The 64,650-nt window shown below is 34.8% G+C and overlaps 6 protein-coding genes and 2 non-coding genes across 8 annotated transcripts; 5 read left to right on the top strand and 3 right to left on the bottom strand.

Annotated features, from left to right (window-relative positions):
- The first annotated feature begins 17,498 nt into the window (after positions 1–17,498).
- Positions 17,499–20,668, top strand: LOC120637228. Its single transcript, XM_039908950.1, has 2 exons — positions 17,499–17,984; positions 18,402–20,668. Exon 2 carries the CDS (start codon positions 18,443–18,445, stop codon positions 20,618–20,620), a length of 2,178 nt encoding a protein of 725 aa, XP_039764884.1. The 5' UTR covers positions 17,499–17,984; positions 18,402–18,442; the 3' UTR covers positions 20,621–20,668.
- Positions 20,669–22,734: 2,066 nt separating this feature from the next.
- Positions 22,735–34,139, bottom strand: LOC120637324 (protein FAN-like). Its single transcript, XM_039909114.1, has 13 exons — positions 33,834–34,139; positions 33,119–33,719; positions 32,689–32,760; positions 32,156–32,358; positions 30,957–31,200; positions 30,368–30,490; positions 29,767–30,028; positions 28,822–29,242; positions 27,484–27,572; positions 26,559–26,691; positions 24,914–25,118; positions 23,901–24,045; positions 22,735–23,415 (listed from the first exon to the last, which is right to left on the bottom strand). Exons 1-13 carry the CDS (start codon positions 33,845–33,847, stop codon positions 23,315–23,317), a joined length of 2,613 nt encoding a protein of 870 aa, XP_039765048.1. The 5' UTR covers positions 33,848–34,139; the 3' UTR covers positions 22,735–23,314.
- Positions 34,140–36,402: 2,263 nt separating this feature from the next.
- On the top strand, positions 36,403–38,607 carry LOC120637377 (heat stress transcription factor A-8-like). Its single transcript, XM_039909195.1, has 6 exons — positions 36,403–36,866; positions 37,075–37,210; positions 37,430–37,537; positions 37,621–37,666; positions 37,744–38,011; positions 38,441–38,607. Exons 1-6 carry the CDS (start codon positions 36,486–36,488, stop codon positions 38,591–38,593), a joined length of 1,092 nt encoding a protein of 363 aa, XP_039765129.1. The 5' UTR covers positions 36,403–36,485; the 3' UTR covers positions 38,594–38,607.
- A 21-nt stretch (positions 38,608–38,628) lies between these two features.
- Positions 38,629–40,655, bottom strand: LOC120637376 (proteasome subunit alpha type-7-1). Its single transcript, XM_039909194.1, has 3 exons — positions 40,428–40,655; positions 39,882–40,352; positions 38,629–38,853 (listed from the first exon to the last, which is right to left on the bottom strand). Exons 1-3 carry the CDS (start codon positions 40,527–40,529, stop codon positions 38,677–38,679), a joined length of 750 nt encoding a protein of 249 aa, XP_039765128.1. The 5' UTR covers positions 40,530–40,655; the 3' UTR covers positions 38,629–38,676.
- Positions 40,656–41,608: 953 nt separating this feature from the next.
- Positions 41,609–44,071, top strand: LOC120637271 (coiled-coil domain-containing protein 43). Its single transcript, XM_039909026.1, has 4 exons — positions 41,609–41,799; positions 41,887–42,105; positions 43,072–43,217; positions 43,744–44,071. Exons 1-4 carry the CDS (start codon positions 41,635–41,637, stop codon positions 43,814–43,816), a joined length of 603 nt encoding a protein of 200 aa, XP_039764960.1. The 5' UTR covers positions 41,609–41,634; the 3' UTR covers positions 43,817–44,071.
- A 110-nt stretch (positions 44,072–44,181) lies between these two features.
- On the bottom strand, positions 44,182–46,114 carry LOC120637270 (probable E3 ubiquitin-protein ligase HERC3). The gene is made up of 3 exons (XM_039909025.1): positions 45,962–46,114; positions 45,034–45,883; positions 44,182–44,881 (listed from the first exon to the last, which is right to left on the bottom strand). The coding sequence occupies exons 1-3, from the start codon at positions 45,971–45,973 to the stop codon at positions 44,613–44,615; spliced, it is 1,131 nt and encodes a 376-aa protein (XP_039764959.1). The 5' UTR covers positions 45,974–46,114; the 3' UTR covers positions 44,182–44,612.
- Positions 46,115–59,197: 13,083 nt separating this feature from the next.
- Trnap-ugg lies at positions 59,198–59,269 on the top strand. The gene has a single exon. It is a non-coding gene; the product is annotated as a tRNA-Pro (tRNA).
- Positions 59,270–59,975: 706 nt separating this feature from the next.
- Trnap-agg lies at positions 59,976–60,047 on the top strand. The gene has a single exon. It is a non-coding gene; the product is annotated as a tRNA-Pro (tRNA).
- Positions 60,048–64,650: the final 4,603 nt, after the last annotated feature.

Below are 64,650 nucleotides of genomic sequence, written 5' to 3'. Positions count from 1 at the left end.
ACCCTCTGAAAAGAGGGGACTGTGAATGCATGTGCCAAATTATTTAAGTAGTAGGTATTTCATTGATTTAGAATTTTGTATATTATATCTATTAAAGAGGAGAGTTTAATCTACTTCTCAACTTACGCTAAAAAATCTCTTACTCTAGAGAAAAACCAACATCAAATTAAGCAGAATAAAGTATAAGTATTATTCCCTCGTGTACATGAGTAGGTATACCTTATTCCCTTTTCAAGTTTTCATTAAAACAATATGCGTATGAAGTTTTACTACTAGTATTAAGTTAAGTCGACGCAAATAATAATGCCTAATCTGTAAACAAACTAAATCACAACGTAAATACATAACATTACAAACCAAATTTTAACGTAATTAACTTTTGAAAAAATCTGAAGTTAATTAGGAATTAAATTTTGCACATTTAAGTAAGCGGTTTTTGATAACGTTAAATGCTGAACAAATCTGGGTACGATTAAATTGTCATTACTATCTGCATAGACTTTAGGTTACCTACCTTTATTCACAAACAAAACAGTCATATGTAAGTACACACATCTTATGAATATATATATTTCTATATATATATATATATATCTATTAGATTATTTATTTTGTGAAAGAACACCGACTGTTTCTAATAATAATATAAGTGCGGTTTACATAATATGACCGTTACAATATTACTATATCGTGTGTTCTAAACTTTTTTTACATTATTCGATTCAATATAAAAAAAGATGTATTAAGATAGATATTTGTATAACTACTAATAGTTAAATAATATGGGACTTTTATAGAGATAAATAGTAGTTAGATCATTTTCTAAGTATTATTTCTTATAAGCCAAAGTAAATTGTGATTGTTATTAGCAATAATCTGTATTAATATATTATAATTATATTATGCAATTATTTATAGTAAATATTGTGACTTTAATAAAAATATGAATATGAAGTGTATAAAAGTATATTTAGTGAACCTTTTTCATTTTTTTACTTCAGCTTGCTTTGTAACTTCCATGGATACGAACTACGGCGTGTCCATAATCCCGGGCTACAATTTTTATCATGCTTCTTGTTCTAACAAATCACTGTCTATATATATATTTATATAGCTGTAATTCACAGATGGCTCACCTGATGATAAGTGGATAACAATAACCTATAAACAAAGAAATACTTCGTTGGTCAATGAATACGTTCTACAACGTGCCGCCCTGTGCAAACGCCGCCCATTAGACCGGTACACAACATTACTGCTTGGTGGCAACAATAAGCATACCATACTTCCCCGGACAAGCTCTATCAAAAAAAGCGCTAGTACTAGAAACTAATTACGGGTGAAAACGTAAAAGAACGATCAAAGTGCACGATTATGGATCCAACTTTGTAAACAAATATAAAATTAGTTCATTGCACCTCTACAGAAACTGGGCCAAAGAGACTAACTGTTTAATAAAACAATAAAAAATTGAATTAAGCACATACAACCAATATATAATGATTGCTACGAGTATTTTTCTTGCTGTCTTTTCTGATACCAACCAAGATTACTTCCATGTCAAACATCCAAAAGCAAGCTGCGTGCATGTTTGTGTAACGAAATCTCATGTATTAAATTTCCTTTCTTTTCATCTTGCAAAATTGTTTAACCTCTATTTGGATTGAGTCAATGATATTTAAATATACTTGGTAAAGTGCTCTAGTATGCTCTCACTTTTAAATTTATGCTTGGTTAGTGCCTTTACATTAAAAATAAGAGCAAAGCGAAAAAACAGACTAGAGAACTTCCGTTATACATGAAGTTAAGTTAAATAAAAACTAAGAATGAGGCCAGACAATTTCGGGCATAGTAACTTTAAAGTTTTTAGTTTTTTCTTCTCAGTATAGATATAAAAAATTATGTAGAGCGGAAAACAACGCTAACTAGCGAGGGTTTCGCCAAGTAGGCAAAACCCCAGTTCAAAAGTTCTCATTCGTAACCAAACACAAATGTTCCGTGATTTATGAACCATTGTGACCAGTGAAGAGCACCATCTATTAAGCTTAGCACCAATGATAAGCAAGAAGTTCCCAGCGCTAACATGAGATGGCGCTGTAGATGTGAACGGTGATGAATCACTTTAATGATTAGACCCTCCTGAGACCACACCTAGGTGTTATGTATATATCAGGGATAATATGAACCTTAGGCACTATAATGGCACTAGAATGTTACTCTTTACTAGTACCTATATCTCGGAATTTCAGCCTCACAAATTAAAGATATAGAATTAAGGCCTGATAAAAATAAGGATTTTTTTATGCTTGGGTGTAATTTTCACGGTAATTTTACATGAGTAACAACACCTTTCTATAAGTATCTTAAAAACTCTATTAGTTCAATGTTGCATGTTTGTAAGCAGGTGTATCCGTTTTTTTACGCTATGGGTTTTTTTTTTAATTATGCTCCAAGGTTCCTTGATTTAATAGTATAAATATATAAGTAGGGCCTACCTATGGATTAGTTAATCTCACTTACCTACTAAAATTAGGTAGGTACAATAACTCGAAGCAAACAGGTATATTAAAACGTCCGAGGCTTAACAGCAACAACAAAAGATACCTATATGAACTCGTATACCTCAGGTACCATCATACCTGCTGTGGTAGCCCTAATAGCTTCATTTAATAAACTCAAAATAAAGTACCTACAGCTTTTCATGCTTAAAAAGTAATATGTACCTAGATAAAAAAACCATTATAATATACACACTAGAATTACATATAATAAAACTTATACTCTTCACAACAATTATAGGTACGGTGTGATCTCAAAATGGTCTTCACTCAGGATGTTTCCGTAAAGCCAGACGGGCAAGCATATAATATTATTTAAATCGTGTAAATTTAACAAATAGACGTAGTCAGTGGCCATTCCACTCAACTCAAGCATAGGTAATGGTTCACACGGTCACAATTGGCAAGTATTGGAAAGCCACTGCATTATCAACAGACAACAATAGTCGTCTCAACGATATTGTAATTCACTAAGATAAAAATGGCCATTTCCACTGCTATTGCAGCTTAGGAATTAAAAGTTGATAGCATTTCCCGTTTTTTTTTGTAGCTAAGGACTCTAATGCCCGTTTTGACTACAGACGAACAAAACAATGCTTGAATAAGTAACGCCTTATCAAAGAAGATTCCTAGGCATACATTTCACCAATCAATTTTCACTTGGCAATTCATATACCTAACCTAACTTGTTTCTGATTCTTGTCACGAAGTGTTGTATTATTTTTTTTTTCATTTCTCGTATGGATTGTTGGTTATTAAAAAAAACGAATATATGTTTTTTTGATCCATAAAGGGTCGGTTTACGGATATCTCTATGCATTGCGCATCGCCGAATCGGTGTCGTAACTTTAGATGGCGCCTAACGTCGTTATGTCTTCATCGTGAAACGTTTTTTTTCTCAAAATGTTTTCCTTAATCATTAGGCATCCGATTTAAGCGTTGCATAGGTGTAGTGAACACGGCCAATAGTATCTAATGAAATTCAAATTTAACGTTTGTGTATTACTGCAATTTTGTCAATCTTGGCGTTTGCTTTTTATCTACTGTATGTAGAGATATCAAATTCAACATTTAATTCAATATCACATTACATTATTCTGTAAAATAATGATCTTGCCAGATATGGGCCTTTATATTGTGATATTAATCGTTAAATAGGCTATGCATTAAAACTCTCTCTCTTTTGAGAGAGAGTTTCAATAAGGGAGGCATCTGCCTTGCTTTGGGACATATAGGCTCATAATGTTGATTATTATCTAAATCGGTACCTTTAGGCTGCGATCTACCTATCTATATAGGAAACAGTCAAAACGAAGAAAAGGTTTCTGACATAAATCTTTCTTTTCTTAATACTACGAGCACTACTAGCCGTTGCCCTATTTAACGGTTTCTAACAAAAAAAAAACTTTACGGTTTGTTTTCCTGGTATAAAAATTTGCCTTTGTTACTCTCCGTCCTTTGAAATAACTCTATGCCAAAAAGAAATCAATTGGTTATTTAGTTATATTTAGTTTGGGAATAAAATAAGGACAAACAAACAATCAGACTTTCGCATTCATAATATTAGTATGGAAGTATCTTGGGAATCTTCTATATCTTCTATATTAGGAATATATTAGTTGACTACAATCTCACCTGACCGTAAGTAATTATGCGGCCTAAGATGTTAGCGGGCTTATCTGTTAAAGTACGGCAGTCACATAGTCATATATTTAATTGGATAAAGGATGTTTTTTTTATTATTCCAGTACAAGCCCTTGAGTGCAACCTAACCTGTTGGTAAGTAATGTCACAGTCTAAGCTGGAAGCGGGCTAACTTTTTAGGGAGTATGGCAGTTATATAACACCCACATTCGTTCGGTTTCTACGCGACATCGTACTGGAACTCTAAATCACTTAGCGTTACGTCTTTGTCGGTAGGGTAGTTACTATCCACGGACGAAGCCTCCCACCAGAAAAAAAACTATTTTCTTAAAAACTGGAAACATAGTTATTCGTAGTAGCAACCTAAGGCGTAAAATAAATAAATAGATGCTTTATAGGTGGTACAACAGATATATAGCTTCTAAACATTAGGATACCTGGAAGAGACGTACCTACTCTACTATTACGAATCACGATGCTCCCAGTTTATCCCTGGGTGGGGTAAAAAATATATTATCATTATCTTGTATAAAGAATCGATGTATGTGAAATCGTTATAGCCCGCCATCCCGCCTAGAAGCACCTTTGGAGAAACAAGGGTTTTAGTATAGTAATAATTAGTCATTAGATTTCTCATACATCGATTCTTTATACAAGATAATGATAATATATTTTTTACCCCACCAGGGGATAAACTGGGAGCATCCTGATTCGTAATAGAAGAGTAGAGTAGGTACATCCCTTCCAGGTAATCTAATGTTTAGACGGATGATCAGCCTGATTGTACACGAAAAACCATGGAGAAAAACCATGGAGGAGATAAGAACCATAGAGAGAAACAGAGCAATAGTTCACAGGGCAGGCAAGGAACAGGTCCTGATATGTATCGGCCTGTCTCCATCCACCTGAGGCGTTGGTGTTAAGCTTCATATGTTATAAGTTATATTAAATCGGCAACCATGCCCTTAGACCGGAACACAACAATGCAACAATGCTGCGATGCCTAGTATAAACCAATAAGGCATACCTAACAGGTAAGCCTGCTACCATCTTAGACTGCGTCATTACTTACCACCAGGAGAGATTGCAGTGCAGGGCTAACCTGTTTGGAGTATAGAAGTTATGTTTAACCCATAACCCTTACCTACGGGACGCTAGATCGCTTGGCGGCACGTCTTTGTGGGTAGGGTGGTGGCAACTAGCAACGACCGAAGACTCCCACAAGACCATACCAGAAAATTTTGAAAGAATAAATTCCCAAATCTCCTCTGCTGAAAACGAGCCCGGGACCTTTTAAAACTACACTGGAATAAAAAATACCTTAAGGTACTTAATATATTACACCCTTTAGTATATCATATTGAACAACAGTAGACAGTACGATATTCTTTCTAAACATTCTTTACGGTAAAGAAGTAAAACAACTTTAATCAATAAAATTTAAGTTGATTTCACCTGTGTTTGTATACCTACCTATTAGAATTTATATCTAGGTACGTCAAAACAGCATTGTGAGATGAAATACGCCGGGAAGCAATTCCAACCCTAACGGTGATGAATACAAGCGAGCTCGAGGCTACGTAGCTATGTGGTACGAAATTTAATCTACCCCCGTCTGCACTCACACCCCCGCCTCCAAGCAGAACACCTACCTCCTATACGACTGCTATAAAAATAATTTATTCATGTCAACTCGGCTTTTTAATGGATATTCCAACACAATAAATGACTGTTATATGAAGAAGTTTGCTTTTCCCTGTTGCCATGAGAACGTTGAACGGACCGCGTCGCGTCGATTTGATCCGGTCTTCGTCACTTATGTAGACTTCTAAGGCCTGTCTGTGACATACAAAATCGACTGATGTCTGTTCAGTTTACAGTAGTGCTTTTTTAACAGAGCTCGTCCAAGGAAGTACCTTCTACTGCCATGCTTATTTGTTCCTCTAAGTAGCATTTTTGTATCTAGGTCTGAAGGGCGTGGCTGCCGGAGTTATTACAGGGCATGATGCTTAATACCTTTGCCTCAGGTTGGACATAGGATGGCACTTTGTAGGACGTTTTCCTTGCATGCCCTGTGATGTTTTGGTCTATTTAAAAGCGTTTGTTTTGCATTTAACATCAGGTTGGCCGTCTGTTTGCTCAGTCAATTAGTAACTACTACCTCTACTATAAAAAAAAACTAATAAAAATAAAATAAAAAATAAAAATAGCCTTTAATTCCACGTCATTTCATACATACTAATAAACATTTTAATACTTTTAAATAAAGAAAACTACGTAATTATTAAATAGCGGCTATATATGCCTTGAGTATGCCCCATCAGATGTTTTTCAGTCAATGTCAATCTAATAGAAAAAACATCTTTTATGACCATCGGTTTCTATACTTTATAGTTACTCGTTGCCGTCATGAACAGTACTTTCGCTGCGGCTGTGAGTTATTTCCTCAGTTCTCCAAGTAACTCTATGTGATACCTAGATAGATGCTATGCTTATATATTAGCACAAAGCAGTGATTATTTATACATTAATGGTGTTTACATATCCCAGAGCTTCATGTTGGACCTGTATGTATTGTATCTAGCAAAAAGCAGTCCACACTGTTGCTGCGTAAATGTTTATTGCTAGGGAATCTGAGACAGCATTATTATCAAGCCAAAGCACTGGTTAAATGCCTGAGATTTGACGAGGTTTAATCCCGGAAGATATTACAGCGAATTATGTAATGCTTTTATTACTGTTGTATATTCCCCTATCCTATGAGAAGCTATGCATTAGCCACATAAGACCTGTGCAATGGACACATTTCTCATATTATATTATTTTTTTAAACAGCAGTCACAAAAGCCCAAAAAAAATGTTTTTATATATGTAAGACCAGTGGCGTGCACAGAGTTTTTGACCAGGGTATGCATAAAGAAGGCAGATGCCATAAAATGGAACAATCCTTCGCATTACTGAGTTATACAAAAAATTTAGGGTATGCAGAGCTTTTGTGCATGTATCAAGTGCACGCCACTGTGTAAGACTATAACGCAGAAAAACTGTTCTTAGTAGGTCACATCCCATAGTGACTGTGAATCTCTTCCCGCCATTATAATATTAAACTCTAAAATCTTGTTACGAGAATTATTATAATTACCTAAGCATTTCATTACTTTAATCTCTCAAAAAAAACTACCAAATTAAATTAATCATAAATCTTTCATTAGTTTAAATAACATCTACAAACCAATTAAGCCCACAACCTATAACATCGACGTACCTCACACACCCGACACCGCAAAAGAAATAATTATAGATTCACTCAAATGATAGCAGTGTAAGTTTGATTTTCGCTGTTACCATGTGAATACTAAAGCCGATGATGCAGGCTACAACATAGTGCCTAGGTACGAAGCGATACGGCGATGGACTATATACCTACGTAGACTACAGTCTACAGAGCACACAGGGCCTGGCAGTGATTGTAGTATATACTAAGAAAACAGATTAAACTCATCAGATTACTAGAAAAAAATTACAATTAAACCGTCTAAGTTTAAATCTCAACTGTATCAAAACACAGCCATGCAATTCTATAAACATTACTATAAAGTATCTGACTGTGATTTTAATATACTTAACTGTTTTATTAAATCTTTTTAAGCTTATTTGGATATAAATTTACTAAGGCGTAACTCAAACAGGAGTTTGATCGGTGCTATCTTAAAAATAGCTATATCTTTTTCGATTAGCTATTAGATGCATGTAGAGAACTATGCTAGAGCCAATCCAGGCTACGTTTTTTAAAGCCATGGGCCATTCTGAATAAGTTCAATATATATTTGTACATTCTAGTAGGCACATATAACAAACAATGTGTCACCACAATACAAGATAATAATTAAAATTACTATTACTATTGTACGAGTAACAAATGCTGTTATAGGTAAGTAAACCATAAAATTCCAATGACACAAGGAAAATATTTCTGCGTATGTATTTAAGTATTTAGATACATACAAACATAATAATTAATAACATTCTCTTCTTATTTCAATCTTGTTCGAGTAAGTTATCACACAAGATTTCAACTAACATAACAGCTTAATGATAACTTACACAGAGCCAAAAAAAACAAAATCAAATATGATTTAACAGATTTATCGCATGCTCTCCCATAGTATGCACAAATTACAGGCGAGAGAGAGATGGCGCTATGCAAGCGTCGCTTTCGCTCTCCGCGAAAGCCTCCTGAAAATATCTATTGATTATCGTATACATGGTGCTACGTACGTATAGACGCCTCGCCCTATATTATGTCTACCGCCCAAGAGTGCCAATTTATTTGAAGAACGCTTGTATTTTGTAAACCGTGCCTCTAACCTGATGTAATTACACGTGACAATAACATTTCGAATATGAATATCAACAAGATGACTTTTACACAAAATGACTTTCGGTAGCCGACTTAATGTCTTGGACAAATTGTAAGTCTCATCAAGATGCCACCAATAATATTAAAAAGACTATGCGAGTTAGATACCATACATAGAGTATAAGTGATAGTACCATTTTTTTTGGTTTTAAAGTGCTAATCTCTGGAACTACCAATCGAATTACAAAAACTTTTTTGCATTTCATAGCCCAATTCTTAAGAATTCCTTAAGGAAGGAAGCCTTTAAATATTTATAATTAATTTTTCACGCCGAAGGGTGTGATTCATTGCATAAAAATCATTTTTGAGGTAATATCGATGAAAAAGGGTATTTAGGTTAACAAATAAAATATTGAAACACATGTTTAAGTATTTATAAAACTCTAACCCCAAAGTTTAGGGGATGAAAATCTTAGAAGATCTTACGTTCGGTAGCCCAATTCGTGAGAAAGGAAGGCGGGTGAGTCAACGCGGTGGCTAAGGGTGTATTGTGTAGGATAGCGTGACGTTTGTGCCCAGGGGGTTTCCTAGAACTCTTTTTATTCTTCTGTCCAGTGCGTGGAGGGCTCAACCTACGCTTATATTGGCACCTTTTCAGCTGGATTCCATCGTTCAGCGGCCTTTCGAGCTATTTGGCCCGCACAGTTTCAAGTTTCACTTCGCAAGTTGCTGAACTATTTCATCAATGGATGAGTTACTTGAAGAGCAAGGGTTTGTTCTTCAAGTAACTCATCCATTCATGTGTATTGCAGTGCTAATAATATTCTTTCCACTCCACGCCTTTGACTGTAATAGAATCATGAACGGCAGCTATATTAAACACATATCCTGGTTTCGATTGGACATTGTTACCGAACGCTAAATACTTGGCGGCACGTCTTAGTCTTTAAGGTGGTAAGTAGCCACGGCCGAAGCCTCTCATTAGACCACAAAGATTTAATCAATAGTTCCCCCTAAGTACTTACTACGTAAATATAAAAGAATATATATAAATTCGAAAGTGTGTTAGTTTGTATTTTGGTTCTTATGTTCTTTGCAATAACTGCACCGATCTTAACGAAATTTGCCACTTGTATAGCTGGATAGCATCCTGGAGGAAAGATTAGGACATAAGGGATTTAATCCGAAAAATCTTCGGGTACCGTTCTGAGGGGTGTAAATCGAAACAAACGCGTGCAATATCCACAGGCAGCAGCTAGTTTTCAAATCAAACTAAATGCTTCTATAGCTTATCTACGTATTTTACAAGCTTTAATAAGGCTTTCAAAGTTCCAATGTATATTTCGATTTCATTTGGTACAGTTTCTAAACGATTGTCAGCAACTTAAAAAGAAGAAGCTTAAATTTATATTATCCGGTAATCGTTATGGGATGTGTGAAACATATTATGTTAGAACTCCACTAGTCTTGGACAGTCGAGCTTAGACTCCTACCGGTGTTGTACCTACCTATTTTTGTCATGAGCACATACAGTTTTAGTCAAACTGAAGTTTTTAGAATGAATCATTGCCAACTGAGTTCGTTGATCATTCTAAGTTGTGGAAACTTCATTATTTTATGTGATATAAAAATAAGACATTACTCTTATGTGTAATAGTACTGTTTGTTTCCCTTGAAAAGCAAATAAATAAATTAAAATAAGTTGCTCTTTAATTTATCGCCCATATAGGACCATGATAATTCGTAACAATTTCTATAAAAGAAATCATACTAATCTACGGTAGTTAAAATCGAATCAATCAAAGATAACGTAATAATGGTACCTATTCGACGGCTTTCCTTACCGAATGGAATAAATAACGTCAATTAGCCATGTTACGTCAGGTCAATCAGTTCTTGTGACAAGGCTGTAAACTTTTACTGTGAGCAGCGATATATCCCTCTCTCGACGTCTTGTCCTACGGACTGTATCATGGTAGATTTACACTCCAGAGTGCAATATCATCGATACTAAGACTTGCCTTACCGAATGTATAAAACATGATCGTCGACCATGAAACGTCAGAGAAATCGTTGTTAAGAAATCTATGTACCTACACACTTATGCAATAGCACTACGCATCAAATTTTGAGCCTCCTGTTTTTAAGTCCAACAAAATATTATAGCAACGCAATTATTATTAAAACATCTACCTAAATTAATGTTTAATTGCTTAGTTGCCTACTATTTTTTGTATTGTAACGCCGAGCATGCAGCTTTCTATGTTACCAACATGTTACCAATAATAATGTATCTTAAAATAGATTAATACACACGTCGATTACCTTGAGTAACGAAATGCTATTTTTATTATGAATTCATGCGGCTCGGCTTCGACGTATAACATTTACTCACCTTGCATTCAAATCGAATTCTAGACTAAAAATTTAGATAACTATAACCTAGCCTATTTTCGGATTTTCTCCTTGATTCTCCTTGAGATCAAATCGGAATTTCAGAGATTCTTAGAAGAATTATAGCTGAACAAGTAGTGAAGTTAAAATGGCATTGGGTGGGGCACAAAGCTCGTGTCACCGATGGAACGCTGGAGCAAAGGTGGCTAGCAACTGAACCCCGAAATCGGAAACTCAGCGTTGGTAGATCCCCACTATGTGGACCAAGTGGTAGTCTCCATAGACAATATGGCAACAGTATAGAGTAGTGGAGCTTTTTGTACCTACTATCGCCATGCTTATTTCTGCCGCCAAGCACCATTACTGTGTTCTGATAAGAAGGGTGTGGTTGCCAGTGTTGTAACAGGCACTTGAGGCCTAATATCTGCGCCTCAGGTTGACGGACGCAGGGAGGCAATAAGTCAAAGTCAAAGTCAAAAATATCTTTATTCAAGTAGGCGCATAGTTGGCATTGGTAGTGAGATGATGGCGATAACCACATTCGTAAACTTAAAACTAAAGCTAAGAGGGTTCCAAACGCGTCGGGTATAAGAAGAAGCCCACAACAAACTTAGCCAGGTGTTTTTTTTTTGTTATCACCATCTCACAAAGTCATTTAAAATTATAAGAAGAGCAACCTGGTTAGAGCAATAATTCACACCCAAGCTTTTTTATCGATTACGTAGTCCTTTATACTATAATAGGACTTTTCTATAAGCTTACGTTTAATACAAACTTTGAACTTTTTAAGAGACATCTCCAACATGTCAACGGGTAGTTTATTGTAGAATTGTATGCAATTTCCTTTAAACGAATTATGAATTTTATGTAACCTAGTATATTGCACTTAAGTTTATTCTTACTTCTAATGTTTAAATTATTGCAGTCACATTTTTTTATGAATAATTGTAGGACATATCCTGAAAAGTATTCTGCTTTGACACAATATATATAATATGTGTTAGGTAAACAGTATATAGGCTTCGGTTTAACATTTGTCAGGTGGGCCATCTGTTTGTTCCGCCAATTAACTATAAAAAAAACAGGTGACATAAGTTCAGGGTACTTGGAAACCCCTTAAAAAAATCTTTGCCCAGCTTTGGACTGCCATCTGTTGATATGATGATGATGTTACGTATTTAAAGAAAAGTACCTACAAACTTGTAATCACGCGCATTTCGAGAGCACCTAATCGGCTATTGATAAGATAACATAGTAGGTAAGAAAGTATTACTTAGAGGTTCGAGCACGTGGATTCTTATCATATAGTCTGGGCAGATATACGTAACCAGACGATATGCACTTTCAAATTAAATCGTATGTACTTTTCGAGGTAAAGTTTTGACGACCTCCTATAGCGCAGCGATAAGCGATTTGAACTTGATTTTTACATGTAAAAGATCCCGGATTTGATTTTTAATTTCTGAATTGTCGCCGTGGTTAATTACCTCCTTACGACAAAGACCTAGTAAGACCGCTAAGCAATTTAGCGTTCCGTAAAGATGCCGCATAGAAAGATTTGAGCGAGCGTTCCGGTACGATATCTCGTGGAAACCAATTTAGAGGACCAACCAATTAGCAAGTAATAGGTTAACCCGTTACCAGCAACGCTTTTGAATGTCAGAAAAATTTACTCAGCTGTTAAACACAAAGGCTGATATGGTTGCCTATTTAAGAACCACTTGTTTTTCGCCTATCTAGAACGGATTCAGACAACATTGTCAGAGCGCTAGGGGCCCAGAAAGCTGTAACTGTGATCCCAAGATGTCCCAAGGTGTGTGTGTTCTAGACGTGCCCTGCGACCAATTATACGTAACGGTATATTTACAGTTTAGACATATAATTCAGTTTTATTTACAATAAAAGTGTAATAACGTCGAAAAAGTTATTCAGTGTGGTAACACTTCAACTGATAGCACGTCGCCACTTCAGCTTCGCGACTCGTTGGGCTTTGTCATAGTAACTCTGGGCCTTTTATGGATTTCTTCATTCCTGATTTAATCGCAGGGCCAGAGTCTGCTCACAGAATGAGAAGCGAATAGTCCACCACGCTGGCAAAGTGCGGATTGGTAGACGTCCCACCCCTCCTAGAATGTTATGGAGAGCTCTCAGGCGTACAGGTTTCTTCACTATGTTTCCTTCACCGTAAACGAGTGATATTTTAATTGCTTTAAATAATGAAAAGCGCTCATAACTCCGAAAAGTAAGATGTGCCTGCCGGGGAAGTAACTTGCACCTACCGAAAGGGACGCTGAAGGTCTAATAACAAGGATATTACGTAGAGATACTCCGACGCTTCTCCACCTTTATGTAACACTTGGATGGCGACAAAAATTGCAGAGCACTGGCAACCCGGCGAAGGGTTAGCACACGCTCCTGAAACTGACCATTTGAATGTCCCCAATAGGTTTATATTATGTTCAGACATTTCAGGGTCAATATTACGTTCAGACATTTCAGGGTCAGCAGTGAGTGACAAAAATTTGCATGAATACATTTTACACTTTATATGAATAAGTGATATGATGTTTTGTAACCGATTCCGTACAATTTCTATGCATAATGCAAGGTAGATTCCCTGACAGTGAACTGGGGCCCTGACGTAGATAATTGATGTCTGGATAAAAGTTTATCTTTAAGAAATTTATTTAAGCCCATGCGGACAGCCCAAGTGTTGTGTCACAGCACAATGTCTCATCTAATGCCGCTAGCAAACCTACATTAGAATAGAACGGTGGAATAAAGCTCTATAGAATCAAGCCCAGCAGTGGGATATTCACTGATGCCGATATAATTCCTTAATACATACTTTGTGGTATCTATCTCGTTGGTCTGGTGGCGAGCATGTTCAACGGCAGATCACGAGATTCTGGGTTCAGTTGTACATTCGGACCAGAAATTATTACGTAACTATTGAACAAGACGTACCTACGCAGTACTAGTCTGCTCCCGTGCTAAGAAGAGCACGATAAGTCATCTAAGATGGATAAATAGATAGAAAGCCTTTATTGCCATACAGAAAAAAAAAAACAAATTAAACAAAACGAAAGGTAAATAAATATATATGCGCAAAAACAGCCTTGAAGCGCACTCCTATCTTGATCTTAGATCTTACTAATGTGTGAAAATAATCGTTATAGCCCACCAACCCGTATTGGAGCAGCCTGGTGAGACTATGCTCTAAACCCTCGCTGAAAGAGATAGTAGGCCTGAGCACAGCAGTGAAAAATAATTAATAGGCTAAGGATGATCTGGATTCATGATCTATATGTTTTACGAATAGTATTTTTCTCGACTGAGATTGCTTAAATTACGCCGTAAGGTAGGTTTTCAGAATATAGCGGTCGAGCGTTGATGATCGATATTAAGCTCCCTACGTGTAGTAGGTACGTAACTTAGATATAAACATAGTACCTAGATTGAATGCGATGCAGTTCAGATGTAAAGCTGTAATATAGCGACCTGATAATATAAAATTCCAAATGCTTGCTAATCGTTTTACGAATACAATTATTGTCAGCCAGCTAGGGACTAGTCTATCATACGTGGGTGGTACGAGGCTTCGGTCGTGAACAAAGACTTGCTGCTAAACGATTTAGCGTTCCGGCACGATGTCGCGTGTAAACCGATTAGGGGTATTAGAGGTATGCATCATGACTCACTAGCACGTAAGATTGCAGTCAAGGGTTAACTTGTAAAAAAAAACATGAAGATAACGAATCGTAGTCTCTATTGGCTTTTGGTCGTGTAGTTGAGTTACACTGTGGATCACACAGTCCAGGCGTCGATTCCCGGGTTAGCTACAGTTATTACAAGACATTGTGATTTCTAACTACGACCGTTAGGGGGATAAGTAAATGAAGTAAAATCTTAAATAGGCGATGCGAGGCGTTGTGTCAGGGTATACTGTGTAGATCAGCAGATAAAAGTTTGTAAGTTGTACTTAAAAGAAGTTGTGAAAGCAGTCGCGGAGAATCGAAAGTCTTATGGTGACCGTTGCCAGCCGTAGTAGGTTCTTTCAAGGTCACGATTTAGTTACTGTAGTAGCTCATTGTAAATACCACGAATTTTTTCGCTTCCTGCCAAAGCTCGGCATTTATGTTGCCTAAGAACGACCTTGTATATGACCTCTACTCGAAAGCGCAAAATAGTCCACAAGTTGCTGCGGCACAAAATCGGTGAACTATTGATGAGTTTGATTGATGAGGTTTTTTCATATCTTTAGAAAAGTATTAAGAAGTTTCTTCATTATCAACCCGTCAGGTATGCCGGTTTCCTCATGATGTTTTCCTATACCGTCCTTCTAGGTTTTTCGGCCTATAAATGCTTGTCTTGCAAGAGTTGGCCAACTCTTATCGTAAGTGATATCTAATAATCAAGACCAACACTTTAAAGTGCTCCCGAGGCAGACGAGTATTTTGGTATAATATGATTTCTGAAGATAATCGTACAGTTTTTAGCCTAACGAAGAAATCCAAACCAGGGCCTCTCGACTCGTACAGAGTCCGGAGTCACACATGCTTACCTAATACTAGATCAACGAGGTAGTCCTCTTTATCATTATGATCATATTTTTGACCCTAAGCTGGGAACAAGCCACCACTCAAATTACAGCCCCACCAAGCTACTTCAATTGGATTGATTGATTGATCCAGAGCGAATTGGCGGGCTAAAAAAAATACCAGTGAGCTCAACTAGGTAGTTGGTATCATAACGTAACTCTCTTATTAATATAGTGATTGCTAATTTAGATTGTAGGAACCCTGGTATTTATGGTAGTTGGTTGTAAACTAGTCCAAGATATATGTACCTACCTATCTGGAATGAGAATGAAAATCTTTTTTAATCAACTTCTTATATTGGGCGGTAGGTACATTAAATTCATAAAGCGATCGGTATCAAAGCTTAAGGTAATATAGTACAGTTGTTTCTAACTGTAGAGTAGATATTTTAAAGGTAAGCATACAACAGTCATCATATGACGCAGCCGAGAGTTGGTGAACAGAGTACATTAGTTAGTATATACCTATACTAAGCGAGACCCGTCGAGTTCGACTAGTAGCAGAAAGTTGCAAGCCTTATAAAACTCCCTAATTCAAGGCAAATTCACGGGTAAAATTTGGCTTATAACCGGATATCGAGGGTAGATTGGGAAAGAATGGATGGATGGATATTTGTTACCACTTTCTGGAAAAAAACAACCGAACCAATATGACTGAACTTTGGAATGGAGATGTTTTATATCCTGGATAACTTACATAGGCTACTTTTTATCCCGGAAGATGCATAGTTCCCGCAGGATATATGAAAAATAAAAAAAGCATGGACGAACAGTTGTTTAATCTATCAAAGACACAAAGTACTCTACGATTAAAGTCAGTCAATGATTTAGAACTGCAAACGTTACTGTGTTGCTCTCAGTTGGCAATCGACCCCGTATAACTAGAAAAAATCCTAAGTGATTGAAAGTAACAAAAGGGGTAGTACAAAATATTTATATTTAAAAGTTAACAACTTTTATATACTTCGAAGCGATTCACATTATCTCACGCATCATCTCATTAAAGAGTTTTGCTTCTTTACACTATTGGGTAGGCAGTCTTGGTGAGCCAAAACCTATTACAGTACATTTGAATATAAAATTCATTAATTTTAAGTAGGTAGGCCTGCTGCGCTTTTGAAACATCACATATTAGGTGTATTTTTAGTGATTCCTCCACCAGTTAAGAAGGCACATTCGAGAAGTTGCGCTTTTTTACATTATAACAATTTTACTATATTATAACAATTGTTTAATTTCTGAATAAAAGGGAAATTGGTTGACATAAAATAGAATATTGCTACTTTTTTGTGAAACAATAACCCTTTTATTGCAGATTAAACAATTTAAAATCTCGGTACAGGTCTTTTGAAACACCGCCACACCCGACCCGACTATGACCACATTTTTAGTAATTGGCTCTTTATGCTTTTCTATAAAAATTCATACGAAATATTTTGTTTCCATAATTGTCAATATCTCGAACCGTTACTGACAAACAAAGAGAATTTCGTTTGTCGCTAACGGCTCTTGCTGCTTCTATTTTTTTTTATCGGTAGAGTCGAATTAAAACCGCACGATTTCCAAGTTTCCCAAAATAGAACCATGGCATACAATTTTATTTATCTCCAACATTTCACAACGATTTATGTCATTCCATAATATGTACAAACTGGCAAACTAACAATCATGGAACAGGCGAAATAATATTAAAGTTTTAGAGCTGGTATAACAGAAAGGCGAGAGACGGTTCGCGCTTGCGCTCGTTCGACGGGTGAACGCGGTGTTGAGGGTCGCAAGGCCGGGGGGAGGAGTGCAGGGGGAGGTAACGTCACGTCGAACAACGCAAGTTATAAGCGACCAAATTCAAAAGCCCCCCCTAACCTATGCTTTCGCCAACGTTAGCCGACCGACGACGACGTTTACATTCGGTCGTATTAAAACTTGCCTGCGTCGTCCGAGAGTCGTCGTGCACGGTTTCGCGAGTGGGAACGGCATCTAAGGTGTTCTAAAAGTGGGCTCTCTTCGACCAATTTAATTGTGTTGATTTGACTTTTTAAAAATAATTCCTTAAAGGTTGAAAGCGAAAATAGAACATTTCAAAAATAGAATTGACAAAAGTGACTTTAATTATGAACAATGTTTGTGGGACGGCTATCAAAATAAAGCAGAAAATAAATAAATAGGGAGTGATAGAACGCGTCACCAGTAAATCGTTAATGATAAAGTGAACCTTATTGCACTAAACATTGGAATGACATTTGTTTAATAAAGTGAACATTGATAACCAAATTAATGAAAATAATGATTCCTTGCTCGAATGTTGACTGCTGATCTGAGCAAATTGCAATAATCACAACTCCTTGTAATGAAACACAATGGACTGGAGAATTCGAAGACACGTTCAAACGCCGGTGAAGCCCGTTGAGGCCAGGGGCTTTTGAAACAGGTACCGGTTTTGTATTATCATTTTGTTTGATTTATAATGCTGCCCCGTTTATGCCCGTCGGGTGCATTTAACCGAACTTTAGTTGCAAATAGTTTTTACTTTGTTCGAATTACATAAATATTGTTTAAGGAAATGTTATTCACTAATATAACTTTTATCTCAAATATTTCAGTTCTCAAATATTTAATTCTATTAGAAATTATCACCAAAAGAATTTTTTTCAAAATTTGTAGGGAAATTTTTTTCCTTCGTCTATCCCAACGATTTCGATTCATTTATTGAGCTAACGTGTTTCTAAAACAAATTTGTAATGTTTAAAGCTTATCTATTACGATTCTTCACATCTGTACGTTCATAAGTTCCTAGGTTATTTATTTTATATTTACAAATTTTAATGTCTTATCTATTTCTTTTCAGACAATACTGAGCTTAACATCATTAGATTTAATACTACAAAAATGGCAGATGAGAAAAACAAATCATTAAGCAATAAGGGCTCTCCAGTTTTAATGGAGGAAAGGGAACGTGAATCTGTGATAGGAGATGAGAAAAATAGTGAAAGTGACACTACCAGTGAATATCTTAGCTGTCATGACGAACAAACGAATACAAATAGTAGCTCCTCTCCGTTTTATGAGAGCAGTGATTGTAAGATAGATTATGCTGTTAAGTTAGATGACAATGATACGTTAAGTGACGTTGACGACATCAAAACCGATACTGCATCAGCAGACAGTGAGGACTCTGCACTTGGCAGTCTCCCACATGATAGTGCACATACCGATAGAGAAGAATACGCACAGGACCGGTCCGATGGCAGCGATTCGGGACTTGGGTCTGAATCACCAGATGATGTGAAACAGCCGTGCTTTAATTTATCGCTGCCGGGCGTAAATGAGCAAAGTTGTCCATTGCCAGACGAAGAAGATATCAATATAATTTCGCTGTCTAACGGTAATAATCAAGAAAATGTGGACCGGAATACTATTGCAATCATCGATAAACCAAAAAAAAGTAACCTTAAAAGAAAGAGTGACGGGACACAGGAAAATGAACCCCAACAAAAGAGAATAAAGCATAGCATACAATTTGACAGTGTTACAGTCTTTTATTTTCCTAGGTCCCAAGGTTTTTCATGTGTTCCATCGCAGGGAGGCTCCACCTTAGGAATGGAATGGGAACACAGTCATACACAGAAATTCACACTACCAGAACATGCAATGGAGCAAAGACGATTGCACAGGCTGGTTTTGCAGCAGTTAAAAAGCGAACGTCACTTGTTGCAAGGAGTGTCTCTGTCTTCAAGTGAAGACAGTGACACAGAAGAAGAAGCTAGTGACATATCTGAATCGGAACTGGATTTGGACAGTTATTATTTCTTGCAACCTGTTCCAACTAGACAGAGGCGAGCATTATTAAGATCAGCTGGAGTAAGAAAAATTGAAAGTTATGAGAAAGATGAATGTCGAGATATACGGACATCACGTGAATTTTGTGGATGTGCTTGCAAAGGTACATGCGATCCAGAAAGCTGCTCATGTAGTTTAGCTGGCATCAAATGTCAAGTGGATAGATTAAACTTTCCATGTGGATGTACAAGAGAAGGCTGTTGTAACACATCCGGACGGGTTGAGTTTAATCCCATAAGAGTAAGAAGTCACTTTATTAACACTCTTATGAGAATAGGACTAGAGCGCAAGAATGAAGAAATTCAGGAGGCTGCTAAAAGAAAATGGGCTGAAGCACACACTGTAATTGCTTCGTCGTCGTGTGTACCTACTCCATATGAAAAAGAAAACTGCCACACTCACCAAGAGGTTATTTGTAATAATAGCTTACAGAAGATAGGGATAGAAAATTGTTCAAGCCATTTTAATAGCATGAACCATATAAATGTCTCTAATAACACTCAAATTCAAAGTGACACGGCATTTACTTTTAGAAATGAAGCTGATGAACAGAGAAATTTGAAAACCAACATGTTGGGGTTTGAAAATAAAGCTGAACCTCCCACACACATTCCTTACACATCCAATATTCTACAAGGGAAATGTCCACCATACGCCGCTGCACATACAATGGAATTCAACACTTTGACGAATAACATGCAAAGATATACATGCGATCTCAATTATTCTTATGACCACCATATAGATACCAACCAGTTTAAGGGATTGCAAAACATTTCTGCTTCTAGTTTTGAAGAGTTTGCTCATAACTCTCAAATGACTATGCTTAATCAATATGGTCATATGTATGATATTGATTACATGCATAAACCTAACACAAGCATGCCAGATCACAGCAATATGCAATACCAAACAATGCAACATCATTATGAAATGTACAAAAATACCCCAGAATGTGTCAATATAGAAAACAAAGCTGAAACTCATTATACAAGTTTAATACCTATGCCATATCAGCAAAGCAATAAGTTGCAAGCTGTTGAGAATGATGAAAACTGGTTTAGTCACAATACCTTGTTAAACTTAGACCACTCAGTCCAGGTAACTCAAGAAACACCTGCAGTACAACCAGAGGTAACTGCAGATAAAGTAGAAGAAATGAGTGAAATTACTGAAAATTTTGGTGAACTTATAAAAAACACTATGGTAGAATCTGTTACAGTGTAGTTGAATTACTCGTCTTTTAATCCTTTCAATAAATTATCATGTTACTAAGTTTATAATATTAAATTTAATAGGGAATAATATAATTTTTGATCATTTGTGTTATACCCAATTCTCCCAATAACTTAATATACTTAGGAGAACTCCTGAGAAATAAAATATTGACTGCAGGGAAAATGAAGGTCTACACGACCTTCATTATTGAAGGTCCTTATATGCTTATATGCCTTTTCTAGCGCTGTAAGTGCAGTAACTCTATAAGTAGTAAGTCCCAAGTTCCACTCATGGTGGAAGGCTATTATGGGAACAATATTGGCCAAGAAAAAGGTCTAGTCTAAGTCATGGGAGGTTTCGACCGCTGCTACCGGTTACTGACAAAGCCTTAGGTCGATAGAAGATCTTTGCATAGGTATAAGTTGTAACCTAGGTTTTTAAAAACGGGGTAGGATCAAGCTACCTACCTTGACGTTTCAAAAGTGCTTATAAAGTAGGCCTACTTGAAATAAATGAATTTGAATTTTGAATTTATTTCATAAAAACTTTCTAAATCAGTCTAGAAAAAAAATCCGGGGTGGGTAACGTTAACGTAGGTAGCTTACGTTCTGTTATTATTAGCTAGGCAGGTAGGTGCAATAAAAGTTTTAACTGTTTAAAGGTAAGTTGACTACGCGTAACAAAATAGGTTTAATTTACTGATACATAAATCTAGAATATGTAATTAATTCTTACTTCAAATAACAATACGTAAGTAGGTACTTATAATACTTTAGATGATTCAGTCTTGTAAGGAAAAAAACCGTGTAAGGTATTCTAATAAGTAGTAACTCAAATTCAAAGCAAAAGATTTTTTTTTTTAATACTAAAAGGCAAAGATATATCTCCGTACAGCCATGTCATTAGTGTTTAATATTCACATTCAATCTCATTGTAACGCGTTAAGGCGTTTCTTAAGTCTGTAGAGTATTTTTTTCTAATTCGAGTTATCATATAAATTATCTTGTAAGGTTACGTGTTCTTTAAAGAGTACTAAAAAATCTCTAATAATTTTTTAACGAATCGAAAAAAGGCGGGAACCTTCGAAGCGAAAAGGCGCGTCCTCCTAATCTCAAAAAAAAATCTATTCCAAACATCCATACACAACAACTTCATATATCTAATCTCGATTTCCCCTGTTACAATTGGTACCTCCGCCCCCTGCAACCTCTGCGAACACCGAAGACACCCTCTGTATCTGAAGACTAGATGGATAACAGCAGTCCGTCCTTTTTACCTCCACGTTCCTTCCGACTCACTCTCCCCATAATAACAAAATCAAATCAAAACTAGATGTATAAAACATTTCGAATAGACGAACAAAACAAAACTCCATGAGATTCAAAAAGCACGCAGGGGCGCGGCGCATTGCCGCCCTTCCGCCCTAAGTTATCAAAATGTTAATCATAGACAAAAACTTGAAAGATTAGTAATTGTACATAAATCTCTATTTACTCAAGTAAATTGACTGGTCTAAACAAAAAGTAGTGTTCCTTTTTACAATATTTGTCGTGGAAATTATGGCTTAATTTATTTTAGAGACTTGTGTAAAGCGGAACTGGAATTAATGTGTATATATCGTAACTTGACGTTTGAACTGCTTGGCAGTAATGAAGTATTCAGTGTTACATGTTTTTCAAATGATATTGGGACGTCGACGACGTTAACATGACCTCAATAACATGTTGCATTTTGATAAAAAGACCACGATAACAATGTAAAAATGACTATTGAATAACAGTGTAGGGTCACTCTATATACACATCCCGTCATGGTGATAAAACGAACTTGTGCTAATGTAAAAATTAGCGATTGGAGAAAAAAAACGCAGAAATAGCAATCATTATAACAAAAAAAGAAGTTAGAAATCACACGGGCGTGGAACTAATCGTTGGTCTTAGAAAAAAAAAATCTTACCAATTCCTCACGCGTCAAGTTAAGATGAACGGAGTCTAAATCTTTTATCTACTACTACTCGTAATAACCACAGACTAAATAAAGCTCTAAGTGAATTATATGATGTGGTGACGAAGCCCAAAGAAAATTTTAATGGTAATTAAAAATAATAAATACACAAATCGGGGTATCTATTAAAACATTTATTTATTACATAACGATGATGGCTTTAAAATTAATTTACACTGCTTTTTACTTTATTGTCATTGAATCATCCAACGAACTAAACCAGACTACATATCTTTTAAGAATATCACCATGGAAAAACGGTTATTTTTTTTCAAGAGATAAAAAATTAAATTTACATTCATATAGCCTGAAACGCAGTAACGTTATTTTATTTAATTTCTCAATATCGGCCCAATAAGGTGCGTTCATTTATTGAAGAACATAATATACATACATACAACCCTATTATAAGTAGTAATCGGCTAAAAAATATTTTTTATTATACATTTTTCTGAGCATATTATTATGCATAATACAAACAAGCTTAAAAATTTAAAAAATCGACAGCGCAAAACTTCCTATACTCACTCGAATATCGGAGAAATCTATATACGTAATTGTTGTCTCAAAAGAAGCTCAGTTAAACGAACTCACTCTTCTTGAAGGGACGTAAAGTTCTGGCGCGAGTTTAATACATGTAAATGCTAATACTGTTAAAAAAATTAAAAAAAATAATAAAACAATATGATATTACTATGGTCACGATCGCTGCGTAAGTTGCCAAACTTTGATTGACTTATCATCACTAGCCGTAATAAGGGTATTTGAAGAAGAATCAAATTGTATGCTCCGTATTAAATCTGAAACAAGAAAATTATTTTTTGTAACATCTGACAAAAAAAAATATATATATAATATTATTATAAAAATATATATATATATTTTTATACTTCTGCAACGACTTCAGTAGGTCAATAACTTTGGCACATCTATAGAGCTTCTAACGATAGCCTATAATCAGAACAACACTTCGCCAACGCCCTTCATAGCAATGCTGTTCAGCGGCAGAAATATGCATGGCGGTAGTACTCGTCAAGAAAAGTTTTTTTTACCAAAAAGCTCTAGTACTACTCGGTAAGTACAGTTATTTTTATTTACTTATTTATTTACAAACAAGTTTTGACAACCTATCGGAATGCTGCACAATTTTAATCAACTCAAAAAAGAAATAAAGAAAGAAAGGTAACTTTGATATAATAAACAACAGCTTAAATTAAACTTAAACAAACGTGGTTGATGTTAAGTAAATATCAACAAATATCAAATTTTGAAGTTATTGGCTCACCATCATGAGCTTTTTGCTCGCTCAACTGCACAACCGTTGTCATGTTCCACTGCAGTAGAGTGCCCGCACTGCCGCCGAACCAAAGCACGCTGGCGCCATCGCAGCACAACGAAGTTACGGTGGACGATACGTGCTTTTGGTACACCTAACCAAATAAATCATTGTTACAAAACATAATTTTACACGCATAGAGTGTCGTGGCAAAGTGCGTTAAGAAACACTACATTGCGTATGTAATTAAGCACATACAGAAACCTTCATACCATTTAGCAGATAACAGTAATTATTTTACCTCTAATGTTGTAAGCGTTCACCATATGAAAATGTGAAAATGGGTAAAAGTTTGGGAGTGAGCTATCGACATTCCGCGGGTGTAAAGTGAGTCGTGCACGGGCTGTTTTCACTGTTTTTCGTCACTGATTCTTAAATTCACTTATTCTTAATTCAATTACTACATAGGTAGTTAATGATGCTCATCGATTGCAGAACTCTAAATAAAAATTAACTAATGCAGCTAAATTATAACATTCAAATAAAATAAAGAACTGATCTTTTTGCCTGTATATTCTATCCACGTTTAATGAGTCGATCGCTTGAAAGTTAACTACGATATACAACGTGTAAATGAAAACCGACATAAAACTTCGCAGGCTTTAGAGGTACATTATGTACTTACTGTCTCTGAGTCTTATCTGTCAAACCGAAAACCGAATAGTTTAAGAATCACATATATCCCTAAAATCCTGTGCAAAATTAAAATCTCCTGTCAATTCATTACGTACGCGACGCGTAGCGTAGGTACTATGCGCGTGCCGTTCTTTTAACTTCAATAGGGTTGTCATAAGTAAACACTTAGATGATGTCCTGAATTCGTTTATATGGAAAAATAAATAAGCTTCTTCTCACCGCTTCAATAAAGAGTTAGCGGTTCGCTTGGTTTGCAATAAAGTGTATAAAATAAAAAAAGAATTAAATACTTAAATTTTTGAAGTCGTTTAAAAAAAGGATCTTACCGAATTTAAAACAGTCAGATCTGTAACGTTCAAGTCACCACCGTCGCTGACTGTGACTATCCTGTCTTCACAGAGAAGGCACACGCCGGTCACGGGTGAAGAGTGTACAGTTATTTTGTTAATCAACTCTTTTGTCGTGTAGTCCCAAATATAAACATCGCCGTCACTTGTCCCTGCTATTATGTCAAGATCGCGTCGCCTGTACCTAAAAGTGTAGGTTGAAACTTTTAAATGTTTTTCTTAAAGAATTATCAAAACTCACTATTAAGATTATTATTATTATTATTAAACTCTTTATTTGTATACCACAACAATAACATATATAAAATATAACAAAAACAGAAACATATCGAAAGAAGTAGTAGTACAAAAGGCGGCCTTATCGCTTAATAGCGATCTCTGCCAGGCAACCATTGAATTAGGAAAAAAAAGAAGAGGAGAATAGAAAAAAGGTTGAGGATCGATGTCAAAGATACATAATAAAACAGGCTTAGTGCGAGTTCGATTTCGTACCAAGGTGCAATATGAAACAAGAGATATAATTTTTATTTTTATTTTACGAAAAGTTGTCTCGTCTGCAATGCCACCTGCTGGTACGGAATTATGCAGTCAAAATAGGCAACGTAAACTAACCTTAACTTTTAATGGTATAACAGTTTTTTTTTATATAGTAATAATTGACGGACCGAGCAGATGGCCGACCTGATGGTAAGTGGTAGACCATCGCCTATGAACAGATATACACTTTACAGGGCATGTAAGGAGCACGTCATGCAACATGCCGCAACGTGTCCATCAATTCGAGACTTTCTTTTAAGCCTCGTGTGCTTTATTACTTTAGCAACCACGCCCTGCAGAATGCAACACATAATTGCAACAATACTGCTTGGCGACAGAAATAAGCATGGCGCTACTACTTTCCCGGATGAGGGCTGTCACAAAAAGCTCTACTACTACAAAAGTTATAATAACCCAAACCAACTCCTGCCCTGGATCGAACCCGGGACCTCCCAATTAAAACCAAAGCACTCACAGTTTCTCCAGTGAAGTTGTCTGTGTGTAATGTGTAATATGAAACACTATATTTTATTAACATTTTTATAACGGTGCAAACAACACTATTCCTGTATGTTCGACATACAAGAATTGTGTTGTTTGAATTAAATTTTCAACTTTTATTTTTATTTCTAATCCTAGTTTTTACAGTGGCAATAGAAATACATATTCTGTGAAAATATCAACTCTCTAACTTTTACAGCGGTTCATGAGATGCAACGCGCTGACAGACATAGGCACAGCTGAGGCTTGCACTATTCGGGTACGGAACCGTAACATTAAAAATAATAATATTTAAAACAAAACTACATAATTATAGAACCAAATATTGTGATTAAAACCAATATCCAGTGAGATAGTTTAGTAAAGAAACAGTCCAGACATTTTCGCGGTGTTGTTGTTTTCCCATTTATTTATATGTAGAGATGAGCTTTTCTTGAACAACTGCCTTGTCCATTTTATTGTTTTATATAACATCAACAGATAAAATATAAAAATGCGATAAGAGTACCTCCTAGCTTAATGCTCTGTTGTATTTGTGTTTTTTCTCTGTGGTGTACAATAAAAGTGTATTCATTCATTCTATTACCTGAAAGCAACAGTGCTGACTTTTCCATCGTGATCGAACTCGGCCTTCAAGCCGCGCAACGCTTGCCCGGTTTTGCGCACGTTCCCCCAAACACGCACCACGCCGTCCCAACCGCCCGATATCAATAAATGCTCTGTAATAGAAATTTCATATTAACATCACAAAATTAATTACTCCATGGCGTTTTTGCTGGTGTCATTAAAGACGCAGCGGATTACCACCTACGTCTCAGATTGATGGACGAATTTAGTTATCGCCATCACTTCTACTACTATGTTCACATTTTGTATGTAATGAAAGCATCAAAAGTGCCATCTATGTGCCTAGAAATATTTGACTTTGACTTTGGACACAAGGCGGCACTTTGTAGGGCGAGTTTTTGTTGTAGACGATAGTTTTGCACTTGCCAAAAGGTGGGTCATTTGCTTAGTCCGTCAATTATAAGCAATAAAAAAAAACATTAGGAAATCCGAGGGCCCCGACCTACTTCGGAAGTTACGCAACTTTTCGGGGCTCTAAATCTTGACCACGTCCGCGACGCGGCACAAAGTAAAACTGACAATTGAAACTTAAAATAAAATGAAAGTCGCTATGAGACTGATGTGAAAGGCATATACTAATTTCGGCATCGACGGTAGGAGAGCAGTAGATCAACTGGAGAAAGCGCTCAGGCCGCGATTGCCAAAGTCGCAGGTTCAAATCCTGTCGGTTCCGAAAATTTTTATATGCATTTTAAATTTATAAAAATAAAAAGTCACCATCATTATCATATCAACCCATATGGCCAACTATAGGGCAAGGTCTCCTCCCACTTTGAGAAGGGCTAAGGCCGACGCCCAGTGCCGATTGATGATAAATCTTTACATTGAATGCAGATGTCTAATCTAGTGATAGCAGCTTGAGCTTTATAGGTAAGAATATTTACCTTTAGGTAGCCATTTTAAGCAGTTAACTGAATCGTCGTGCGCTCGAAAACTCTCCACCACTCGACCGTATTCAACATCGTAAAGGTAACTAAAACAACATAAACATTTAAATAGGCTTACTTTACATATTATTCTTCAATTTTAAATTTTATTACTAGTTTTTACAGTGGCAATAGAAATACATATTCTGTGAAAATATCAACTCTCTAACTGTAGCGCGCTAACAGATATAGACAGCTGTGGCTTAGCGATCTCTGCCAGGCAAACTTTGAATTAGAAAAAAAAGAGGAGAATAGACTGCTAATGGTACAAATTTTAAAATACATACATGCGAATAACTACATACTAATATATAAACTAGTGTACACAAATAGATCAAAGTACATAAAATAATTAATAAATAAATATAAAAATAAACTAATATATATAATAAGAACAAAAATAATAAATTTAAATAATTAAGCACTTTTGAACGGTCAAGTCTGTCTTTTTGTCCGGAAGGCACATACTACCAAGCAGAACCCGGCCCTTGTTCTTTTCCAATATCAACAATTTACATTTTAACATTCATTTTTCTATCTTGTGAGATATGAACGATGTGCTAAATGCATCCATCTTATCATTACACTGGCTTCCGCTCATTAGGATGAAAGGAAGAGACATTAATGATTATGATCACATTTTAGTGATAAGCAGTGTGAAGGCCCGCCATCCTGTATGTACGTGATGTTGCAGTCTAAGATTGTAACGGGCTAACATGTAGGGGTAAGGCAGTTATAAGCGAGATCCCTTATTGATTTCAATGCGACAACGTACCGGACACTAAATCAGTTATGAAAATTAAGCTTAATTTGCTATACTCAGCAAAAAGCAGTCAAGAAAAGTCAATATTCATCTCCTGAGGATTCTCCGGTGTCGGAGCGGAACGTGCGTAGATAGTACATTGCCGAAGATCTGTTTGGTGTGAAGTATAAGGATTGAAGAAATTATAAATTACACACAGATTCTCCTGCTTTTCGCGGAGTATAGCAAATTAAGCTTAATTTTCATAATATACCATGGATTTCCGCAAAGTAACGCCTGCTTCTATCCAATACTAAATCAGTTAGCAGCACGTCCTTGACTAGCCACGGTCTAATAGCCTCCCAACAGACCAATAATTATGAATTTTAAAAATTGTCTCTGCCGGGAATCGAACCTGGCACCTCCCACTTATAAGACAGAGCACAGCGCAAATCACTGCACCATTGAGGTCGTCAGACTAGCCAACACAGAAAAACTCATCAGCTTAATATTATTTATTAAATAAAGGAGTTAAAAAAATTAAAGAACCTCACATATCATTATCCCACGATCCGACAGCAACGATATGTTCATCGACCATCACGCAAGAGCTCAGAGGCGTTGAACTCAATTTGACACTGCGTATTTGCTTCCTTTGCACCATATCGTATACTTTAAGCGTGCCATCCTTGCAAACTGATATAATCCTATCTTCTTTCCTTAACACGCAATTCACCGCTTCTTTATGCAGCCATATAGTATCCACGCATTCTAAACTGTATTCATTGCTCTCATAATCTTTTGTACACACTTGTTTCGCGACTTCCGGTATGACCCTTCTGACGTGCGGTTTTGTGAATAGCTGTTTGGGCACTTGACCGAACTCCATTATTTGCACCTCGAGGGCGTGTCGGTCGTTCATATCATAAATGTCATCGAGATCGACTGAACCCTCGTAGCAAACATGGTGGAATACTAAATGTCAAAGAACACTTATTATTAAAAATAGTAAATAGTAAATTAAAAAAAAAAACTTGCAATAAATATTTATAAAACAACGGAAACTTCTGTGATATCGAAAAGCGTGTAGTATCATTTGAAGTTTAAGCCATAGAAAACACAAACAGTTTTTTTCAAATATATGTTTCTGTAAAGTGAAACCCAAAAAACCTTGACACCATAATAAATCCCTCATGCCTGTAAAATGATGGTAGAATGACTTTCACATTCTCAACAAGGATTCAATTAATATTTTTAAATATTGAATAACTTGAACCTACGAAGCCTAACCAATTTTCAGAAGTAGTACTAAATTTACTGCTAATGTTAGCTAATTTTGTCTTGAAATACTCACGAGCAAATGATCGTTTTTCTTGCAGTAGCTTGTGAGCTGTTGAAAATCATTTTCCTTGTTGGATTTTTTATTAAAAAAACTTTTAGAATATAATATCTACATGCATAGTCATAAAAGAGGCTATAATGTAGATTAACTTACAAACCATTATTTGCTTTCACAGCTTCTTCGCCTCTCTGCTTATAGCCGAATATGAGATCTATCCACAGATGTAAATATCTTGACACATACTGGGACTCCAGTGCTTGCCTCAGTTTAATCACAAAGTCCGCAGGAGATTTTGCCCAGGGTGGTAGATTCACATTATCAACTTTACTACCGTCGTGTCGTGTACCGAAATCTATGTCGTAGATATTCACAAGGAAATCACCTTTTGCCCTTGTGTCGTAAAATTCTGGGACAAGTTCCTGGAAGTAAAAAGTATTTATAGCTAAAATTACCAAAAAATAAATGGAAAGGTACTCAGAACTTACTTACAACCCCTCTTATTACTAGTGGCGTGCGCAGGGTTTTGACCCGGATGAGCAAACGCCAGGAAGATGACGTAAAATAAAAGAATCTCTACTATATTAGTGGAGATTTTTTAATAAGTTATATAATAGGTTTAGGGTAGGCAGTGTTTTTGTACATATATGAAGAGCATGGAATAATTTATTTAAAAGGGTACTGTAAAACACCCAATTATGGCCATTTTGCACATTTTTTTTGTTTAGGATTAGTAATGTAAAAGATTAATTAATAATTACCTTGAAGTCAGACATATTCTTCAAACAGTTATTATAAACATCTTTTAATGAATTGAACATTCGGTCAGGATGGTCAAATCTTCCGTTTTGCAAACATAACATGTATTGAGGATATTTTCTTACCTAAACAGAAAATAATTCAATTTTTATACTATTCCTGAAGATTTCGCCGTAAAAATAGATCCACTAGTTTTTGCTGTAATGTTTTAGTCTGGTAGTAAAGTCAGATGTAGTTTAAAGTTATGTTACTCAAAAATGTGATAAAAAGGATGGATACTGTATTAAAAACACTTATGTACTGCACATCTTTAAAATAAGCTTGTCAACCTTGCTTGTATCACACACAACAAAATTATGCTAATGTACACTGTACATTCTCATAAGTATTAATTAATTACAGTTAGTACTACATAACTATAACTACTACTTTATCCATATATGATATGATGACATGTTTAATCATATCATAAAATAAGCAGTGTTTCTTTTATCATACAGAATAAGCTTAGAGAGAGAGAAATAGAGAAAGAGTCAAGCCCAGTAACTGAAGCTACTGTTGTAACTTTAGACAAATTATATTTAAACTCACAAGATAAAATAAAACGAGACCAGGTGCTGAATAATGGGATCCGTACAAAAACTTTGGGTCTGACATCTCATGGTACCTCTCAAGTAATTTCTCCAGGCGGTCAGGATTTAGAGCTCCCATTGGTTTAGACAAATCTCTGAATGTATCAGCATTTTCCAAGTCTAAGCTGCCCGAAACATAGTCTGCAACCACCCATGGAAATATTGGATACTGTGTGAGATCATTTTTACTTCTATCTGAAAGGCTTCAAAGAGGAAAAAGAAAAATATATTATTATGGCATAGTGATCAAGTATTACTATTTGAAGCCACTACAAAAGAATATGATGCACTATACCATACCAAAGTTTGGTATAAAAGTATATATCAATTTCCAACCACCACAATATATAACAATTATTATTATTAGAACCAACGCAAACTAATTTCCTAGCTCCAGGCTGGTTCTGACAATTTCTAATAAAAAACGCAAGGAAGGTGTTGGAACTCTAGCCAATCCCTATCCATCAATGGCCTATAACGGTCCACTGCTGGTCTAAAGGCCAACAAGAGGGTTGACCCATAATCACTTGGCAGAAAGATCGGTGATCGCAGTAGCACAGAGGGTGACAGCTGTATCCTAATTCGCCTTCACCACATGGCTTAACCAATCAGCCAAAGCTGGTAACTTTTAATGCTGACAATAAAGCTGCCAGGCGGCGTTGCTGGCTTTGGTGTATAGAACCGTTTATTGAAACGATAATTAATATATATATAACAGAGAAAGTGTGTGGGTATGTTCCATATAGGCTCCGAAACGGCTGGACCGATTTCAATGAAACTTTGAGGGAATATTAGGCGAGTAATTCTGTAAAGTTTGGTGATGATCAGAGCACTCCTATTTTTGAACTGTCAAACTGTCAAATACAGCTTTTATTTACTATGATGATATTCTATTGTTGGGTGTACATGGGTGTAGATAATGATCTTCACCCGCTCAGGAAGAGAATAGAAGAGAATGAATATGGAAAGAAATAAATGATTTAATATATTATGAGACTTAAATTAAAAATTTGATGATGTAAGTTTATTGTTTAAATAAAAAAAAGCAACATCTAGCCCGGCGAAGCAGGCTGGGTACACTAGTTACTTATAAATAATAAACTATTACTTTCAATCTTTAACTAAACAAATTTAAAAAAAACATAGGTTCACACTTACCAATTGAGATACATCAAATAATCGTAATTGGAAACAATTCCATTCTGCCACTGAAGAGTCATCTCTTCAACATGCACCCTTTCTAAATGCATATTTGGCGATTCCTCCAATATCTGGTAGACTCTATCTCTGTCATTCTCACATTGAAATGACAAATACAAATGTGGTGTTGTACTCTCTTCCGCACTATATATTTCAAGACCCTGAAAATTTTAACAATGATCACTATGATCTACAAAGTTTTCTGTGACAATTTATAAAAAAAAATAAGAAACAAGAATAAAAAGCTTTTTTGATCAAAACACATAAAACTATTAGTTAAATGTTATCAGATGGATGATGGATATCTGAATATGTAAAGAAATATGATCAGTAAAATTGATAAAATAGGTAGCTGATCTCTGGCTGAGATCGCTTACATTTAACTAATTAAAATAACTAAGCCCAAAATATTACTGTGACCTAAAACTAACTGATTCTTTTAAAAAGCATAGCAAAGCCAGGTAAAAAATAAAACATACACTGATACATACAACTTGCCTTAGTAAAAATCTTCGCTTGTATATCCTTGTTATTTCATCAAGCTTCATTTTCAAAATTGGACTCTGTAAATAATATGCTTGATTGAATTCAATAATAATTTGCTTAATTTAAGACTAAATATGTCATATTGTAATATAACATGAGGGAGTGGTCCTGTTGGCAAAGACTTAATCCAATATGTCTGTTTACATGCTCACTTTTCCAAGAATTATACACTCGGCATCTCCTTTCATATAAGAGATAGATATCTCTAACGAGGAAAACTTTAGCTTAGAATATACTTTGTTTCATTAAGTATAGCTTCTTGCCTTTAACCTATTTACAGTTATGGTATGATGCTGAAGATATGGTAAAAGTTCAATAAACAGCCTTGCCATCAGATGTGTAAACATGCTAATAAATATAAAAATATATACTTACATTTTCTATATTACTAAATGGTTGAAAATAAAGAGTAGTAGGTGTGAGGGCAAGCTTGCCATGATGCCTAACTAATGGAGATATTTTCTCAGTCTGAAATTCACATACAATCTTTTCAGTGTAATCATCCATCATAATAGGGTCAAAGACCATCCTCATATATCGCGAGTGAAGAATAGTTGCAATCATACTATTGTGTTCCGGAGCATGAAGTGTTGATGCTCTAAGAAGTTGCTGCATCTGAGTAAGGCACTCTTCAGCAGATGAAAAATCCAAAAAGAAAAAAAAATCTTTATTCTCATATTGAAACTTATACGGTGCTAATATATTCTCCTCCAACATTTCTGCATATTGCCTAACTCTCACTATAATCAGATTTCCTGCATCATGTGTTTTTATAGTGTCAACATCTGTGCAATCTTTAAAGTGTAGCTTTAATAGCGGATTATCCCACTCCCTAGGTTCAAAAACCAAAGATTTAGAGCACAGTTTTAAACGACCTTGCTTCGCATTTTCAGCTGCTTGTAAATTTACTATATTCATTGTGCAGGAATAATCCTCGAAATATATCTCACCAGGCTCCAACAACAACATCGAAAATCTAAAACATGGAATAAAGGTAAATGTACAATAGTTTAGCAATTAAAATATATTTATAATTTATCTAGCAAAGGAAATGTTAAATATCAATTTTTTCTATAACATCAGTACGCACCTTGTTTTGTTCATGTTTACTTGTGATGAGCTAAATTTAATGCGCTAAATTTTATTTTTTATTTACAAAACAACTATCACAGTTTTACAGCTTTCTGTTGTTTGTTTATTATTATTTTAAATGTCGTATACAATATATAGACATTCAACTTTATGTTGCATGAAAGTCTTTTCGAATCTTAGAATGATTGATGGAAAATAATTTGATCTTAATTTAATGCAATTTTACAATTGTTGTGAAATACAAATAAAAATCTTCACAAATCAATGTCTTCAATATTTAAAGTCAAACATGAAACCACAGCTACCTTCTTCTTCTTTTTGTTTATTGGTTCTGCACCACAGATATCTATCTAGTAGTTAATAAAAATGCGACTATTATACCACTGACCACAGTACGTAACCGGACTCTAAATATCTAAAATGTATATAAAGAGCATGTTCCTAACATGAAACGACAGTCAAATTAATATTTTAGTGAAATAATGTTTATTTATGATTTTAAATCAAAAAATAAATAATAGTTTAAAAAAAACTAAAAAAACAACATTTTTATGACCTAAAAAATAGAAAATAAATTTTAATAAATTTAAATTAAGAATAGTGTTAAAAATTTCAATAAATATAAATTAATAATAGTGTGAATAAAAATAAAAAAATATTGTAAAAAAAAGCGTGGGGTGCATGGTGTCAATAGTTATAAATATTTTATTGACAGATATGAGTAGAGTGATTATTTTGATCTAATATCTTAAATATATATTAAAAATATCTTAATATATTAAAGATATTTTAAAAAGCACCCCACGCCATAGGTTTTTACATTTGGGTCTAGGGTTTTTGACATTTGGGTCTAGGTGGCGCTGTAGTAATTGTAATTAATAGTTCGAAAAAACTAAAAATATTATTTTTATATTGAAAATTGGAATAATCTTCTCAGATCAGTGTATTGTCATCGGTCCTCGATACGTCTACAAAGTTTGAATCAAATCTGATCATTCAAAGTGGGTCAAAACCGCGCCCAAAGAAGTCGGCTACAAACATACATACAAGTGAAGCTTATAAAAAGCGTGTAATAAAACTTATAATAGTAGTTTTTTTAATCAGTGGTTCCAACAAACATGAATAACAAGTAATTGTGGCATAAAATTAATAATCACGTTTATTTCGGATAAAATTCAATAGCTTGTAACAATTATCTTATAAACTATTTTATTAAATAACATTGGCCAAACATATCTTCTAATTGATTTAAGTACCATCTTAAGCACTTGGTGTATGAATTTGTACCAACCCAGTGCTCCATAAAGGGATCTTAAATAAGATAAAAATATTGAGCAATAAATGGGAATTTATTGCTCAATATTTTCAAAATACTATTGGAGCTTCCGCGAATCCTGCTCATCTTGTCACATAATGATTGTATTGCCGATATTGCCGCTGCGTTATGATTATCGTAGGTCTGTATTAATGATTATCGGAGAATATGACTTAAAAGTCATCAACGTGATTCTCCGCAAACATTTTTGATGCACTGCAGAAGTACGGCAGCCCCATCAATAATCTGAAGCCATTATTGTACTGTAAACGTAGGCCGCTATAGGCCCTCTGTGTATATGACACCCTTGAGCTGCACGTATAAAACTTTAATATGCTCTGAAAAGTGTATGCTTCACTTCCCTTTGATACCATGCAAACTTGCCAACGCCCTACACTTCCTCTCAATATCTATCTTGTCACACAAGTCCTCTGTTACAAAATGTAGTTTAGGTATCTGGGAGATACCTAAACTAAAAATAATAATTAGCCAGCACCAAAGTAAGCGTAGCTTGTGTTATGGGTACTAAGGTGACTGATGAATATTTTTATGAATAACATACGTAAATACTTATAATATACGCTTAAAAACATTCATGTTCATCACACAAACATTTTTCAGTTGTGGGAATCGAACCCACGGCCTTGGACTCAGAAAGCAGGGTCGCTGCCCACTGCGCCAATCGGCCGTCTAATAATGCGGTACTAAACACCACCGATATGATTTATAATCCATTTCCATTATTTAGAAGAGTTTAAAAAGCAATCTATTCACGATTGCTTTATTTACACACAGATGACACGCGGTTTGATGAGACCGTTTGGGCGGCCAATTTAAAAAATCACCCGAAAGACCCTGAAAAATCAAATTATTTGTGTTTATTATGGACATGTTTAAGCAAAATTATTAATTTAAAATACAAACTGATAAGTAGTCAGATTCCCTGCTGTAAAAAAATGCTATATATTTTCCTAGTTATTTATATGCAAAACTTTTAGAGTTCCAAACCTTTGCACTCTTATGGCAAAACATTTCATTGGAACATAAATGTGAAAACCGCTATTTTGTGTTTCGTGGATTGCACACGAATTCAATTTGATCACTGCTTACGCAAAGTCCAATCTCGTTCTACCATAGGGTTGTAGCGTGTTCTTTCTTTGTCTCATCGCTGATCTTTAGTTATCTAATCTATGGTACCAATAGTATCATGACAGCCGCCAGTATTTTTAATAATCTGTGCAGCCGCCATTACATTAAAAAATGTCATTCTACAGGGCGCGAATTTCAATCTATGAAAAAAAGTATTCTCATCTTAAGAAATTTTAGTTTTCTTAAATGCAGGAAGCAAAGAATGTAATTTTACAAATGCGTTTTCCGCAAAAGCTATGGTATTTGCTAGACTTTGGTACCGACGCAATTCTATGGGGTGGAACGGGTCGTACAATTTTGTTGGATTACAGGGTTCTTCAGAGCTATTTACAATGCGACCATTCAATTTTCAAAACGACTAACATTTCTAGTTTTATTAGACAATTAAACTTGTATGGCTTTCGTAAAGTAACTTCTCACCTCCAGGATCCTTTGTGTAACTCTAGTAATCCATACATGCACGAGTTTATACACGATAATTTTCAATACGGAAAACCAGATTTGTTGATCAAAATTACCAGAAAAGCCTTGACAGTGAAAAAAAGTTTTAAACCCAAGGTACGTTTTGCTTAAATGTTCTATGTAATAAATCTATGATTTTTAGCAATTTTGATGTAAATGTTGGTCACCCGTTTTACCTGTAGGGATTGTAGTAATTCAATAATGCAGTAGCTTTACCTTGGTAGGTAGATGGCCACTCTTTGCCATAGCGCAGTCTGATATGGGCACACTGCAGAAGTTTAAGTTTTCATTGTCTTTTTGATTTTATTGTTAGGCTTACACGGATCAGCTGATTTATATGTCCCCTTTGCAAAAGGCGCGTCGGGCATTGCGAATAGCATTACAAAAGGCAGCCCAAGATTTACTTGTCTTGAACAAGCCAAAATCAGATAATAAATATGAATATGATGGTAAGTTTTTATGAAATAACAATCATTACCATTCACCTAAAATGGAATAGGGCATCAATGAACCAAGATTTGGAACTACTATCTACTATGTTTTCATCTTCAATGCTCTAAGACCCTCTCTTGTGAGTGGTTATAGCCTGTTGCAAGTAGAACCAATCTTATTTGAATTTTAATTAAGGAATCAAAGCTTATGCTATTTATGAATTATTTTTGTTTTAGTTATTCCTGATGAATATTGCGCAGATGAAGAGAATGTAGAACTTGAATGGTTAATAACAAAAAACACAGATAATGAAAATGGCACTACATGTGAATTAACACAACCAGGTTCATTCCTTAATTCCTTCCTACATTTTCTATATCAATTATTTCCTTATCCCTTTCCATTTATTATTTTATGTTCGATGCAGATACTGTCAACACAGTAAAGGCTGAAAATACTATGGTTAAGTACAGGTAAGTGTAATGGATGACAATTTTTATTATTGACCCAATAGAATGTTAAGAAATTAATAGAAATTTTATTATACTAGAGATATACCTCAAGAAAGTCTCATGGATTTTTCTGAAGATGGATGCCCACAAACTAACAATTTCTCAACACAATTTTTAAGCATGCCAGATCTTGAGCAAAATGGGGGTACCTCAGGTGTTGAGTTGTTAGCAGAATTTAATATTGGCAGTGAGATAGACCAAGACATTATTAAAAAAACAATTGAAAAACAGCCCGAATGCAATTCACTAAATTGTGTTTTGCCTTCAGTAAGCAATGAGCATATTGATGAAGTTTCAATGTTGGAGGTAAAACATCTTGCTTTATAATTACAAGAATTTTAGTAGACTGTAAGTAGCTAAAATAGAGATTAAGGTGGTTGTCAGCTATTATCAGGTTTATAGAGTAGAAAATTTTCGAATCAAGTGATTCTACCAGTAGAGTTCACTTCATATGTGCACAAAAGAACTGCTACCTAAATTATTTTATATTACTCTTACTGGAGAGGAATTTTTCCAATTTTGTGCAATGTACCTGCTTTAAGCGTACCCTGGTTGAAGACCCTGTGAACACCACTAGTTTCTCTATTAAAATGTTTATTTATTTTATTTATTTATTTATACACTTTATTTGTAAACTACAAATAGTAAAAAAAAAAAAAACAATGGACACAACAAAAATAAACGTTATGTAGCAATAAATGACTTGTAAATTATAAATCCTCATTTGAATTACAGAAACATAATGAGGACATGAATCACTATAACAATGAATGGGACCAAATGTTTAATGATATGATGTCTAATAAGAGTTCTAATCAAGAAGGGGTTTCAAATTTACGGGAACTCTACTCACAAATCTCACAAACTATAGATTTGTTGAATTCCTAACTGTGTGGTGGTGTGTCGTCATAGAAATAAAGTAAGAGTTACTTCTTGCCATGTATTAATAAAGTGGTTAATATAAAAATATCTCATTTTTTCTGTTTTTTCTTCTCAGCTTCTTCTTCTTTCTCCTTTTCAATAACTGACACATAGGAATTAATTGTGTCCAAGTCCAACATTTGCATGGGTTGATTGCGTTTCATCACTGCTATTTCTAAGTTTTTCTGGCCAGACTGAACCACTTCCAGTAGTGCACGAATTGCAAGCTGAAATTGAATTAAATTGGTATTATGTAAATAGTTGCTAAATATTTGAAATATGATCATTTTAATGTGCAGCTTAAATTGAACCTTCCAAATATCTAAAACAATAATATTCCTAATTTGATCTAAAGATGCATCTAGAATATTAAAAATAACACAAATTGCAATCACACCTGATGGTAAGTGATAATGTAGCCTAAGGTGGAGTGCATAAGTTTACAAGAATTCATTTTTAAATTTTCAAGTAACCATCATTATGAGTATTCATTTGGGAGGACTGAAACCGGAAGTGCATTCCAGACCTTTACAGTGCATATCAGAAAGGAGGAAGCAAAGCATTTTGTACATAATAATATGGTATTTCAACAATGTAACAACATGAAGCTTATGCTTTCTTTATACAAAGGTAAATTTGAAAATTCCCTGAGCACACTGTCCCAGAATGTATCTTGAAGAATAGATACAGGCAACATTGTACTGTTCTAGACTTTGATGTTTCCAACTAAATATCACAATGCCTCTCAGATTCCTAGCACTACTATCCAACATTTCTAAAGCATCAAGCAGAATTGGCAGTCTTCCCATTAAGTTGCAGTTGTAGTAGATTAGACGCTGTTCTGGCATGAAGTACCTACTGCTTGACCTTGTTGAGGATACAAACTACTTAGGTTATTGATTTTCAGATTGCATTTTAGTTTCATGGAGAACAGCCTGTCATCTTGTACATAAAACCCAAGTTAAATTGATTGTCAAGCAATGAATGATTGTGAAATTTGTAATTTCACTACGGTTATATATACTTGTACTAATTCTGTTGTAAAGAACTCCCAAAATTACCAGGTCTCATACTTGTACTCACATTTATTTTTACACTCAAAAAATTAATTTACTTTAAATATTTGTGCACAACAGGATCTGCACCACTGTCTGTCTTTATTTAATTTTTTCAAATGAAAAGTTACTTTAAAACCATGAGTTGCACAACACAACTAATGGTAGCAAATTATTATATTTCTCAATGTGGTAATTACCTTTACTGCACCATTTTCTGAAGCAACCTCTTCAGCAGTGTAGTTTTTTTCTAAAAATTCACGTACAGTTTTTGCTGACCGCCCAGTGGCATTAGCTGTCCATTCATAATAAATGCCAGATGGTTCAGTTTGGAACAAATGCGGAATTCCATCGTAATCAAATCCCCCTATGAGACAAGATATGCCAAAGGGACGTCTTCCATTACTCTGGGTGTACTTTTGTTTGAGGCTTGCAATATATCTTGTGATGTATTCTAATGTAACAGGGTCTTCTACTGTAAGTTTATGAGATTGACACTCGATTTGAGCGCGGTTGATAAGAATACGCGCGTCTGCGGTCAAGCCGGCAAAAGCCATAACAACGTGATCGTCCAACAAGCAAATTTTTCGCACAGTCCTTTCTTCTTGAAGCTTTGCAACTGATTTCTTTTCCACTCCTAATACAACAACATCTTTACCTCTGACGCCGACCTGTAAATAACAGTTTTATTTCATTGAAAACTTCAATAAAACTTGGATTTTAATGAGACTATGACTAAAACTTACCGCGGTCGATCCTTTGCGTACAGCTTCTTGAGCGTACTCTACTTGTAATAAATGACCGTCTGGTGAAAACACAGTAATAGCTCTATCGTATCTAGCCGACATTTTGGTAAATTAAATGGTTAATTTAGTTTTCTTTAAATTTGCTAAGTAATTATTTGTAAAATCACGCAAACTCGAAACCACAGCTAACAAACATAGACAATTAAAAATTTGGAACATGACGAGCAGATTCGACATCTGTCAAAATAAACAAGGTGCTTGTACACGATTTTCCTAATAACCTCTGAAGCGTGCCATCCATCCTCAAAAATCTAAATGTCAGTTTCACAGTTCAAATTTGGAAGCCTTCTTTTTTTAAAAATTTTACATTTACGACACTTTTTGGGGAAATGCGTATAAAAAAATAACCATCCCACCTTTCATGATTCTGTAAACGGCATTGGCTTCCTAAATAATTTATCTTTATCATAGTGCTATTTAAAGAAGTATAAGTCTACAATGAAATGTATAAAAATCGTAAAGAATGCGTCAACTTGCACCGAAATCACATGAAAATGGCTAAAACGTGGTGCCGGTATTTGACCTTTATAGCGATAAAAATACAACGAAATTCACAAGTCCAATTGATAAAATAGCTTTCTTGTTGCTTTGTGAACATAAAATAACGCGCAAACCGCCATTGCTTAAAAGTACAGATACGAATACTACCATACAATTTTAAATTACTACACTGGTTTTAGAATTAGTTTTTTAAACTGACTATTAACAAGGGCGTTTACGTCTTAAATTAATATATTTAAATAATTTCGAATGCTAAACAAAAAAATAAAATTTAATAATGTTACTAACGATACCATAAAAACTTTTATAACCTACGCGTCGTATCACCTAGCTGAGCTATTACTCGGTACATTAGTTTGGCTTCTAAAAGTTGCAGTGTGATGATGATGATGATGATGATTCGGGCTATAACTGTGGGAACCCAGCGGTTGCCCATAAAGTCAGTGCGGGGACAACCGCGGGTACACCTTTATAAGTTTATATAAGTTCCCTCTACAAACTCCGCTAGTGGGGAAGGCTGTGACATAGACAACGAAAATAAAAAATACACAAAGAAATGTCAAATTTAAGCGTAAACTGTTAATTGCCTTTGCCCTACGAGACAAGAAAAAAAAGAAGCGTCAACACTCAACTGTCATTTGTCAACATGGCGACTGCGGTGCTTGAATTCGAGCCATGGTTGATTGATAAATTAAAGTCATTAAAAACTGATGAAGGCGTGTTTGGCTCATACATATCTGGTATATTGGAAAGCGAGGAATCTATAGATGAGAAGAAAGATGCTTTAGAAGGCATACTATCTGAGATTGTGGTATGTCATGTAAAATAGATACCTACTAAAGTTTGTGGTTAGAATATTTTATTTTCTGAATAAAATAAAATCTCTAATTACTTACAGGAAAGAGATATAACAATTCACGTTAACGAAATAATAGATAAGTGGGAGCTCTGTAAGCCTAAAGAAGAAATTACAAAACCCAAAGATGTAGATATTCAATTGGCTAAATTGTTAGAATCTCAGTCATTAGCGACCACAAGTCGACGGGAGTATACTGACGAAGAGAAGAAAATACGAGAAGCAATATTATCTCAGTATAGTCAGCTCTCTGATAATGAGGTAAGAATTTAACATTAGACAATTCAATCAACTCAAAGACTACTCTTTATTCCATATTTATGATTATGATGACTTTATAAGGGTCTCATAAATTAACATGGAATAACGTGAAAATGGTTATTCATGTTTTATGACATGGTCATTTGTTAGTTGCTCTCAATTGTAATTTGACAAAAAACAGTATTGACCATAAATGTTGTATGTTTATTTGTAACATGTTATATGATGGTACTTGGCATAGAATATTTGCATATTGTTCATAAATGACAAAACATGCTATGTATACTTGTTTTTGCAAAAATACATGACATTATGAGGTGTCAAAATACATATAGGTATTTAAATAAACCTTCAACATATGTATGTCTACTAATTCACATGCTATTGAAATTATCTAGGTTTTTTTAGGTACCTTTACCATACAGTCATTTTTCAAGAAACCTGAATTATTGCAACTTAGGAATAGTATGAATTAATAACAGAAAAGTAGTACCTGTAACAACAATTTTTTTAGGATTGGTACAAACTTTTTAAACAGCTTAACAATAATAATATTTATAAAAACTGTAACTGTATGTAATTTTTACGTATTCAAAAGTTAGTTCTATGGATGAAATTTTAAAAGAATTGTTAAACTTTTCTGCTTGTTTTTTCAAACCAATTAAAATTTTTGCATGCATAGACATAGTATCAATATTATATCCCTAAATTAGAAATTTGTCTATTTTTCAAATATTTACAAAGTACAGTCACCAGTAAGAATAATTAGTGTGCAAAGACTGGCAACAAATCATATTTAAATGGGTATGAGTTACAATTGCTGGATTTGGTTGAAATCTATTCTTATATTATAGTGTTAAGTTTTACCACCCTATACCAAGTCTGCATAAAAAATGTAAATATTTTTTCATTAGTTACTTATGAATTGTTAATTGAGCTCACAAGGCATTGCAATCTTATTTTCAGGAAGATAAAAAGAAAGCAGAAGAGCCAGATTGTCAAGATTTAGTAAAAAATACAAATGCTTTAGATGTAGCTGCCGCTGCAAAGGAACGTAGAGAGCAAGGGCGACTGGAGGCTCAACGCAAAAAAGAAAAAGATAAAGAGGACAGGTAGTAATTTATTAAAGCCATTTTTGTTACAAAACACAAGTCCCTTCAAAGAAAGCTTTGCTGTTACTAGGGTATTTGTTTAAACTATAGATAGAGACTTATTTAATGTTGATGGTTTACATAGCACTTGACTGACTGCTTGCTATCCCTGCATAGTAGCCTCTGGTGAGCAGTAGTGAGTACTTTTGCCTAAATGGAAAGAGTTTATGTTCAACCTCTTTTACTATTTCAATCTTCAAATTTTTTGCTGTGTCACAGGAATTTGAACACAGCTGCAACCCAATTGAAAACAATTATTCGGCTTGAAGTTAACCTTTTTCTATTAAAAGTACATACTAACTAGTAATAGAAAAAAAGGTTCTAGGAAAACTTTTATTTATATCTTTTGATTTAAACTTATTAAAAGTACATACTAATTAGTAATAGAAAAAAGGTTGTAGGAAAACTTTTATTTATATTTTTTGATTTAAACTATACTTAAGTCATCAAATATTTTCATTGCCTCATTATAACTTTTTGGTTCTAGAGAGAAGCAGAAGGCATTAAAAGAAGAGAAAAAAGAAAAGCGCAAAACACTAAAAGTTGAAAGAAAGAGGTAGCAACCCCAACAGTCTAAAGCCACATATGCCTTTTGAGCTTGCATTTATGAAGATCAAGTTTGTCCATCATAGTAGTCATAACTACATTATATTGATCTTAAATTTTGGAGATATTGTATTAAGTTTTAAATTTATTTTCAATAAAAAGTAGCACAATATACTGTAGTATGTATACATAGTATACACTTTATTGTGAAAAGTAATTTAATGACAAACAATAAACATCTCTAAGATTTATTATTATATAATAATGATGAAATAGTTTTAAATATATGTAACATAATATTTTAAATATAGTTATTTCTAATAACATATGTTATATTGCTTTTAACTATTGTAATGAATGTTAATCTGTTAAACACTGCAGCTATTGTTTGTTGAATGTTATTCAAATTCAAATAAAAAGCCTGATTTAAAATAATAAAAAATGTATTGGAAACAGTATTGTTGTATAAATAACTTTATTTCAATAAAAATCACTGCACTTTTTATCATACTTTGTATTCCTATCCCAAAATTATTTCAACATGATGCAAATTTAACAAATTATGTTTTTTCTCCTTACTAAAGAGAATATTACCAAACTGTTGTACATCATTTCTTTACTAGGCAATATCCATTAAATCTCAACCAATCTTTTCTTTCCTGATGATCTATATATGGAATGTATCAAATATTTAAATTAATTATGATTGATTGATTATGATGCTGGATATTCCTTCTAGAGCTACCTAGAAATAGAATGGTAGGATATTTGATTCTTCATAAATAAGATTGTATAATGAGTTTGTAAAATTCAGTTTTTCTCATTACTTTCTGGAGGGTTATTGGCATATTTAATGCTAGCATCAGTAATAATAAAATTATGGGCACCCCCTGCATAGATTTTTAAGATTTTTGTTGGCTCCTCTAACACTACTCTAGAAGGGACATATACATAATTTTCTTTTATGTCTGTACCAGTATTAGCATGCTCATTCCAGCCCCAAGCCCAGAGTGTGTTGTCATCTGCTAAACATAATGTGTGCTCTGAACCAATAGCTATGTCTTCTACAATCCTATTGCCTGGAAAATATATTAAATATATAATATATATTTTATTCAGTCATATCCAGTGGACAGAACCAGAGCAGTTTCATTTTGAGCTTTAACATTAATTTAATCTTTTTTAAACAATATTTGGGTGCCTATATAATTATAATAAATTAGGAACTCACCTGGTAAAGTTACGTTAAAAATCTTTCCTGAATGATAATTTGTATTCCCCAGTTGGCCACAATTATTTTTTCCCCATGTCAATAAGGAACCATCTTGAAGCCAAAGTAGAAAGTGAGTCCAGCCGCTTATTAGCTTTCTCACGTTTTGCTTTACATCAATGTCAATTTTTTCTGGTTTGAAAATGTGTTTATATTTATCAGTCATCAATAGTAACTGTTGATGTCTATTGTCACCCCACACATACAGTGCCTTCTCTTCATTAGACCATGCTACTGTATGGTTCTGTCCACATGCTACATGCGATATATTGGTTAAAGATGGTACTCTTTTAAATCTATCACTTTGCAGGACATCGTGACCTAAGCCAAGTTGACCATGCCTGCCGCAACCTGTTATCCACACCTCACCTTTTGAATTTAAAATTGCTGTATGCCTTAACCCCATAGACACAGAGCATGCATTAACATGTAATCTAGTTGGATTAACTTCTTCGGGGAAGTGATTTTTTGGTAAACCTAGCTGACCATGACTGTTTGAGCCCCATACAAACAAAAAATTATCATCTGTAACGCCACAACTGAAATCCCAACCGCAAGCTATATTGGTGAAGTTAATACCACTTAGAGGCCAAACACGCTGAAATGTGCTCGATTCTTTTTCATAACCTAATTGCTTTCGGGAATTCCATCCACATGAGAACAGTTTTCCATCAGTATCCAAAAGTAATGAGTGTCCACCTCCACAAGCAATTTTTTTGGTAGCACAGTCACATTCTCTTGCCACCTTAATAGGTTTTTCTACTTGTTCACTGGTCACATTAATACCAAGCTGGCCGTGCGAGTTGGCACCCTAAAATAAGTAAATGTAAGTACGATATTAATCCTTCCTTTAGTGAAGATACAAAAGTTCATTCACAAAGTGTATTACCCAACACCACATTATTATCAACTAGAAACAACTGCAAATCTGATTAGTATTGCAAAAAAAATTAATTAATATATATATAGTTAGCAAACAAAGAATGGGATACTATGAATAATATTTATATAATAAATAAATCAAAATCTTGCAATGCCAATTTCAAAATAACCTGCATACACAGTTGTAGAAAATGGCAAATATTAAAATGTAAACAAATCACTGTCATTGTCAAATAGATTTTGTGTACTGCTTTGGGTTCTTGCGTATCGAATTAAGAAATATTTCGAAAAACCCCATAAAAATGAACAAACTTAGTAAAAACCACTAAGTTTTTCTGTGTGTATTATTCTGTATAAATAGATCTAGAGTATTTTACAGAGAATCTATTCATAGAAATTTGGGGTCGTATTTAAAAAATATTATTGATTGATTCAAATTAAATTAAATTAAATAACTGTTTAAATTTTGCGTTACGTTTATGGGCTGCGTTTAGGAGATGCAGACTACTTGTCGTGGGAGAATTTGAGATTACTGTCACTGGTTTTTGTGCTTTCAACAATTTAAAGTTTATTTAATCCTGCTGGCCTAATGTAGAAAACTTTGATGTTTTGAAGTTCCAACCTTATCTATCGAGACAATAAATTTACACGGCAGGGTTGTTATGTTACTAAATAAATGTTAGTTTTACCTAAGAAAACCCGTTCGAACCTAAATATTTAAATACACCGTACCTACTACATAAAACATGTCTGCCCGGCGAATTTAATTTTTTACGCGGACTTGCCCTTAGGAGGCACGCGTTTTTATATTTATGGTTGCCACAACTTTTATGGACAGCTATAGATTTCTAGGTAATATTCTAAAAACGAAGGGTAGGTACAGCCTTACAGGTACGTTTTCTCGTAATCTTCATAATTTACCCCAGGGTAGGGTTTCGGAGCCAATGATCACTTTATTTTCCTTAAAGTTCCATACTGCAGGAATCAGATATAGCGTACTGAAAAGATAAAGCATTACAAATTTGATCCAAAAAAAAAATGACTGTTTACTAAATTTTTATTTAAAACAAATACAAATTTAAAAAAAATATTTAAATAGTTTAAGAATTTATTTGAAATTGCGACAACTCAACTACGTATAGAATTCCATTATTCCATTATATAGGGTGGCGATGCGTCACCGCGGTCTGTATCACCACGCCTAAAATCAGGTTTACCCTCGCCTATAGAGGTTTCACATCAAAATTCCTTCCTTCCCAACCATACTCAAAATACATTATTTACAGGTAGGTAGGAACAGGGATAGGAGGAGGAATATTCTTTTGTGGGCGCCATTTTCCAGAACTCATTGACATTATACACGTTATAATTAGTGTGGATAATGTTATGGAGTTATTTTGTGTGCATATATTTTATGCACAAAAGCATTTTTTTAAAGATAAGAAATAGTGATAAATTGAAATTCAATTCTGTATTTTGTCTGATTGAATTAGAAAGCTTTCGATAATAACATGAATTGTAACATTGAATGCTGACGAGGGCTTTTATTATATCTCTAAAATGATACGATTGGCAACCCTATTCCTAGTGCAATTTAAACGGTCAACGCCCGCTCTACATCTCCACAGCTTTTATTTCGCTGCGGTTTTTCAAAAGGTAAACTAAGATGCCTCTGGCCGAGGTCGTTGTACGACCAGAAAGTAGCATAGGAAATGAGGTGAAGTGGGAATGTTTAACGTTGAGGTAAATTAAAACGAACCCGGCGCAATTTTCATAATTTCCGCGATAGGTTTTATGAGTTAAACATTCGCATTATTTAAAAGCTATCCTTTGCCTGTGAGTTCATCCTGTTAAAAAACCTTTTAAGTCGGGTTATATGTAGAAGGACCCTCTAAGAGGTATTTTATTTAAAACCATCCGTAAAATAGCAGATTTTAAAGCTCCACACTAAAAACCTAGGACTTTCATACAATACCTACCTAATAATAGGTACATAGTACAAAATAAAGTCTCTCTCCCTATTTGTACGCTTAGATCTTTTAAACTATGCAGTTTTCAGCAACCGATTCAGACGTTCCAAAGAGTAGCCCGGACCAAAAAAAAAAAAACTAAAAACGTTTGTTTGGGTCATGCTTTTGTTCGGATAATCATCGCAGCCTTATAAGGGGCAGTTACATAACAAACTGATACTTCAATATTTTTTATCCTACTTATTAATTATAATTGACTTCTGAAGAAACAGTTAAAAGGGCATGCATGCCAGGAGAACGTTCTGCAAAGCCCAACCTTTGTCCATCAGCGTGAGGCACAGGTATTAAGCCTTAGCTTAATTATTTATGTATTGGTGCAGATTCAGATTTTGGACCTTAAATAAATAGCAGAAACACATTTTTATCAACCTTTTGCACAGGGTTTATTGTGTACTTACAAAAGCGAATGAAAGGTTGTAGGCGAACTTATCAGACATTACACGCAGACGAAGTTGCGGTTAACCGCTATTACTAAGATAATAGAGCTGAAGAGTTGTTTGATCTACCAGTTCGGAAATTCTTCAAAAAAGATAAAGGATGTTTTTCTGGGCTACGCTTCTTAGGATTGAAACAGAAAGGATAACAGTCAGTCAGAACGCTAAGCGCAAACAAAGTATTAGCGTGGGCGGGCGATGCGCCAAGCTCTGTCTGGATTCTATTGTGGAGTAGTACTCAGTAGTACTGCAGTGGCGTGCATGGAGGGTATGCACAGGGTATGCAGATGATATAAGATTAAGTAAATCTCCAGTACGAGGTATAAATACTTAAGGGTAGGCTTTTTAAAACTCCTACTATCCTTAAGTTTTTTATAACTCGTACTGGTGATTTTCTTCATTTTATATCATCTGCATACCCTGTGCATACCCTCTATGCACGCCACTGAGTAGTAGATGGAAGTTTCCATGGAAAATTTTACTCACCGTTCTAAGAGTATGGTCCATTTGTTTTTTTTTGGCTTATCATTGGGTAGGCTGAACAGATTTTAATGGGACTTTTACCTACTTAGATTACTAAGTACGTAAAAGTCTCATTGTCCATTGTTGTAAGTCTATTGTTATAATTATTTAACAATGCTTTTTTTGGCTAGGTAGGAAAAGGGCAGGAAAATAGTAGGCACTTAATAGTACAAGGACGAAGTCGTTATTTACTGCTGGTTAACAAAAATAATGATCATAATAAGAAGGATAAAATACAAATTTAGTTATTCTATAATTCGATTTTCCTCTAAGCAAATAATGCATATTTGCTTAGAGGAAAATCATTATCACGATTCCCTTAGACGTGATTTGCATTTTTCCCGCGAAGATAAAGAGTTTTCCGTCCCTAAAATGTAAATTTCGGTTCTCTCCGGAATTAAAAGTTCACGCTTGATTGTATTTCCACGGCGAAACGCGGTCCGAATTCTAAAATGTTCGCTAGATGGTAGCCTGTAATGAAATTTTAGATTTGCGTACCATGAAATATTATTATCATTGTTCTGTTCACGTTGCCTCCCAGTTTACGTTATGTACAGTGTTAACTTTGGTTTAAATTTTTATCATCAGGCTAACGAATGCCCAGTGCTGTACTTATATAAATCTTCTCTTACAGAGGAAAATTTTGGTGATCTATAGCGCGCTGGCCCTTGGTTTAAATTAAATTCAAAATTGATTTATTTCTTAATTTTCTCTATTGGCAAAGCGATTTAGCGTTCCGGTACGATGCCGTGAAGAAACCGTTTAGCGATATGGGTTCAATATAAATGCCATATTTTCAATAGGCTGTCTGCTACCATCTAAGCCTACATTATTTCTTACCACCAGGTGAGATTGCAGTTAAGGGCTATCTTGTAGTGGAATAAAAAAAAATAAGGATTGCTGATTAAAGGATCCTATATATATTATAGGCGTGCAAACTGAAATGGCGATGGGCGGGTCACGTGGCACGCTCTAAATGACCGATGATTCCACCGGAGCGAGCGAGTCTTGCATTGGTAGCCCCGCGACCAAAACAGGCCGCGCGGAAGACCGCGTGCTCGTTGGAGAGACGACATAGAAGCTGTCGTAAGGGCCCACTTGGCTCGCCACCATTAGAGTGGGAAGATGGAGGCGGCCTTTACCTACAGATGGGTACCCAATTAACTTTAATGCATGTTTATTATTTGTATTTTTCTATTTTTTATTTTCCTTTATTCGATTTTTAATTGGGATACGTGTTACGTGGGATTAAATGGTTTATTTATTTATTTAAACATATTACAGGAGAGAACTTTTATATCCCACACCGCAGACAAATGAGGACTGGTGGGTTTTATCGATTAATTATTAGCTTATACAATAAATAAGTGACAAAAACAGGAGCGATGTCTTTCACGCTCTCCGAAGCAGCTTAGGGGGAATGACTAGGCCAATTTTATGAGCTAACAGAATGAAATTAAGGCAGCTATCCAATAATTTTTAAATGTACATTTGTTAAATCAAATGGTATTACAAAATTCGGTCAACGAGAGCACATTACGCCCTATTTATGAGTCCGGAAATCACATTTCCGTTCTGAGAAAAGCTGACCATGAGATGGTTTCGCTTACAATAATTTCTACGTGTATGCCATATTATTCTGCAGGGTGAAGCAAATTATCTCATTTTATTAAAATGTACATTTTTAAAATATTTAATAGGCAAATGTTTATTAATTACAAACTTAAATATGCTATTATTATTATTATTATTATTATTTGAGGATACGTTCAGAAAGTGTTCAGTTAATTTACACTCACCTTCTTACCCCTTATTGGATTCCACACAGCTTCAGAACGCGATATTCTATAATTACTTATCATCATCGGCATCCCATTACCAGGCCCATACAGAGCACGGGTCTAAATTCTTCTCATTCTGAGGTAGAATGTGAAGAATTTAGACTACAATCTACCAAGCTAGCGGATTGCGTGATAGGTAGACTTAACACGCATTTGAAAACAGTTTAGAATACGCTCAGACGTGTTCATCACGATGTTTTCATGAAGAAATGATGTTTTTTAATTGTTTCAAGTGCAAGTGCTTATTAAATTATAACATTATACAAACTGAAAAGCATAGAGTAATATAATAATTACACTATTCTTATCACTTCAAATCTAGATTTTTTTAAAGCAGTAATTTAAAAAACATTAGTTGTCGGATAGGAAAATGTGGCTTGTTATTACTTAATCAAAAAAGTCGTTTAGCCAAGGCCAATAGAAATAGAAAACAATCAAAGGTACTTAATAATTACAGCGAAATTTGAGCCATTTATTGTCTGTGTTCTAAAATTATTTATTAGAGTTTTTTTGATTCAGTGACCATGTTGGTAAACTATAGAAATAGCATTGATTTAGTAATTATCGTACGCATAATGCTACGCAAAGAATCTCTCCAAAAACAGAGACAGAGCGATATATTCTTAAGCAAGTTGGTAGGAGGGAAAGAAGATGTGAGTGTGTATCACTATCAGTTACAGCTGAGTTTCAACTTTAGCTTTAGAACTCCTCCGATGTAGTTCCCAGTGCCTTAATTATATTCTAAGCGGGCCAGTATTCTCGTTTCATGTAAATTATGCTCAAGGCTCTTATCTTACTGCACCCTCTCGTGAGCCAGTAATTACTGCCGTAGGCTCCGGTAATTGTCTTGAGATTTGGGTCTTATTTTTTAAGTGTTCTTTAGTTCTTTTCTTAATGCCTTAACTTTACCAAGGCTTTTTAAGACCAAACTCTCAAAAAAAGCTAAAATAAAGTGCGTAAACGAAGCAACTTGTACATACGTATTAAGTACTTAGGTAATCACCAAAAAAATTTGAAATCTACTAGATAAGATAGGTGTCGCTGTTTTATATTTCTGTGTGTGCCTGTTTTATTGGGCTGATCTTCAGAACGACTGGAGAAATGTTTATGGAAGTTTCGCAAATAGGTTAGGATAAACATAGACTTTTTTCTAATCTGGAAATGTACGAAGATTGATTAAAAATATTATTTATTTTTAGGTGATCGATTTTAAATGAGCGGGCGATGCGATTTGAATGAATGCCAATGCATAATGTTGAGGGAACTCGTAAACTTACCCTTTATAGATGAAAAAAAAACTTTAATTTTAAGAGCAACAACTAAGAACACTAACTGTCCTTAATTTTATTATAAATACGAAAGTGTGATAGTTGTTAGTCCTTCTTACACGCTCTAACGAAGATACTTATCAACTAAATTGTTGGCATAGAGTTACTTGAAAGGAGGGAGAGGGTAATATAGGGTACTTTTTATCCCAGGTAAACAAACATCTCCCACGGCATTTGTAAAAAAAGAAGAAAGCTGGCAACAGCTAGTTATCTATTATTCAGTATAATTCTAAATAACCTTTAATCTTTACAAAAAAATGAAATATAAGATGGTCTGTTAAACTGCAAGCAGAAAATTTTACAACTTGCGAAATTAAAATTTATTTTAGTTTCTCCTAAATTAAAATTTATTTTAGTTTTTATGCAAAGATATTCTATGCCTTTAAAAATCATTCGTAAGGTTCCAGTAACGCAGTTTGATCCAATTTTGATCGAAATTGTTGTTATCTAAATAACAATAATTCCTTTATTACCTACCTACCTGTTTACATGGGTACATGCACTTTAGTTCACATAAAATATTGGAGAATATTTCCCATAGCTATTACGTCAACGTTTAAATATTATTAGAAGGTTTGTAGTTTATTTGTAAAGCATATATGCATTTATTAATTGCCTATAGATATCTATAGGCAATTAATATTGGAGCGTAGAATCAATGAGGCTTCAGCAGTGCATAATATCGTTCAACCGTCCAACGGGGGAACTTTTACGTGCTACGATGGTTCTACGTTTATTTTTAATCGGCAAAGTCAATCCGACTTTTTAAAGTCCATTTTTAATCATAGGGTTGGTATAATTTTAATTTAACACAACTATGATAGTGTTTTAGATAACCCCTTCACATTGTGAAAGGAGACCCTGTAGTGGGTCAGTAATGGATTGATATGATGATGATGATATGCCTAAGACTCATTATATATGCCCGTTTTCACCAACGACGGCAATGCCTAAATAAGTAACGCTTAATTTAAGGACATGTCTAGGCATCCATCAATCGCCAGAACCAATATTCATTACCCAAACGTTTGTTAGACGATTTTTTCTATAGACATCACCTAAATCATTAGTCATTTGATTCTGAATCGTAGTACTTACCTGCTTAAATAGAAACATGAATATAAAACGATGCTACGTTTATGTTTTTATAACAGATGACCACACTATTATATTACTATTTACCACGTTTGTTATGGTTTTGAAAAAAAAATCCGTGAGACCTGTTTCTTTTATTTTTAAAATGCCCTACATATCTGTCTTCAGAGTGCAAGCTATCTCCATGTACAATTTTGTTAAGAACGGTTTTGCTCCTAAGCCGTATTACAGACACATAGGTAAAATAATTTTATTTGCTAATCCATTGTGCTTTTCCAGTATTAAAAGGTGTATATAAAACAGTAGTAACAGAGCTTTTTTGGACAGAGCTCGGTCGGGGAAGTATAGTAGTAGTAGTAGTATTGCTGCCGCTAAACAGCATGTTGGCAATGCGGTGTTCCGGTCTGAAGGGCAGGCATATTATTATCATCTCAGGTTAATGGACATAAGGGGCGTTTTGTATTTTGTTGCCCTGTATATCAGCGAAGGGTTCTGATGTCATCTGCTTGGTCGGTTAACTATTTATTATCTAATGTAAAAAGAGATGTTTAGTGCCAAATATCATCAAAACGTATGCAGTGATTGCATAGAGCGCAGGTACCTAACTAAGAAACAAACAAGCAAACGCACTTTCACCTTTAAACATCGGCATGTAAATAAATAGAATAGAATGCTGTTAAAATATTTTCGGACCTCCGATAATCGCAATAAACACTACACACATTAGCACGCTCGTAAATTGAATCCCACAATTCCCAAGTTCCACCGCAAACTTGCTGACTTTAACGCAGTTAAAACCAAATGCAGGCTCTAGACAAGACCGTCTACATTATATACTCTTTATTAATAAACGCACCAAAACGTCGGAATTCACAATAAAAACACTACGTGATTATTATTCATTTCCGTCGTTATGCCACCTTACTAGTAGGGCTTTTTCTAATATGTCTTTAAATGTAAACATTTTTTTGGAAACAGGTGCGTTAATAAATAATAAATTAGATGCCAATACAATAAAAGAGATATCTTTCAGTTTGTATCTATAATATTATTCTTTTCTACCTAACCCACATTTTATGACATAAAATATGGGTTATATATGATAGCCTCTCCTTTTAAAAGTTGGTTGAAAATGCATTTCTGGGGTTGTTCGCCAGTAAGCCACCACACAGGTTTTATTATAATTATTTTAAAAAAATACGCATAATATTTGTCTACAGTTTGCTTTTTCCTTACTTCAACGTTATGCACTATTATGCAGCCAGAGCGTACACATCGTTGCATAAGTTGGTAAGTTCTAAGCAGGGAAGGAAATACTTACTTAGGTGTAGAAATTTCCAACCGAACCCGTCGCTTGCACAATGCGATTTTGAAAGTACCTTGCCGACAGTTACATACAATTTTCAATACATTTCTAACATTGTGATTGTATCATTTACATATGTGATTTTACAAAATCACAATTTGTTCATATCAACGCCAAGTCGAGTAACTGACAGAGTTCTTAAATTCGATGCCATACATTTAACTCTTCCATTACCGTGTGTATATAATATGATGGCCTCATTAATTAGCGCGTTCGACTACAGCTCCTCGTGATCTAGGTTCAAATCCAGTTCGGGCCAGAAGTTGTAGCATTATTGGGTTTTATTTATATATAATTTGAAGAAATTGTTAATACCCCAGGCAGTGGCGTGCATAGAGGGTATGCACAGGGTATGCAGATGATATAAAATGAAGAAAATCTCCAGTACGAGTTATAAATACTTGAGCGTAGAATTTTAATAACTCTTACAATATCTATCCTTAAGTTTTTTATAACTCTTACTGAAGATTTTCTTCATTTTATATCATCTGCATACCCTGTGCATACCCTCTATGCACGCCACTGACCTCAGGGGGGTTTTTAGTGTCGGGTCGGAGTGCAGTGGGATAGTTTTATACTTTCTTCTACTACCTATTTCATATATTCGCCTTTAATTTGCAGAACCTTATGATGACGATTATGGATACTCTTCCTTAACTTTCACAAAGAGAAAGTGCGAGTCGGTTCCATACCATCGTACAATTGGTTGGCCATTTTGAAATTCACCTTCTAATTTTCTTTCATTTTCGTATATTGTAATAAAACTAAACACGCGGACCGCATTGGCCAGCATATTTTTGGCGGCCGATTGGCGCAGTGGGCAGCGACCGTGCTTTCAGAGTCAAGGCTGTGTGTTCGATTCCCACAAGAAATAAATATTTTTAGGTGTATTACTGTTTATTTGTATATTATAAGTCTATTATTCATAAAAATATACACACTCATCTGAATACCCATAAAACAAGCTACGCTTACTTTGGCGCTAGATAGCGATGTGTGGGTTGTCGTAGTATATTTATTATATTATTTATATTATTTTTAACGCCGTATCGGTTTGTTATTGTTTGGTATTATAGCGGCAACAGAAATACACTCAGTGAAAATTCCATCTCTGTATATTTGATCTGTCAGCAGGCTGTATCTCATGAACCGTTATAAAGGTTCACGTGCTACAGCCCTTTGACAGACAGGCGGACAGCGGAGACTTAGTAATGGGGTCCCGTTGGCACGCTTCGGGTACAGAACCCTAAAAAGGTTCTATAATACGAACGAGTATCCATTATTCAAGTCATTTGTCGTTAGTCTTCGTTGGCTAATGGCCGGTTGCTTGTACAATTCATTTTCGTTATCGTCTCTTGATACTGTATTTCTTTTCCATTTCAATCAGTATTTTCGTAACGAGCTTCTTCTGATTAGGAGAGTCCTCGTTAAAATTAGGTATGTATTAGGTATATTACAGATAAGTGTTATTTTTTTCTACATATAAGTGTTGCGTTTTTAACGGAGTTTAAAAAAGTGGTGGCTTTAAAAAAATTTGTATACTCTGTGTAAAGGCGTCACTTGCCTTCTTCTACTTATTTCAGTGAGAATCTTCATATATTGACAATGTGAGATGGTAATAACAAAAAAAAATAAAAAAAACTCCCGGCTAAGTTTGTTGTGGGCTTCTTCTTAGACCAGGACGCATTTGGAACCCTCGTAGCGATGGTTATCGCCATCATCTTACTGCCGTGTAATTCTCATGTACGCATCAAAAGTGCCACCTATGGGCCTACTTGAATAAAGATATTTTTGACTTTGACTTTATTATGTAGTTTTTTTTATGGTAATGAATGACGGACCAAGCAGATGGCCATCGCCTGTAAACAAAGCAAAACTTGGCAGGTCCTGCGTCCTACTGCAACCCTGCCCTGCATCAATCAACCAAGGTCTAGGCCTCATTCGCCTGTAATGATACCATTCAGAGCGGAAGCCAGCAATGCTGCTTAACAACAGTAATTAGCATGGATGGCAGCAGTACTTTCCTGGACGAGTTTTGTCATAAAAAACTCTACAACTATTTAAATACTTAACTAAGTTACCTACTTAAATACCATACCAAAACATAGGTAGCGATGGTTGGTATATAATCACATACCTGAAGTTGTTCAAGCCACTGAGTATATTGACATTTTCTTCTTGATCACGTTACCACGGAAACTGTGGTATTACGTAGTTTTAGTTACCGAAGTATGTAGAGAAACTTTCAATGAACGCTAACTTTGTTACCTATGCAGTAAATGAAACTTAAACGTGCTACGGGATTCCGGAATTGTAGAATTATTTAAAAACCTAAACCTATAAGGTCTATTATTAAAATATGTGCACTCGAATTTAAATTAGGAATCGAGGGATTTTGCTCTGTTCTACTATCATCTACTGCGACAACCAACCCGTCTGCGCAGCGTGATGATTAAGGCCAAACCCTCTTGGGGGAGGCCTTTAGCCCAGCAGTGTACTTTTATAGGGTTTTGATGAAGTACCTGTTATGTGCCTACAGTGAAATGGACTATTTTAAATATATCTCGCCAAATTTAGTTTTTTCACTCTATCCATTTCTGATCACGATATATTTTAGGATTATTGAGTAGTATCTATGAGTATATCATTATGTAAATTTGATAGACGCCGCTGACTGTAAAAGATAAGCTAAACTTCAGTTGCAGACAGTATCTAAATTATACGCTATCTAAGACTTTACGATCAACCTTAGCATTATTTGAGTCTATTCTCTAACAGTGTATTTTTCTCTTCTTTTAGCGAAAGTCGAAGCACATGTTGAAAGTTCAATATGTGTCGCATATGCGACATAGGATAGAACTGAGGGAGAAGATAAACATTTTGTGCTTTCTCCGTGGTGAAAAATGTCTTCTCGACGTGGATATTCTGTCTGTGGCAGTTCGACATTGTAACTTTACTTCCCTTTGACGAGTGGTAGTTATTTCCCTTTCATGATTGGTCCATATAAGATGGTCTCATAATATTAGATATAGGCACTGTACTAATTAGGCATTGTGTCGTCACATTTCGACGGTCTCCAGATAGGTTTGAGTCTTAGATTTGTATTTTTTAATAAAGCCATAAATTATTTTGGTTTTCCAAGGAGCAATGTTTCCATATCAAAAACGAAGTAAGTATATATTTCTTATTTTGGAATAAAAATAGGTAGGTAGATTAGAAATAAATAAATAAATGTCAAATGTAATTTCAAAATGATTAAGCGAATAGTTACGTCACTCCGCTATGATTCTCTATAGACCGCATGATAAGAGTTAGGACCATGTTTACAATACCTAACATGCAACAAATTATCGCCTGGTTTACAGAATAGTACCTATAGGCACCTACTTCTGTTGGAAGTTTTACGAAGCTCATCGTCTGAGGTATTACGGATATTTCGTATTCTGCTCGGGGTTTAATGCAAATATATAGAAAGTTCAAGTTTGTTTTACTGTAAAATTTAAATAATACAACGGACTTTCCGTTGTATTATTTAAATTTATACAAATATTGACAAATGACACAAATATTTTTATATATTATTTGAGGGCGGGATTTCATTTCACTGTGGATCAAAATTATTGTGCCACAAAAAGTAACGGTTGCCCGCCACTTTGTTCTTCGTTGTTTCCAATACAACTTCCTATAATAACTTTCATCCCCTCTTCCTATACCCTTGAAATCACTGGGCATATTTAAAAATGCTGTTAAGGCTTATTATTGTAAAGACAACTATTATTATTTATCTACTCAAACTCATATTTAAATATTTATGGTATGTTAAAATATGTATTAGTTTATTTGTTTTTTATATTTATCAATAGTATTTGTATAGTCTGGTTTGTGTATTAGTATGTAGACATTCGTATGTATGTACTAAATAGTGTACCCCAACTATCCGTTTTTCTTTTTAGTTTTCCTAAAGTTGCCTGGCAGAGATCGCTACTTAGCGATAAGGCCGCCTTTTGTATCCTGCTTCATTTTTCTTGTGTTTGTTCTTTTTTTTCCTCGTTTTTCTGAGTGGTGTACAAATAAAGAGTAGAGTATAAATAAAATAAAACCATCGTAAATTTGCATGCGCCTAACTTTGTAGATGGGTGTTGAGCACTCTCTTTAGAGCCCCATTTCACAACCCCTTTAGGAATTAAAATGTTTGGGTTACGCAATTGTAAGATATGAGGCAGTTTTCTCAGAATCAAAGACAGAAACCATAATTTTATTTAAATAAAATCGTCTACTTGTGACTTAGTTTATGGGAATTTGATTTAATTTTATCCAACAGAATCTTTGGATTTTCTGGAATAAACGTATTTTTTTGTTAATTCAGAGTTTAAGCTATCTTTATTACAGCGCCAAAATCGTTTTTATCATTCTGGCGTCAAGAGGTAACAAACAGCCAAACTTTCACATTTTTAATATTAGTAAGTTGATGTAAAATCATACACCATTATCTTTAGTTTTGTGTTTGACGTGGTGATAAAACACAAGTTATAAAATCCGATATTATTATGACGTCATGTTATATTGTTTTGAGGTTGACGACCGCGTTTGAGTAAACTGAAACGCAATTTAAGACGATAGTACAACCGGCTCGTTGGTCTAGGGGTATGATTCTCGCTTTGGGTGCGAGAGGTCCCGGGTTCAAATCCCGGACGAGCCCAAGCTTTTTTTATTGAATTTTCATACTTTTATGAATAATAATACAAAATATGATTGTGATAGTTTATTTATAATATCCATTAGTAAGTTTTTAAATGTAACTGTTTTATTGTATAAATTAAATACTCAGTTCATCACTAATTAATATTTTGAAAATAAATGAAAAATGAAAAATAATTTATTTGTTATCTCAATTTCATTACAAAACAATAGGCTAAGAAGACCTCCATTTAAGTTTGGAAAAAACCTGTATTTGGAGGTCTTGCTCTTTCCGATACAAAGTTTACACATATACTGATAACCTGACTTAACCAATTTATTACATTATATAATTTTACACTTTTTTTTGTTTAATGTTTAGAATTTTCAAAATCAATCATGTAAGCATGCAAATATGAGAGTGGGTGTGTGTAAGTGTAAGTGTGTGTGTGTATTTGCATTTTGTGAGTGTGTGTGTGTGTGTGTGCTTTTATTTTATAATCAGGAAGAGGAAATATTTGATGTGTTCTTGGGTATTATAGGATTTATATTAGAAATTAGTGATAAGGTCACCATTCGCATTTGTTAAATGAAGTATTTCAAGTGTACCGTTTCAATATTTCGTTTTTAGTATAATCTGTTATTTTAGGGAAAGTATACACTATGTTCGAATTAAACATAGATATCATGAAAAAACTCAATTATATTTTTTGCAGCTACATTCATTCGGCTCGTTGGTCTAGGGGTATGATTTTCGCTTAGGGTGCGAGAGGTCCCGGGTTCAAATCCCGGACGAGCCCAAATACTTTTTTATATTTTATTATTAAATATTTAAATTAATCAGGGTAGCTACGAGTATCTTTTTTATAATTCGAAGTAGAATTCTAGTAAAATTAGTAGATGTTAGATAAAAACAAACATAAGATATCTTCATAATAAGATAGGTAATATGTTGCTCCTTATAAAAAACTGATGGCAATGGCACGTAAAAACTATAACACAATAATGATTCGAATTTTAAAGACTACATTATGTATAGGCTGATTTCCAGCCATATATATTAAACATCATTCGAAAGGAAATTTGCTTGTAGTAGATAATGATATGCTGGTTTAAAAGTTTGGTGTAGTTCCCCCAATTTTTTCGCCAAGTATAGCAAATTAAGCTTATTTTTTATTAGCTTATTATTTACCTATATCATGGAACTCCGCAAAGTAACGCCTGCTTTTATCCAATATTCCTACCTCGTAGTATGTACTCAAATCGTGCAGTTTCCAAAAGACAAAAATGAAAAAAATTACAATGCTCGCAATAATTATTGCTTGAGAACCTATCGATTGTAGAGTTTCCGTTTTGTTTTTTAATATTCATTGTACAGAATTATTATAAGCATTATTATAAGAACATATAAATTACACAAGAACTCTTAATATAAGAAACACAAGAACTCTTAGAAATACATCTCTCTGTGACATTTTATTGCAAAATATATATAGAAAGAGGGAAAGTATCCCTACTTTATTGCACACCAAAAAATACATACAACAACATCATAAAAACGGTACATTGAACTACTAGTATTGTATAGTTGCTCTAATTAGTATTGTATCATTTATCCTTCAGTTTATTAGTGATGGCCTTAAAAACACTGTAAGAGAACTATGCCGACGTTATTCCTCGTTTATTTAGTTTAGTTTAGAACTTTTCATATGATCTATTTATACTTCAATACATTGAGTAGGTACCCAGTTCCAGTAAATCAGTAATATAAATATAGGCACTATGAGGCTCTCAGATTCAGCTTTAAAAGCTATTTAACGTGACCTAGTAATATTAATTGGAACTTATTTTTAGCTAGAAGAGGATTCGTTTCGTCGCGTTGTGGGCTGGTTGCAGAAATGGTGTTAGACTCTGACAATTAACGCACACACACACATACAAGTTCTAACAGTTAGAGTTTGAGAGTGCGTGTTAATTGGTTTACGTAATATCTGTTCATTGGGCTAAGTTATATTATTTCGCTAAATAAGTTTGAAATAAAACTGGAAATGCTACTTCAAAAAAAGATATCTGATGGGTGGCTTTTCATTTATGTAGCTTGATCAAATCAGTAGGTACGGCTGAACGGATCAAGGAAGGTAATTTCACACATAGTTGGATTATAGTCTTATAGATTATAGTCATAAATATTACGTAGGCTACTTTTTAACTTTTCTTCCAGCAGGATTTTAAATAACCGAAAAAATCGGACGGATACCAGGGCAACACATAATATAGGCTACTGTATAAGATGACTTTTTTCGACGTACCACAGTTACCCAGTTAATCTACATATACTTTGTAAAAAATAATAAACAAAAAGAATAATAAGAAAATTAAATATAAGTTATTAAGTCAAGTTAATTAAGTTCAGCTGTATTAGAACCTATTGGTTTGGCGCGGAGCGATGGCAAGAGACCTGATGGTATGACGCTTATACCTTGGAGGCTTGGAAGGTCACTTCTGTGGGATGCAACTTGTGTTGATACCCTAGCTGCATCACACATCCAGGTCACCTCGTCAATGGTAGGTGCAGCTGCTACCAGTGCCGAGCAGGCCAAGAGGCGTAAATATGAAAACCTGGATAGCAGCTTCATTTTTGTGCCTTTTGGAGTAGAGACTTTGGGACCGTGGGGTCCGGAGGCAAGAGCCCTTTTCAAAGAATTATCGAAAAGGGTTATCGAGTCTACCGGTGATCCTAGAGCGGGCGGCCAACGAATTATTTTGGCCATCCAAAGGGGCAATGCTGCCAGCATCTTAGGAACTGTGCCTCGCTGCGGTGGTTTCGAAGACGTTTTAGATTTTATTTAGTATCAAATAGTTTATTTTAGGTTATATTTATAAATAATATTTTATATCAAATGTTTCTATTCTGGAAAATTAAATTTATACTTAGTTAGGTTAGAAATATCCTATATCGAGTGTGAGCAGTGCGGTGCGGCGGTGCTATTAATTCAGTCAATAGTGTGGTCCTGTCATGCAGCAAAAAAAAACGAATAGTTACTTTATTTGATAAGCTCCTTTATATTGTTAAGAGTTACTGTAGTTCGGATAGATTAAAGGGACTGTCGAAATTCATACAAAGGTATTCTTTGTTCGTTACAAAGAATACCTTTGTATGAAACGGATAAACGTCCGGATTATAGTGTTTATGAACACAATAAATTAAAAATCATAGCAACAAATCAATGGGCCCAAATCAATAGCGATATAATTGAGAAAGCCCTTTGTCAGTCAACCGGACGGAGTAACCGAATTTTAAATGAAAGTTGGAGCCATGTCAGAGCAATCGAAATCCGTCATAGAATTAATTAAACGAGATATCCGTTTACATTTTCTTATTGAGTTAAGGAAATGAGAATCCACTTTCCTTGAATAAAATGCGAGTGTACATACCTAAGAAGGTAGTTACCTAGTTAGGTTTGAATTCAAAACCGAAGAGGCTCTGGCGACCTTCGATCACTTATAAAAAATTGGCGACCGACAAGTGGCGGTATAACAACTTCGAATAGGCTAGACTGTAAAGCCACAGGAGTCGCTGGGAGCCCCTGGAAACAAGCGGCCCAGGACCGTGGATTTTGGAATTCCCTACAAAAGACAGTGGTGTGCATAGGATTTTGACCAGGGTATGCATAAAGCAGGTAAATGGCATTTAATGGAAAAAATCCCCTCCAACACGAGTGATATAAAATAATTTGGGTATGCAGTGCTTTTTTGCATGTATGAATTGCACGCCGCTGACAAAATACATAATATGTCAAACAGTGGACTTCAATCGGTTCAACTGATGATGACAATGAGTTAGATACGTCCTTTCAGCTTCTCGATTCATCGTCAGAGCACCCGACACTTAAACCCATGTAAAAGTTTTCCACCTGTAAACAATATTAATACTAGCTGGTGCCCTGCGACTTTGTCCGCAATTGTTATGGGTTCTTACAAATGTTATCATAAGAATCGGGCAAGCCGTGTAGGAACAGTGTGTCCCCGATCACTATGACACCAGAATTTTATATTGAACTAGCGGACCCCAGCGCCATCTGTCGGACTGATTTCTAATCTAAACCATCCAGGGTGCCACCCAAACGCATACCAAAAAATTCATTCAAATTGGTCCAGCCGTTTAGGAGGAGTTCAGTGACATACACACGCACACAAGAAATATATATATATAAGATTGTTGCTTTATCATATCATAACGAAACACTTTTCTATTATTATTAAGTAATAGGAACGTCAAATTAGGTTGTTTATAATAATTGCCTACTACATTTACTTCAGGTATAGTAAATAGTAATAAATTTTGATTCCTTACATTGTAAGGCTTACAAGATTATGTACGTAGAATAACAATGTGATAGGATTTCCTCGGATATGTCCCAATTTATAAAGCGTATATCAACGGAATATGAGTGTACAGCGCGGCACAGCATTTTGTTATAAACTTTAAATAAATGTTACTCTAAACTTAAACTAGTTTTAAATATGCGAGTGATTATAAATCAACCTTAATAAGTCATCCGGCGTAGACTTTTTTTAGAACTTTAAAAGGGGATCAACTTTGTAATACATGATTGTATCGAAACCATAACCGTTTATGCAGTGCAGACAGCGGTATAAAATAAAAATAAACCCGATTTTGAAAGATTCTCCATTGGTGCTATGCTCCTATTAGTCTAAGCGTGATGATCTATAGTCGATAAATGAGCTATCCAAGACTGAAAGGATTTTTCAAATCGGAGAAGTAGTTCTTCAGATACTTTCCCCTGCACGTACCAACCAACCTTAAGTACATATAAAATATGGTGAATATATACACCGGAGCAGGGTGACGTCGATTTTGCTGTTAGCTTTAAAAACCATGAATAATATTATACTAAGTTTTGTTCGCGGTTCGTTCACGTTAATTTCGATTCTCATACAAATATCATAGCGGGGATTTGAGTCCTTAGCGGACCACCCGGTGCATGGATGAGTAAGTCAGTCACTTTTTCATTTTATCATCATCATCTGGGCGCAGACCTCCTTACGCATGGGTGAGAAGATTTTCAAGCATCGAGCATGCTGCTCCAGTGCACGTTGGTTGGCTGTACCTTTTATATAGTATACAGATTATTTATTTCATGCAAGGGCTTGCACTTTCATATAATCATGTTGATGATATTTTCGTTTAAGCACGCTTGTCTAGAGAATGGTTATCACTCTTGCCGTGAAGTTCCGACTCAAGTTACACGTAGAAATGCGTTGCAGAACTTAGCAGATAGAATCAAAATTAAAAATTTAGTTTATCTCCTGTTCGATTCGTAGCTAGCAGCTATGAAAAAAGATTTGATTGATTTTGATTTGTGACATTGGGCTCAAAAG

Source organism: Pararge aegeria, chromosome 3, assembly GCF_905163445.1.
Source record: "Pararge aegeria chromosome 3, ilParAegt1.1, whole genome shotgun sequence".
In the NCBI taxonomy this organism is placed as follows: Eukaryota; Metazoa; Arthropoda; class Insecta; order Lepidoptera; family Nymphalidae; genus Pararge; species Pararge aegeria.
The sequence above is the reverse complement of the archived record's forward strand: the minus strand, read 5'-3'. Positions and strand labels throughout refer to the sequence as shown.

Excerpts from the sequence above, each read along its gene's own strand:
- LOC120637324 (XM_039909114.1), bottom strand. Across the intron at positions 31,201-32,155 it reads TATTTGATGTATCTCAATTG|CCTTTCAGATAGAAGTAAAA; the intron begins GTAAGTGTGAAC and ends TCCTCTTTGAAG. Across the intron at positions 25,119-26,558 it reads GTCAGCACTGTTGCTTTCAG|GTACAGGCGACGCGATCTTG; the intron begins GTAATAGAATGA and ends CTACACTTTTAG.
- LOC120637270 (XM_039909025.1), bottom strand. Across the intron at positions 44,882-45,033 it reads TTTTAACGTAACTTTACCAG|GCAATAGGATTGTAGAAGAC; the intron begins GTGAGTTCCTAA and ends TATATTTTCCAG.
- LOC120637271 (XM_039909026.1), top strand. The coding sequence starts at position 41,635 with ATGGCGACTGCGGTGCTTGAATTCGAGCCATGGTTGATTGATAAATTA. Across the intron at positions 41,800-41,886 it reads GCATACTATCTGAGATTGTG|GAAAGAGATATAACAATTCA; the intron begins GTATGTCATGTA and ends AATTACTTACAG. Across the intron at positions 42,106-43,071 it reads GTCAGCTCTCTGATAATGAG|GAAGATAAAAAGAAAGCAGA; the intron begins GTAAGAATTTAA and ends TCTTATTTTCAG.
- LOC120637377 (XM_039909195.1), top strand. The coding sequence starts at position 36,486 with ATGCAGGAAGCAAAGAATGTAATTTTACAAATGCGTTTTCCGCAAAAG. Across the intron at positions 36,867-37,074 it reads TTAAACCCAAGGTACGTTTT|GCTTACACGGATCAGCTGAT; the intron begins GCTTAAATGTTC and ends TTTTATTGTTAG. Across the intron at positions 37,667-37,743 it reads AATACTATGGTTAAGTACAG|AGATATACCTCAAGAAAGTC; the intron begins GTAAGTGTAATG and ends TTATTATACTAG.
- LOC120637376 (XM_039909194.1), bottom strand. The coding sequence starts at position 40,529 with ATGTCGGCTAGATACGATAGAGCTATTACTGTGTTTTCACCAGACGGT. Across the intron at positions 40,353-40,427 it reads TACGCAAAGGATCGACCGCG|GTCGGCGTCAGAGGTAAAGA; the intron begins GTAAGTTTTAGT and ends TGTTATTTACAG. Across the intron at positions 38,854-39,881 it reads CAGAAAATGGTGCAGTAAAG|CTTGCAATTCGTGCACTACT; the intron begins GTAATTACCACA and ends ATTCAATTTCAG.
- LOC120637228 (XM_039908950.1), top strand. The coding sequence starts at position 18,443 with ATGGCAGATGAGAAAAACAAATCATTAAGCAATAAGGGCTCTCCAGTT.